The sequence below is a fragment of the Mustela putorius genome, unplaced genomic scaffold (assembly GCF_011764305.1).
Source record: "Mustela putorius furo isolate JIRA1106 unplaced genomic scaffold, ASM1176430v1.1 tig00000738_pilon_pilon_pilon, whole genome shotgun sequence".
NCBI lineage: Eukaryota > Metazoa > Chordata > Mammalia > Carnivora > Mustelidae > Mustela > Mustela putorius.
In genome coordinates, this window is record NW_025421463.1 from 7,402,995 (window position 1) to 7,463,942 (window position 60,948).

Below are 60,948 nucleotides of genomic sequence, written 5' to 3' on the forward strand. Positions count from 1 at the left end.
TTTCGCTCACCTTCCCCCTCTCCCGACATGGGCTCTCCTCCTCGGAGGACTCTTCCTTCCTTCCTTCATTTGTTCCCTCAGGCGTGAACTTGATCATTTTATTCCACAAACGTTTTGGGGAGTGCCTGTGGCGTGACGGCTTCCCCGCAAACAGAGGAGCAGGGATGGACCCCGCCCTTGCTTGCGTGGCAAAGATGGGGAGAGGAGGGGCCGGGTTTACAGTACACTTTGGAGGCAGTCAGAGGAGTCCTGGGTGGATCAGGTTTGTGGGGAGCTGGGAGGCCATCAAGAAGGCATCAGTAGTGGCCACACACCCTCGCTTCCCTGCAGAAACTTGGGAACACACAGCTACTCCCCCGCCACCGGGACCCTCGGACACCCAGATTTTAGACTCAAAGAACAGTAAGTATAAAGGCTCAGAATGGGACGACCAGCCTCAAACACCCCAAGCATCCTGTGGCTACAGCATGGCTCCCTCAGCAGGAACACCTGGGTGGATCGTGGCGTTGCTCCTTCCCCTCTGGGCCGTCTTGGTCAAACTGCTCAGCCTCTCTGGGCCTCATCAGTGAAATGGGCGTTAAGAGCAGTAAGTACCTCGTACGACTGTTGTCGTCATTTGCTGAGACTTTAATTCATGGGAAACACTTGGCATCGAGCCTGAAAGAAATAGTAAACGCCCCCATTTCGAGCTGTTATTCTGATTCTAGGTAACATGCGGCCAGGTTGCAGAAGACTCCAGATGCTAGAGTAAGGAGGTGGTGCTTTACCCCATGGAGTCAGAGCCGGGAAGTGTTTGAGCAGAGAACGAATGGGAGGAAACCAGCCCATCAGGGCCTCTCCAGTCCCCGGTCCCTGCAGTATCCCGAGCCTTGGAGCTGGTAGCAGGAGAGCAGTGGTGAGTCTGGCTACCTCCAGCCTCCCAGGGGCCACCAGCTGCCCCAGTTCCGGACCCAGGCAGTAGAAATGCATGTACCCCCACCTCCCAGCATCCCTCGGGGCAGAGCCAGATAGATGGTTTAATAACGCAGGCCGCCTGGCTGACCTTGTGGCTGCTGAGCTGGCGGAGACTCACGCCACCTCCGTGCTGTGGCTGCAGGGCCCTGGCCCGAGGTCCCAGCAGAGTCCCTGGAAAGCCGAACTCTGAGGCCCTATATAAGGTGCATAGACACAGATGACAGGCACCTTAGCAGCTTGGGGCTCAGCAGACTCTGGCTAGTGGGCAGCAAAAAGTCAGCTAGAGGCACAGTGCCTGGGCCCCGCTTAGCCCCTTCTGGATCTTCCTGGGGGGTATCTCAGAAGGGTCTCCTGGCTCCAAATGCTGCGGGGAGGTGGTCTGTCCCACGCATGCAGGCCCTACCTGAGTCGGAGCAGACGAACCCTTGTGCCACTGGGGCAGCTCATGGAGGCTCTCCCTTCTAGGGCACTCCCGTCTGTGTCTGGTGAAGGCCTGGGCACCCAGGGCACAGACCAGGTCAGACCTGGCCAGATCTGGGAGCTGTTCACCTTCTCGGGGAGTCACCAAGTATATCAGTGGGGGTGGGGTGGGGCTCTCAATCCTTTCCTGTTGCAGCGTATGCTCCACGCCTGCTTTGCTGAGACTGGTGGTGGTGGTGGGGCACAGGCTGGCCAAACTCGCCACCCAGGAATCTCATCTCCAAGCCTGACAAGCGGGGTGCCCTCAGCACCCTTAATGAGCTGCCCTGGGGGCCCTCCTATAACTGGATCTGTGGGTCAAAATGTATCCCCATGGACACTCAGAATATCCCCCAAGAGTGTAGCCCTGGGCTCTGGCCCTCATAGGCACCCTCTTCTGAGGGCCTCATACACAGCCAGCCTCTAGTCTAGCCTCATCAGGAATTTTATGTGCATTCTTCCTGCCCCGTTAGCCTTGAGCTGCCCTTAATTCATGGCTTTGAGGACTAGAGACTCTCAGAATCATAAAATCCTATGGAATTAGGTTCTCCAGCTCTGGTAGCTGTACTCCTAATTCTGTTTTCGCCTCTGGCAGTCTGGAGGCAGAACGCAGAACTTTCTCAATTTCTCCCAATATCATTGATGGATCTTAAGCCCATGGGCTCCCGAGATGGCTCCCGATGCTACCTTCCTCCTAGAATTCACAGCCTGTGTTGTTCTCTCCCACAGCGAACGGGCAGACCAGTGTAACCAGTAGGAAATTGACAACATTGAGAATGTGTAACTTTGGAGCAGGTCATAGAAGACATTGAGGCTTCCCCTTTGCTCTCGCTCTGGGAGGAAGCAGCTGCCATGACAGAAGTCCTGCTGAGAGGTCCACGGGACACAGACGGAGGCCTCCCTCCCACGACCCTCACCAACCCACCAGCCGCATTCATGAACCTCTGTTAGGAGATCTCCTCCAGCCCCAGCCCAACCTTCAGATGAGAGTGGCCCCAGCAGCAATTTTGGGAGGTTATGCAAGCAAGAATCACCCACTCCCAAATTCCTGACCACAGCAACAGTGCAATAACTATTTTGTTGTTGTTGTTGTTGTCTTTTTGTTTTTTGGGTTTTTTTGCTGATACAAGCCACCAAGCTTTGAGGCAATGTGTTACATGGCCATAGATGACTAATATGATAAGCACATAGACCTTTCTGGGTTTTTTGGTCAGCCAAGAGTGTCACACCTTTAATAATGCTAAAAGGAAACAACCAATGACCTAGACGTTGATAACCATCAAAAAATCTCTTTCACAGCTAAATACAAGGAATTCAGATAAACAAGGGTAGGGAGCTGGAGAATAACAAACGCTCACGAAAGTGAATTGATGCAAAATATCCATGAGCAAAATAATTCTAGGTGAAAACATGAGGAAAAAGAATTAATGCAATATGAGAAATATATAGGTAATTGTAAGTACTGATCATATGAAGAGCCTGTAGACAGAGCAGGGCAGGGAAGGTGTTTGGCAAGGCAGAAGTGGGGAGGGGGGTTCTGTTGCAAGCTCCACAGCAAAAGGACTTAAATCCCTTTTGGAAATGTGTGTGTTCTCCAAAATCCATTCAGGACAAGGCCTCCTCTGGGGGTTTTCCTGAGTCCTTCCTCTCCTGACCAGTCATCTCTTCTCTCCCCTCCCCGCCGCCCACTTTCCCTCAACCCAGCTCCTTTTTTCTCTTTTCTTTTTTTTTTCCTTTCTTTCTTTTTTTAAAGATTTTGTTTATTTATTTTTTTTGAAAGAGAAAGAGAGACAGTGAGAGAGGGAACACAAGCAGGGGGAGTGAGAGAGAGAGAGAGAAGCAGTCCGATGCGGGACTCGATCCTAGAGCCCTGGGATCATGACCTGAGCGGAAGGCGGATGCTTACTGACTGAGCCACCAGGTGCCCCACGTCCTCTCATCCTTACTAGGCCTGGGAATTTGCTCTCTGCCTTCAACCTTGCCCTACTCTGACCTGTGACAGTGCCTAGCAAAAGAAAACCCTCCCACGTAAAGGAACCCCCCTACTTCTGGAGAAGCTCAGTCCCTGCTTCCGTGTTCCACTGGGATGGTTCCATGGTGGGCGAGGTGCAGAGATTTTAGGAAGCGGAGCTGCAGGTTTCTCTTCTGGATCCTGCGTCTCATCGCTGGGTCTTGTCTCCAGTGACTGTAGCCTTCATTCCCGCATCAGAGGCACGACAGAAAATCTGCTTCGTCGTTTGGATCTGAAACAGGAATGGGACCCCTCTGCTACATGTGTGTTTCGCTAAAAGCATCGCTTAACCTAATTTTCTTAATCAACTCAAGATGCCATGTGGGCCAAGTGAAAAACAATTCTTCTGAGCACAAAGGGTGTATCTTGCTGTTCCCCTTGGACAGTGTGGGCAGGTTTTAGCATTCCTGTGCTCCTCTGGCTCTTACCACTTGCTCGGCTCTCTGGGCTCCACAGAAAGGAAGAGTTTCTGGACAAACTGTCCTTGTGGTGATGTGGCCAGGGCCTTGGGCTCATTTGGATGTGAGCCACATCTGGTCAACTGAGGGAAAAGGGGTCCTTGTTGGTGGGCTGTTAGAGGTGAGCTCCTGGGCACTGCTAGGAGATTTCAGAACAGTTGGGGTCTGGGATCCAGGACAGGGGTCCGGGCAGCTGGAAATTCCTGCCCGTCTTCTGGCACTAAGGCTTCTGAGATGGTTTTGCTTTGCTGGTTTTTCCTGTCCATGTGTCACTCCACCGATGGCTTAACTAGCCCAGCAGGGGCAGGGAGAGGCACCGGGATTCACAATCCACGAAGAGGGCACATGGCGGTGGGGAGACAGGCCAACGTGGTGTTGGTGGGAAGGGAAATAGATTCTGGATGCCCTCTAATGTCCACTGTGGTGGCTTGTTAATGCAAATAATGTATGAAATAATGTATGAAAAGTGTTCTGCACGGTGCTTGGTCCCTAATGAGCCACCATACACGGTAGCTACAATGATGGAGGTGATGGGTGAGGAGTAAGTTGGGGAAGGACACACGTGAGGAAGAAAATAGGAAAATTTGATGCATGCTGTCATTCAGACCTACATAGAGTGTTCCAGGAACTGGTGGAGGAGAAGTAACTTGGCCAACTCAGCTTAGGGGTAGTCAGGGGAGGCTTCCCAGAGGAGGTGGCTTTTGAACAGTACCTGATGAAAGACTGGAAGTAGACAGGTGGGGAGGGAATATGAGAGGAGGAAAGGCATCCAGGCTGAAGGAATAGCAGCCTCAAAAACACAGATGGTGCAAAGATTATGGGGTGAGAGTTTCATGGCATGTTCTGGAAAGGGCAGGGACTGGTGTTGCTGGGCCCCAGAGCATGTGTGGGGTGATATGAGAGGATCCTGGAGGGGTAAGTAAAGGCCCAACTGCAAAGAGTCTTCTTTGGGCAAGTTAAGTTAAGGCAAGTTAAGGAGTTGGGATTTGATTCCCTAGCACAAAGGGCATACCATTCGTCCTTCTGTCTGCACCCAAGGCAGACATCACCAGTCGATCATGATGCTTCCTGCAGAGGGAGCACCAAGGCGGCTGCTGCCAATCATCTGGCATCATCAGGAGAAATGAAACCTGTGGCATCCCTGCCTGGGGGCTACTGGAGGGTGGGGAGGAAGGTGGTTGCAGGTGTCCAGGTGAATGATGGCAAGGCCTGACCGAGGACAGTGGCTACAGGGATGGACATATGGCTGCCCACATTTGTCTCAACCTTACCCATCCACCTAGAGAGAGTCTAGGCAGTGTCTTTATCATCCCTGCTCTCTAGCCTGGCCAGAGGGCTGGGGGAGCTTCGTGTGTGCGTGTGCATGTTAGCTCCCTATGGGCTCTATTTTAGTGAGGAAGTTGCTGTCTTTCTGTACCTGCACTATCCAGTATGGAAGCCACTAGCCGTAAACAGCTATTTAAATCTAAATTAATAAAACAAAGATTATAAACTCAGTTCTTCGGCCACACTAGCCCCAAGTTCAAGCACTCCACAGCCACACGCGGTTAGTGACATTGGACAGTGCAGGTAGAACATTCCCCCCATCACATTTCTTTCTTAAAAAAAAAATCTTTAAACAATTTTTTTTTTTAAAGGGCACCTGGGTGACTCAGTAGACTCTTAATTTCGCTCAGGTCATGATCTCAGGGTCATGTGATCAAGCCCTTAGCAGGGGCAGGTGCCACGCTCAGCGGGGAGTTCCTATGTCCCTCTCTCTTTGCTCCTTCCCCGCTTGTGCCTGCTCTCTCTCTCTCAAACAAATAATCTTAAAAAAAAAAATTCTACCATCACAGAAAACTCTATTGGATGGCACTTGTCTAGAGAAAGCACAGTCCGGTGTCCAGATAGTGTGGTCCACCATGACCATCGGTTAGCCCAGGCCAACTGGATCTTCTATGTAGTGGCAGTGACTAAGTTAAGAGTTTGAAAGTCTTTCCAGGCTATGTGTCGTAAGGTCAGTCTCCAGGGAGACTCTTAGAACATTTTAGAGCTCAAAAGCACCCTAAAGCTAAACCAGCGAGACCTGGAGGTCCCAAGGAGGTAAGGGAGTGCTCACGTAGTGAGCCCAGCATTGTGCTGGGACAGGGCTGCTTTTGTTACTCTATTACACCAAAGAGGCTCAGAGAAGGGTGTGACCTGCCCCTTTTCGGATGGCTGGGAAAGTCACCCAGGCTGAACCAAAAGAGGCTGTTTGGCCGCCCGATGCCTGGTATTCCTTGAGATCATGGCTCAGTTTCTTGAGTCGGATTTGGCGGGCCTCACCAGTGCCCACCTCTGAAGAGGGTCTGCCCATCAGAGCCATGGTCACGGGGGTAAACGAGTGGTGGCAGGGAGTTCTCTGCAGTTGCGCGCTCCAACCGCCAGGGGGCGCAGGGGCCGCTGTGTCTTCTGCTGAGGTGGGCGGGGCGGTGGGGGAAGGTTCTTCTCGCAAGGACTTTGGCCTGGGACCCTGCTTCTGGTCCCTCTTGGGGCGGGGTGGGGGGTGGGGGGGTGCATACAACGCGTTGCGGACAGCCCTTGACCTCTTGGAGCAGAGACAGCACAATCACTTTAGGATCTGCAGGGAGGGGCCTTGAAAGGTGGGTAGGAGTGTACCCAGCAGCCTGCGGTGCGGTTGTGGAGGGCAGAGCTGGAACCCTGTTATCTGTCTCCTGCTTGGGGAGATAAAGGTGGCTGCGTCCCAGTTCTTCTGCCCCCTCCCAGTCCCATCCCGGACCTGCTTTCCTGTTCTCCGTTGACAGGAGGGACGAATTTCCGACCAGACGTCTTTGCTCCTCCAGTGAAGCCTAGCTCCGTGGAGTTCCCTGCACACACACACCAGGCTGTCTCACGCCTCTGTGCCTTTGCACAGGCTGTTCCCACAGCCCGATACATTCCTCTCCACCTTCTTCAGCTGATCAACTCCTACTTCTCCGTGGAGATTCAGCTCGGGCAGTGGCTCCTTCCGGGGAGTTGCTGCCATCCCTGGCCTGGAGGGGATGTTCCCGCGGCCGGAGGTAACGTTCTGCTGTGGACCACCCGAGGACAGGCACTGGCGCATGCGGCCCCGTAAAAAGTGTTGGAGACGCAGAGGACCGCTCCAGGCAGGGCTTCAGTGTGTGGGTTAGCGGATGCCCAGGGCCGAGAGAAGGCGCTCATTTCCTCGTGGATGCGGGACACAAGCTGAGTGTTCCCGCCAGGTGCTTGTGTGCCCAGGTGCAGGGGTACGGGCCCGGATGCTAGAGCTTTCTTTCTGCATCTCCTTCCTCCTCCCCAGCTTCTACCCTCTTGCGGGGGGGGGGGGTGGTGGGGCAGGTGTGTGGGCCTTAGCCAGGGAGGGGCTAGGGCCTAAGAAGTACGTCTGGGGGTCGGGGGTGGGGGAAGGGTAATGAGCCGCTGCCAAGGGCCCCCGCACAAGCATAGATCTGGAGTTTAACACTGTCTCTGCGGTCAAGCTCGCTTTGTGACCTTGCGCGAGTCGCTCTTCTCCCCCGAGCCTCAGTTGGCTCCCCGATAAAATGGGAACGCAGCAGCCGCACTTCTCGGCTTGCCCGCGGTGGAGCGCCGGCCGCCGGCGGCGGGACGGAGGTGAGGAGGGGTCCACCCGCGGAGGGGGAGTCGGGGGCCGCGGGCGTCCCCCGGCGTGCGCTGGGGGGCGCTGCGCACCTCGGGCGGCCCGCCCCACGGCAAGTTTGCCTCCAGCTGTTGAATGCGCTCGGCGTTGGCGGGACCCGGAGCCCGCAGGGGTGAGCCGGGATGGGGGCCGGGGCGAGGCCGGGGGCCGGGAGTCGGGGGCTCCGCGGTCCGCGCGGCCGCCGCCGCCTCCCCGGGTGCTGCAGCTGCGACGTTGGAGCCGGGCGCGGCCCCCGCCCCGCGGCCGTGTGTCTGTGCGTGCGCGTGTGTCCGTGGAAGGATCCAGCCGGGAGAGGGGGCGGGCGGGGTCTCGCTGCGGAGAGGCCTGCGGAGGGAGCCGGGCGCCGGGGCGGGCCGGGGCGGACGGACAGACGGCCGGCCGCGGGCCCTGACGCACGCTGCGCCCCGGCCCCCTCCCGGGCGGCGGGCCCCGCCGAAGCAGAGGCGCGGCGACGGGGAGGCGGGGGTGGCGGTGTCTGCGCGCACACGCTCGCTCGCAGACACACACACACACGCACACACACGCACACGCGGGCCACGCCACAGACACACGACACGCACCAAGCCCCGGCCGGGCGCCGCGCACACTCGCACCCGCGCTCACACTCAGACTCGCGCGCAGGCCCCGCAGCCGCCGCCGCCGCCGCCGCCGGAAGCGGCGCTCGGCCCGGATCCCGGCTGGGCTGGAGGTAAGTGAATCCCTCCGGATCCGAGCGCCGGCTGGCCGGCGAGGCGGTGGGAGTGAGGGCTGGAACCAGAGGGCACCCCTCCTCCACCAGTGGGGGTGGGGCTTGTTGTGGGGGGGTGCACAGCTGAGGATGGGGGGTAGGATGAGACCGGGAAAGCCACCCCCAGGGGCTCCGGGGTCTGGGGAATCACCGTGAGACCCCCCCCCCCCGGGGGACCCCCCTGTGTGGGAGTGCGGGTGGTGGTGGGCGGAGGCGGGGTGGGAGGACGCGGAGGACGGTCGGTGAGGTGAGCATTTTTTGGGGGGTGGTGCAGAGGCTCTATGGTGGACGGCTGTACCAGTCAGTGCCACGCCGCACCTCTCTGCCCCCATCCTTGCGAATCGGGGACCCTGGCCCCCTGTTTCACGGAGTGCTGCCGGGGTCGACCAATTCATCTTCGTAGCTGGTAAGGGGCGTTTGGTTGGTGCTGCTCCAGGGGGAGGGAGGCAGGGTGGGGCTTTACCCCCTTTACCCGCAGGAGGGCGATGGATTTGGTAAGAGGACCAGACGCGGGGAGTGGGGTCCCCTAAGTGGGTGGGGGCCCTGGCAAAGGCTTTGCTCCCTTCTCCGTGGTGCTGGTGTGGGGCAAGCAGGGAGGCAGCCCCGGGAAGCAGCAGGAATCGGCACAGACTGCAGCTCTGGCAGGGAGGGCCACAGGCTGCGTGTGTGTGTGTGTGTGTGTGTGGACTCCAGTGACTGGCAGAAGATGGGGGCGGGGGAGGGTGGGCGTGTTGGCTGGTGGGGCAGCGTGTGCACGTGGGGAGGGATGTGTGTGCCCTGTGTGTGTGCACACAGAGCTCTGTGCAGGGGTGGACCCTGTTCTCTCTGTACACACACACACACACACACACACACACAGAGTCTGTGGTCCAGCAGGGTTTTCTTGGACTGTTTGGAGGGGACGGAGCTGGTATGCGTGTACGTGTGTGCACTCGGGGAGTGTGTGTCCAGGACAGAAGCAGCCACAGTGTGTCAGGCATGCCCAAGGAGAGCCAGGAAGGGGATGGTGGCGCTGGCCCTCGACTGAGCTCAGGAGGAACGTGGGACTTGAGGGTACTTTCTATCGCTTTGTGCTCCGTGCTGTGCCCCTTCCTCTGAACCCTTCCTAGCCCAGTGGCCACCTCTGGAGGACACTGCCTCCGTCCCCTTGCCCCCCGCCCGCCCTTGCCGAGACACAGGTGTTGGACTGGAGTACGTGTGTGTGTGTGTCCTGGCTGCGGCTGTTGCTGCTGTCAGCAGCCCAGGCTGTTGGAGGAGGAGAGAAGCTGGGGGGCTGGGGGAGGAGGAGGGGGTGCTGGCAACACCTGGAGGAATGTGGTAGAAGCTGCCAGCCCTGGGCTGCCTGATTTAGTCATTGAGGGACATTTTCATACACAGAGCCGCATCATGGGGGTGGGGCGGGGGGGATTTTTGCCCGCGCACACATATGTCCAGGGCTCGCACACCTCTACCCCTGGCCTGCCAGGCACCTGTGGGACGTAGCGGGTCTCAGCCATCAGCAGGGCCCGTGGGCCTGCACACACGCATAAACGTGTGTCCTATGAGGAATGCACACACACAGGCTATGTCTGTGAACGCCTGTCCAGAGTGAGTGGTGACTCTCAGACTGTGTACGTGGGTGGTGACCTCTGGGCCATCTGCATCTGGGCAACAAGAAAGAGGAGTAATTGAAAGGGGGGGTGTCTTGGGGAGAAGCGTGCGTAATGCCAGCATGGGCCTGTGGGTGTGACGTCAGTGAGAACCTCTGGGTGTGACATCAGCGGCAGGCTGCCAGTGACGTCACTGGGATAGCAGTGTGAGGGGTCACCCCCAGCAGCCAGAGTGTGTGATGTCAACAGGGAGGGCGTGTGGCCGCATGTGCCTCCGTCCCCCGTGTTGTGAGCTGTGGGAGGGGGAGGAGGACGGGGTCCCTGAGGGAGAGGGTCCCTCTCCAGACGCCCCAGGTGGGTGTGGGGCCCCTTACCTGAAGGCTTGTTCTCTGCCCCCCACCTTTCAGTGGGGCGCCTCTTCCCTTCCTCCGGCAGTCCCTGTTCTCCACCAGCCCAAGCCAGGTCGCGGAGATCCGTGTTCATGTGAGCAAGGACGGTGTGCAAATTCATGTGACAACAAGGACGGTGTGCAAATTCACGTGACAACACGGCCGAGGGGAAGGGCCTGCTGCTTTTAGTCCCGTGTGGCTACTCTGTGCTTTGTGATTTAGGCCTTCCTGTCACCTCTCTGGGCCTCGGCGTCTCATCTGTAATCTGGGGCAGGGGTGGTTGGAAAGGTGAGGGGTGTCACAGGGAACGGTGGGCCTCTGGGGTGCCGGGTGCCTGGCCTGTGGTGGGGGCTCGGCCCATCACGTCCCCTGGCTTCCTGTCCCCCAGCTTGGAGTCTAACTTTGTAAAGAACTTCTTTCTCCCCACTTGGATCCTCAGAGCCGTCCTGTGGGGCTGGCTGGCTTCTGTCATGCGGTCATTTGACAGATGAGCAAACTGAGGTCTGAAGGGTGAGGCGAGTTGTCCGTTGATTGAGTCCTTAGAATTTGCACCCCCCCCATCTGCCTTCCCCAAATCAGTGGGTAGGGGGACACTCACTGGATTGGCGGCTTCCTTCCCACAGGGCACTGTCTTTGTTTTTATGGACAGGGAGCTCTGTGCATTGGGGATGGGGAGTGCCCAAGACCAAGGTGTAGCTGGCCACCATAGAGGCTGCCTCTACCCCCCCAGCCCCCTCTTGCTTGTCTTTCTACCCCACAAGCTTCTTCCAGTGACATCTCTGCTGAGCGGCTGTGTGTGACACAGGGGTCAGCGACGCTGTCCTCTGTCTGCGAGGCGGCAGCTGTAGTCTTGCAGGCTGGGGGAGTGAGTGTGAAAGTGTGGGATCCATGCCCACGGGCTGGGAGGTACCCATCGTAGTCACCCTCCCCATTCCTGCTACAGTGCCCTCCCCACCCCCTGGGCCTAGGCCCATCCCCCCACAGTCTGCAGTGGTGCCCCAGGCCGTGTGGAACAGAAAGCCAGGAAACAGGATTGCCTGGAAGCCCGAGCCTCCTTAACCAGTAGTCTAGAAGGTTAACTCAATCCTCTGCCTCTCACTGCCCTGTCTGATCCCCTATTGAATTAACCTTCAATGAGTTTCGGGGGCAGAGTCACTGCCATTATTATGGGCTGGCGCGGGGAGGATGGTGGGGGGTGCTGGGAGTTGGAATAATAGAGCCCATTCCCCTCTGGTGAGCAGACAGCCCCCTGGAAGGCCCCGGAGAGGCCCTGAGGGCTAGGGAGCCACTTGGCAGGCCTCAGCTGCTGGGTGCGCTGGCAGCAATCATTACAGAGATAATAATAATAATAATATGAGCTAATATTCATTGAGCCCAAGAGCCAGGCCCAGGGTGAAGCTCTTTGTAAGTGTTTAATCCCCACCAAACCTTCTGCAACTCAGCCATTCCCATTCCTCATCTCCTGTACAAGACACAGAGAGGTTACAGATCGGCTCAGGGCCACACAGCAGCAGAATGAGGACCAGAAGTCCCACATCTCTGCCAGGGGACCTTTCCATCTTGGGGTGTCCCAGGGCGAGGGGCCTCTCCAAGCCTTGCCTTGCTCATCTGTCAGCAGGAGAAGCAGTGGGTGTGGCAGTGGCCACAGGAACAGAGGGGCAGGAAGGCTCTAGGGTCTCAGGCCTCTTCCACATTCCTTCTGTGCTCCCCCCACTCCTGGGCAACCTGTGACATCCCCGAAGCCAGCAGCACGCTCTCTTGTTGTCCCCCAGCACCGAGCACCAGCGGGTCTTTTGGGGGCTCCCCTGAGTGATGGAGAGGGTGCTGCTCCCAGATCAGTATCTTCTCCAGGCTCCGAGGCTATCACAGCCCAGTGACAGTCCCCTTGGGCCACTCTACCATCCTCTCCCCCTGATTTCTCAGTCAGCGAAAGAGTAGGGGCCCAGGGTCCAAATTCTGTCTCTTTTTAACGGTGTGTGTCTTGGGTGAGTAAGTTCCCTTCCAGGAGGCCCTGCTTCCTCAGTATAAAGTGGGGATAACGATGCTGGGTTCCTAACTTTTCCAGTGCGGTTACGTAAGAGAATGTCAAGTGCGGAGCATTGTGTCTGGCACATAGTAGGTGTCAATTAGATGAGTTCCCTCCCCCTTCCCATCTGTCTCCCTTATTCATTCCTGGTTCTCTGGAGTGGGTCCTGGGCTGTGTGCGTGTGTATGTGTGTATCCCTCCCTCTTCTTTCAGCTTCTCCGTTCACCCCCTGAAACACGTAGAAACTGTGTCGGGAGCCAGGCTGGGGGACCCCACGGAAGTGTGAGAAGGGTCTGGGAGCTGCCTGTCCCCCCAGCTAGAATGTGCAGAGGGCCTGGGAGGGGGCTGGGCATGTCTGCTGTGCACCTGTGCATGTATGTGAGTAAGTGTATGTGTGGGACTCTGTGCATGCCGGTACATGCTGGGGCGGGGGGGGGGGTGCAGCGGGGAGCAGTTCCAAAAGGCTGCCCAACCAGCCCGCTCCGGACCCAGCCCCAAGACTCACACCTGCCTCAGTTTCCCTTCTTGGCCTGGCTGGGTCCCCCTCTCTCTGAAATTCTCCTGGGATGGTGGAGAGACACAGGCGGCGGGGTTGGCCGGCCACCTCCTTTGCTTTCCGTGCTTCTCGCTATGGGGCTGTGTGGGGAGGTTCACGGTTCTGGTTGTTTAGCTGTTCCCTCTGTGTCTCTTCTGCTAGTATGTCAGCTCCACACAGGCGCAGACTAGTAGGCCCTCAAAAATGACTTGGGCAAGTTCCTCTTATCTCTGTGCTATTTTGAGGATGGACTGATGCATTTTGCATTCAGTACACACGCGCGCGTGCATGCATGCACAAGCGTATCTCACCCAGGGATAACTGTGGGGCCCCGGGGCTCAGGCAGGAACGCATGGAGAGGAGTCACGTGGAACATCTGGAAGAGAGATGAGACACGTGGAGCATCTGCCAAGTGCCCAGCGTGGGGCCTACGCACAGTAGGGCTGGAGGGACAGGGGGTGGTTCTTGGTTGTCTGTGACCTGACCCCGAGGGAGCCAGCCTTGGAGGCTGCAAGGGCAGGTGCCGAGGCAGCCTGGAGAGCTGAGTGTGGGAGAGGCTGGGTGGGCCGCTTCTATTTGTCTGCTCGCCCCTGGTAGGGTCCCGGACACTGCACACCTGCTGGGTGCCAGGCACGGGGCTCCACACTGGCTATTTATTATCTTGTTTAATTTTGGCCTGAGGACGGTGAAGGAGGGCCAGCCAGCTCTGGGTGGGGGCAGGCCAAGTGGAGAGACCATTAGGAGCCAAGGTCTGGAGGTCGGAAAGCCTGGAGTGGATTTTGGGAAGATGAGTCTGGAATGCGATTAGGGGCTCCATTACACAGGACGGTCAACTTTGGGCTAAGGAAGGGAACGTTAGGGGCACCTGGGTGGCTCAGCGGGTTAAACCTTTGCCTTCGGCTGAGGTCATGATCTCAGGGTCCTGGGATGGAGCCCCACATGCAGCCCCACATCAAGCTCTCTCCTCGGCAGGGAGCCTGCTTCCCTCTTTTTCTTGGCCTGCCTCTCTGCCTGCTTGTGACCTCTCTCTCTGTCAAATAAATAAATAAAATCTTTAAAAAAAGAAAAGAAAGGGAACGTTATCCTTTTTGTCAGGGAGCACCACTGTCTCTGGGTGCTGTTAAAAATGCAGATTCTCAGGCCTCGTCAGCTGAGACTTTGATTCAGGAGGGTCGATGTGCAGCCCGGGAACCTGCATTTTAATGCATTTCCAGAATATGAATTCACCCATGTTTGCTGGTTGGAGGGCAGCTGAGGGGGCTGCGTCTTCTGGATCTTTCCACACAGGTGGGGAGGCACCAAAGGCATCTGCATTTTGCAGAGGAGCCTGGGGTCAGTTCTGTGTGGCCCTGGTCTGTGGGAAGACCAGGCCGGTACTAATCATCTCCATGTTCACCAGCTGCTGTTCTGAGCTTGCCCAATGGCCCTCAGCAAATCCTCAGAACGACCCTCTGCATCGTTCCTGTTGCACAGACGAGGAAGCGAAGGCAGAGTCAGCGGTTCAAGGCCGCACAGCCGGTAAAGGCATGAAATGCGGGGCAGGTGAGGTGAGACCAGCGAGGGCCTGCCCAGCGTTTTGGAGAGAGACCATGCCCTCCCTCTCCCTTCCTCTGGTGCCGGGGTGCTGGTGGAGTTGAGCCTGGAGTTATGCCTGTGAGCAGAGGCTGTAGGCCGCCAGGTGGTGGAGGTGGGAACAGAAAAGCCAGAGGAGGATGGAGAGCCCGGAAGGCCTCCCGGAGGCGGCAACGCAGAGTTGCACAGTCGCGAAGCTGTGGCCCGAGGCCGGTCATCCGGTGGGCGCTCTGGCCCACGCAGGTGGCGATGGGCCGGGCGGTGAGCGGGTGTCCATCCCCGGTGCGCACAAGGGGCAGGCCCCCAGGGTGCACCCGCGCAGCTCTTAGCGCACCGCTCCCCGCCCCTCCCCCGGCTCCGCCCAGCAGGGCACGGGCACGTGCACGGCGGCAGGGTGGGCGGGGGCGCGCACAGGGAGCCCCCTCCCGGGGTTGCCCGCACCCCCTCCACCCCCGCCCTCACCGTGGCCCGCAGCCGGGGTTCTGCCTTACTTCCCTTTGCTTAGAATTTCCAGCCGCATCCCTCGCAGCTCGCAGCCAATTTCACGGCCTCTGGGCTCTGCACGGTGCGCTGGATCGTAAACCCGCGGGCGCTGGGCAGGGGGCTGGCGGCAGGCCCAGGCGCGTGCCCGGGGCAGGGGGCGGAGGGGCAACCCGATCAAGGGCCTGTGACTTGTTGGCTATGTGTTGTTGGGTATGTGTGTTAGGTGGGTGTGGACAGGATGGGGTTGGGGGGGCACCGCCGAGAACTGCCCTGGGAGTGCGGTGCAGTGGGTGTGCAGGTGTGGCCCTGCGTGTGCTGGTGGGGAGGGAGGTGGGGTGTCAGGGAGCGGTCCCCAGTACGCTGGTGTGCCGGGGGTCCGTGTGCGTTGGCCTGTGAGGCCGTGTATGGGCCCCCCGTGCCTGTGGGCATGTCTGTCTGGGTGTGTATGGTGGAGCACGAGTCCCTGCCGTGGGTGGTCCACTGGGAATGGGCGCCAGTGCGTTTCCAGGGGTGTGTTGAGGGCTATCTGTGCCCTGGCCCCAAGCATGGTGGCACTTGTGTGAGTCCACGTGTTCAGGTGGGCGCTGCTATATCAGGGTTCTGTGGGCAGCTGTGGATGGTGCATCTGGGTCTCTGTGCACATGTCCAATTGAGGGGATGTGGGATTCTGGTGTTAGTTGCTCTTCAGTGTCCTGTGGGTGCTGGCGTGTGTGTGTGTGTGTGTCAGGGTGTCTGCTGGCCACAGTGCTCCGGGTTAAGCGTGGAGGAGGTATCCCTGGGGGACCTGGGCCTGGGAGCCCTTTACAGGAGCCAGCTGGTGCGTCCTTGTGCTCTGCCTTTGAGCCGGGCAGCGCAGGGCGCGCGTGCGCACTTGTGTTCCAGGGCCGCCAGCTGCCCGCGCTGGGAGGGTCTATGTATGTTTATGAATGGCGGTGTTGAGGGGGCCAAGGTGTGAGCCCCCTGCCTGTGAGGGCAGGCTGGGAGGACCATCTGGGCTGGTGGGGGGTGCGGGCCAGGCAGGGAGAGGGGCCTCTGAGGGCAGAGAGGCAGTGTGTGCGCGTGTACGTGTGCGCACAGTTGGGAGAAGGTTGGGTGGAGGCACATCTGTCCGGAATAGTGTGTGTCTCTGCCAGGGGAGGTCAGGCAGGTGCATTACTCTTAGGGTGTATGAGTGCATATGACCGGATGGTGCCCAGCAGGGTGTAGGCTGTAGGCACACTGGGAGAATGGGTGTGTGCGAGTCATCAAAGAGATGGCACGGGCTGGAGGGTTGCTTGTTCCCTGCAGCGGAGGGCCTGGGGCCCAGTGGTAGAAGGAGTAGGTCCGGTTGGGGTAGGGGTGACTGATAGGAGGGTGGTGTGGTTGCCCATGTGCGGAGGGAGGGGCTGTGTGTGGGACGACAGGGAGTGGCAGTGGGAGGGTGTGGGGACCGTCCCCACCCGGGTATGCTGTGTGTGTCCAGGACTGAGTGGGGTGTCTGGCTGGGACGTGGGAAGAGCCTCAGACTCAGGAGCATGAGCGAGACTGGGGTGGGGTCGGAGGAATGGGGTCCCTTCCGCTCCCCGAAACTACCCATTTGTTGCTTGCCCCTGCTCCGGGAACCATGGAGGGAGTGAAAGATGTCCTGTGGCCCCTTCTCTCCTCTTACTCTTGAACCTGATGGGGCGTATAGGAGGGGGACCCGGCCTTCCCCATCTCCCAGCCCCCATGTCCCCATCTCTCAGCCTCCATCGCATTACCTCCCGGCCTCCCTCTCCGAGCCTCCGTCTCCCCCGCCTCCATCTCCCCGGTCTCCCCGCCTCCATGTCCCCACCTCCCTGCCTCCATGTCTCCCGTCTCCCTCCATCCCGGCCTCCATCTCCCTGCATCCCTCCGCTCTCTCGGCCTCCTCCCTCTCTCTCACACTGATATTCATTTGTGGTATATTTGGTTGCCATGGGAAACCTAAGAAAGAAGTGAGTGTACCCTTCAAGACTTCAGCATTCTCCCTCCCTCCCCCCCTCCTGCTGCCCCCCTCCCCCTCCTTCTCTCCTCCTCTCCTCTCCCTCCTCCCCTTTCTCCCCCTCGCTTCCTCCTCGCAGAAGGAGAGGACCTGGGTGAGAAGCTGCCGCCGCCTGAGCTGGACCAGGACCCGGGACCCCATTGCTCCTGCCGCCGCCGCCGGGCGCCGCCGCTGCGGGGGCCTCCCTGAGACCGGGCCCGGGATAGAGCCTCGTGGGCCGGAGGGTCCCCTTAGCCCGCAGACATCGGTAAGGACAGGGTCCTTCTGACTGTGTGCGAGCGTGTGGCTGCGTGTGAGCCTGGCTCACATGACCTGGCCTTGTGAACTGTGGTGTAGCCAGGCCTGTCGCCTGTTGGTCTCTTCCTGTCTTGCCCGGCAATACCACCCCCGCCCCCCGCACCCCTGCTATGGGCGCCCCCACCTGCTTCTCCAAGCTTCCCTTCCTCCCGGGCTGCCTGCAGAGTGGCAGGCCTTTCTGGGGGCCGGGACAGGCTCCCTGTGGTGGGAGGGAGGAAGTCGCACTCCTGCCCCTCGGCCTGGCCTCTTGTACCTCAGTGGGTGGGCCGGGGCATCGGAGGGGGCTGCTGGGGTGGGGACCGGGGTTTCCGGGGTCTCCTTTCCTCCCTCAGGAGGGGAGGGAGTCTCTCCATTGTCGGGAGGGGCAGACTGAGGGGCTGGGAGCTGAGACGCGGGGCAGGATAGATGGGGCCTGACTGGTGTCAGGGATTTCATCGGGGAGAGCAGTCAGACAGCTGGAGGCCGCCGGCAGACCGGAGCTGTTGGTCTCGGCTGGGGCTGGTGGCTGCCCCAAGAGGAGAGGCTGTCGCTGTCACCACGGCAGTGTTGGTGGTGGCCACGTGGAGGGAGCTGTGGTCCGGGCGGGTGCTGAGTGACGGTGGTTGCCTTGGCGAGGGAGCCGCCTCTGTGGCATTGTGGTCTCCATGGAGAGAGGGGGAGACGGAGGGAGGAGGCTGGCTGTCTGGGCACGGTGTTGCTGGTTGCTAAGGAGAGGGAGATGCTGTCTCTAGGACGAGGTGGTCCCCACGTGGAGGAGCCGTGGCTGCGGAGAGGTTGAGGGCCCTGAGGAAGGGCCGGTGCTGGAGGCTCTGGGGGGGCCCTGCAGGGGGCGGGAGTGAGTGGGGCGGTGGGGGCTCCATGGGGGGGGGTTGGCGGTGTTACAGGGAGGGGCTGCAGCCCTGGGCTTGGTGCTGCTGGGCTCCTGGGCTGACACAGAGTTCTCTGGGGGGGAGGGAGGTCCAGTGGGTGGGTATGAGCGGCGCCCTTCACTGCCAGGTTCATCCTGTTCACTCCCACGTCTGTGGCCAGGTGCCCCCACCTCTGCCTTCTGGAGCCTTCCTCCTCCTCCTCAGGGCCTCTGAGCATACAAGTCCCCCCTCCTGATGCATGTTCTCTCCTTGTCCCCAAGTGACTTGGTCCCATACCTCACGTTTGCTGTGCTCCAGGATACCTGGAATTGGTACTTGCCTTTGAGGCATCAGAGAGGGGAGGTCACTTGCCCCAGGTTGCACAGCAGGTACACACCGAGGCTGGGATTTGACCCCTGGGTACCTGTCTCCCCAAACACTCAACTCACTGGTCCTGACCCCTCCCCTGGGAGCCTGTCCCTCTGTGACCACCCCACTGAGAGTTGTCTCTCTCTTCCCTCAGTCCCCAGGTCCTTTTCCGAAGCAAACATTTCACTTCAATAGTTACAGGAGGCAGCAGCTTGGGACAGCAGAGTCCTGGGTTTGAATCCTGACTCCGGCACTGACAGCTGTACGGTCCGGGGCCTCAGTTTCCCAATCTGTAAAATGGAGACGACGCACATGCTTCTTGGGCGTGTCGTCCCTGGGGATAATGTATGTCACGCCCCGGGTGTGGTTCCTGGTGCGTAGCAGAGCCCCCGTTAGGTGTCAACCCTACCACCATCAACATAATTCCTTCCACAAATGATTGAAAAATGATTTTCTGACATGCCCAGGGAGGACAACAGTGGTGACGTGTCACCGGAGGTCAGCCTCTCTGTGTCCTTGCCTGTGACCCTGGAGCCCTGGAGGCAATGCCTTGGCCGCAGGAAGCGGGGCTGGAAAGGAGAAGGGCCTCCAGGAGCCACACAGCACCTTGGTCGCTGAGCGGGGCTGGAACCTGGTGTGGCTGGCTTGGCATTCCGTGCTCCCTGCCCGTCTAATCCAGGGGCCCGGGTGCCTGCTGTCCTCACACAGGCCTTGGCCCTCCAGCTGCCGCCTAAGCCCCCCACCTCCTGGCTTCCCTCAGGGCCCCCAAAGTGTCCTGAACCTACCCAGCTAACCTCACCTGGGGCACGGCGTATCAGGCGAGTGGCGGGGGGGTGTCCCGGGAGCAAGTCCTCCCTGCTCCTAGGGGCCACGGATGGAGAAGGAGGTCCAGAGAGTGACATCTGAGGGATTTGGGAGATGAGCGGCATGGCAACTCCGAGTGACACAGACCTGAGTTCAGAGCCTCTCTCTGCCGCTTTTTAGGTGGGTGGCCCTGGGCATGTTTCTTACCTTTTTGGGAACCTCAGCTTTTTCCTTTGTGCAATGGGTGTGATAGGGCTCAGCTTTATTTGACCCGCGTGCGGCAAGGGGGTGACAGTAAAGCCCAGCGTCTGCCGCCTAGCAGGGGCTCCCTGCTCTTTCGAGACCTTCGGCGCCTTTCCAGTGACCTGCGGGAAGTCGGGGGAGAGGTGTCCTGTGTGGCCCCAGGTGGAAGAAGGGGAACCAACCAGGGCATAGACCTCCGTTCCTTCCAAGAGACTTTCTGGCGGTCAGTGCTGTCTTGGGATCGCCTGGAGGAGAGGCAGTGAGCGCCCCGTGACCCGTGAGGCCACATAAGGCCAGCAGGACCTAGGGTTGGGGATGACAAGACCTCGGATCCCATTGTCATGTTGCCATTTACGGGCTGTGGGGTCTTGGGAGTCTCAGCTTCCCCACCTGCAAAATGGGAGGAATGAGAATGAATCCAGGTGTGTGAAAGAGACGGGGTTCCCTCGAAGCTGCTGGGCACCCTGTTTTCCAGAGGAAGAAAGCAAGGGGCAAGGAACTCATGGAGCTTACGGGGCGGCTTTTTCTGGAGCTTCTGCTGTGTGCTGGGCGCCCTCCCTCCTCCAGACTCCATGGGGCACTGAAGTCCTCGGCCTTTGTACTTGCTGGTCCTTCTGCAGGAGTTGCTGGCCCTCACTGGGCTCCCACCTGCTCCCTGAGCTTGTCCCGTGCTGCCCCCCGGCCCCCCGTCCCTGTTCCATGTCGCCTCCCCAGGGAGCTCCGTCCTAAGTGCTCTGTTTGTGGCCCCGGGCTTCTTCTCTCTCTTGGTAGCCCCTAACACAACCAATTGCTCTTTTTGTTTTTTGGTTTTTTGCTTTTTTTATTATCCACCCTTTCGCCAGCACAGTGTCCGCTCTTGAGGGCCGGATCGTTCTCGGTCTGGTTCCTCCCTCTATCCCAAGCACCTTGAATGGGGTCTGGCACATAGTAGGTGTTCAGTCAACACATGATGACAGCGTGGATGGGTAGCCCTGCCGGGGGCCCTGGGCTGCCAGTCTTGTCATTCGCATCTTAGCCACAAGGCCCTTGAGCCTGGGGAGGCCAGGCCAACTGGCCCCAGAGACACAGCGGGGAGTTGGTGGCCGAGTTGGCCTCGGAACCCCAATTGCGCGCTGACTCTGGGTCAGGTGCTTTTTCTGCTCCACTACATCGCCTTGCTGGGGGCCTGGCCTATCAAACTGGAGAGTTCGGACTCCACTCTGACCACAGAGGCAACACCGCAGAAAGGCTCCAAAGCGGGGACAGCTCCTGCCTGCCATAAGGAAGAGGTTTTGGTAGCAGCCTGAGTCATCAGTTCAGCCGCTGTGTGCCCTTAGACAAATTACTTACCCACTCTGTGTCTCAGTTTACTTGTTTGTAAAATGGAAATGATATCTTATCTAGATGGGCTTCTGGGAGGCGGTGGACTTGGAGCTTTGGATTTGCAAGCTTGACTCCAAGGCCCTCTCCCCAGGGAAGACCAGCAGCCTCTCCTGAATTACCCCAGTCCTGGGAGGCTCCATCGCTCCTTCCTGAGGGAACTGAGCTTCTGACTTCTGAATAGGGAGGTTTATACTGCTTGGAAAAGGCCATTTTCTGCCCTGCCAGCCTGGGCTCTCACCCTGCCTGTCTTCCCCCCACCTCAAAGAGAAAAATAGAAGAAAGAAGGAAACTGGTTTTCTTGGGGCTCTTAGTTCGTGCTGGGGACATTGCTGTCTGTGTCCGCATTCATAGTCCCAGCAGCACAGGCAGAGTAGGTCTAGTTAGGCCCATTTTACAGATGACCTGCCTCAGGTTTGGAGAAGTTCTCCATGGGGCACAGAGCAGGAATTTGGACCTGGGCCCAGAGGCTCCTGCCTGCCCTGTTGGGAGGGAAGGCACCTTGGAGGCGTCTGGGGCTGGTCCACTCTGAGGTGACCCAGGGAGTGAGCTGTTGATCCCAGCCCCACCAGACCTGATTTCGGAGGCTGGACCTCAAGAGAGACTGTGGCATGGACAGCCTGCTCCCCCATGCCCCCCACCCCTTGCCTGGGCCGCCCCCCCGGCCCCCTGCTGGCAGCGACATTAGCCCAGGGAATAGATCTAGCCTTGTGTGCAATCCCAGTGGTTCACTCAAGACCCCATTTGTTTGGGGAGGAGAAAGGGGGGTCTGTGGTGCCCAACAGAGGTGGGATTCATGGACAGGGCCCGGGGGAGGGGAGTAGGCTGCCTGGTACGAGCCAGGCCTGGAGGACTGCCAGGAGGGAGAGGGATAGGAGGAGGGGTCCTGCTTGTACCATTGGGGCAGAGTGTTATATTCTGGGTGGAGGGCTGTGTGCGTGGGGGTGCAGGAGGGGGGCAGGGGGAGTCTCACCCCCATTACTTCCTAGTTTGAAGGAAGGGGAGCGTGGTGGCCCTGGCCTCAGGAAGTCCCTGGTCTTCCAGTGGGGGATTGGGAGTGGGGGAAGACTGGGCCATCAGGATCCTTGTCTGGGGAGTCATAGCCCTGACTTCAGGGAGTCCCCCGTCTCCCAGGAGCCCTAGTCTGAGGGCAGAGGCTCAATCTGCTTCCTTAGTGTAGAAGGAAAGCACAATTCCTTTGAGTGGGGGCTCCCCGAGTTCCGGGAAGACTTCCTGGAAGAGGCAGTGCCTAAGGATTGGGAAGGGGTTAGATTTAGGGCAGGGGCTCCAGGCAGGCAGGTTCTGTGGTTGGAAGCAAGACACAGTGGGTTCCATCCCGATCCTGAGTGGTCCTGTGCACCTGAGTCTCTCTGTTTACTCATCTGTGAAATGGGGACATTGCCTGCAGACAGCGCTGGGTTCCTGCAGGGGCTGGAATTACACAGGGTTGCGTGAGGACTGTTTACACAGAGCAGGCCATAGGACTGCTGGGGACTGCATGGTTGGTGAGGCCTGAGGCATTCTAGAAGTTGCTAAAAATCCATTACCCCCGCCCCGCCCCTTTGCCTCTGCACTGGGTCACAGCTCAGCCAACCTAGCTTCAAGGTTTACAAACACAGGAGGGAGGGAGACTCTGTGCTGAGCTGTGACAGGGAGCCAAGGGCCATAGCTCTCCTTCCTGCCTCTGACTTGCTGTGTGACTCTGGCTCATCTGACACTGTCTCTGGGCCTCAGGCCGAGACCCAGCTCCTCTTCCCGAGGATATCATCTGAGGTTTATGGGGAGACACAGACCTTCCCCTCTCTGCTCAGAGCTCAGGGAGCTGGCTGAGGATCCCGAGCATGCTGGGAAGAGACGGGCCATAGAAGGCTCGGCAGAGGAGGGCAGGTACCCCATATGATGGTGGCTTGGGAGCCCTTGAGCTGAGCAGGGACTGGAGGAAGGAGGCCCTTCTTGCCTCTGTCTGACATCCTGGAGGGTTGGCTTGGGGTAGGTGAGTCAGAGCAGGAAAGTCCTGGGTCTGTGAGATGGGGTGACACACTGCTCAAGCCTGTGGGCCCAGGCCTGGGTTCCATTCCCTGTTCTACCCTAACAAGTTGCCAGGCCTCTGCAAAGTGGGAATTAAAATAGTACCCGCCTCCGAGGACTGATACTCTAGAGTGCTTGGGGCCGGCTCCTGGCATACAGTGTGTGCTCGGTACATGCTCGCTCTGTCTGTTGTCGGGGTTCCCGGTGGCAGGCGCAGGGGAGCAGGGCTTCAGTGGCCCTCCCAGCCGCCCCCTCTCAGGCTGTTGGGGCTGGGCTGTGGTGCATGGTGTCCCGAGGCCTGGGATGCCAGTTTAGGAAATGCGGGGGTGTCCGCCTGGCCCCTCCTACTCTCCCCAGTACCTGCCGGACAAGATGTGGACAGTTGCTGCTGGGTTTTGGAGTAGGCGGCCTGCGCTCCCTGCCAGCTCCTTCTTCGTCCTCTTGCTGGCTGCGTGGTTCTGGGCAGGCCATCTCCGAACCTCAGTTTCCCCATCTACAGAATGGGATCAAGGTTCTTCATGAGGATTAAGTGGGACAAAGCAGGCCGGCAGCATCATCTGCTCCCCTACAGGCACGCGTGATGCGTGGTCACTGCCCTGCTCCTCCCCTCTCTGATCCTGCTGGCCCTGGTGGCTGCAGCGGGGGAGGGGCTTCCTGGCTTGGCTAAGACGGCAGCTGACCCGGACTCTCTGTTCTGGATTTTGGATTCAGGGGGAGCTCCAGGGAGGAGGAACAGGGCTGTCCCTAGAGACCCCCCCCCCCAGGCCTGTGGCGGGGTTGGGGGGCAGCCTGCAGACCGTGAGGGGCCTGAGGAGAGGTGGGAGCCGGGCCTCGGCGGGGGACTGGGACCCTGGAGTGCTGGAGGGTCAGAGCGCACAGGGTCTCCATCCCCTGCCCTGTCCTCCTGGGCATCCTGACACCCAGAGAGGCACTGGCCCAGGGTCACTGGGCGGTGAGTGGCCGGGCTGAGGGTGGAACCCAGGAAGACTCAGAACAGTCCCCTCCTGGGGCCCCTGGGCCGCTTCGGATCGGATCGCATCCCCCCTGGGCCCGAGCGGAGCTTTCTTGGCTCTGCTGCTTGTCTCTTACTCCATCTGTGTCTCCCCGTCTTCTCTAGGTCTTTTGTCTCTCCACTCTGCCCATCTCTGTGGCAGCTGTGGTGTCCCTTCCTCGGGCCATGCGAGGAAGATGGCTGGCTGGCTGCTTGGATGTGCGCACATGCACACGGGGTGATTCTTGTGTGTTCGTTGGGTGTTGTAATGTGTATGTGTAAAGGGGAACATGTGAGTGTAGATGCCTGCTTCCTAACTAAGGAATGGACGCGTGCTCTCTGAGCGACGAGCTGGGGCCTGGTGGGGTCCTTCCCTGTGATTCCAGGCCCCCTGCAAACACATGTGTGCCATCTGTCCTTACCTCCTTGGGATTCGCCTCGCAGCCTCTCCCCCTTCCCGCGCCCCCGACTCCACACTCTGCACCTCTGCTCTCGGGGACCCAGAGGGGGTCTGTCTGGCTCTGCCTTGGCCGAGGTCCCCCTTACACGGCCATTTCCCTGTTGGGGGGCTGGGTTGGTTGCACAATTTCCACTTTCACCAACACGGCATGATTTCAGATTCTCACACCCTTGACCTGGGTGGGCGCTCGGTGATGTGGGTGGGCTCGTGGGTGGGGATCAGCTTCTGAGGGTGCCTGTGGACATCTGGGTCCACTCTTGGCTGAGGGCTTCAGAGAGGACTCCTGTTCTGGGTGTGATTCCTGCTGGTGGGGCTCTGTGGGACCTTGGCTGTCCCTGGGGCAGAATGCTAGGGATTGGGGATGCTGTGGCAGCTGCTGGAAGGCCGTAGTACCCCTTGCCATCCCCTGACTGCTGTGGCCCAGGACCCCCGGCCTCCGGCCCTTGGCACCGAGGGAAGCTGCTTTGGCACCTGGCTGCCCGGGGCCCCTGGGTGGCCCTGGCTTTCTGGAGCTGGGAGTCAGGCAGAGAAGTTGGCACAGGGGCTGGTTCCCAGCCTGTGTTCTGACCTCTGTCTCCATACAGCCTCTGCCTACCTCCTGGGGCCCGAGCCAGGGTCAGTCCTGGGACGTCTTCATTCTCTTAGCAGAGCTGGAGCTACCTTGGTGCTATAGGGAGTGAGTATTGGACCGGGGAGTCCTAGACCTACGGTTTGAATCTCAGCTGTACCCCTTGCCCTCTGGGCGACCCAATTCTCTGGCTGTCCTTAGAGCTCAAGGGACTCATTTATTCTTTTGATTTAACAAGGCCCAAAGAATGCTTCCCACAAGCCAGGCACTGTTCAAAGAGCTTTACAGAAATTCAGTCCTCACAACAATCCAACAAAATGTCATGATCCCCATTTTACAGATGGAGAAACTGAGGGGGCAGAGAGGTTCAGGATCCTGCCTGTGGTCCCAGAGTGAGTCAGTGGTGAGACTGGGATTTTGAACCTGGGCTATCTGACTCCCAGGGCCTCTGCCCCCAAGCACCTTGCTGTGGGAGCCCTTGAGGGTCTGCAGGGAGCAATGCTCCTTCAGGGTCTGGGCCAGCCTAGAGCCCTGGTCTGAGCCTTGAGGGAGGTCCAGGAAGGTGGTCCTGGACCACGGTAGGTATGGCAGCTTGGGATCCCGTGGGACTCGAGTGTCCAGCTCGTCACTCACCGAGCAAGTCACTTGACCTGGCTGAGCCTCAGTTCCCCCCTTGGTGAAACAGGGTCATGGTACTTACCTGGCAGGGCTGTGGTGGGAATTCCGTGTGGTGAGGCCTAGGGGACCCCAGCTATGTGGCAGGGACTCAGGACGTGGTGGCCAGCTATGAGGGCTCCGTGACAAGGGGAGAGGGAGGCGGTTTCAGGGGTGGCCTGTGCCAGCAGAGTTGAGCGTGCAGACTTAGGAGCCTTGACTGGGAGCCTCCAGGGGGGCACACAGACAGCCTCATCACTGGGCACATCTCTCCCTCTGGTGTGTCTGTCGTGCTTCTGGACCCAGCGCTGGGACAGTCAGCTGTGTGTGCATGTATGTTGGGGCATACCGCCACCCCTGGTGTCCCCCACATACACGCAGCCATGATGGGGAGACCTAGAATCCTTGCTTTGGGGGGGCTGGGATACAGCCTCTGCTCCCTCATTGTTGCAGATGGGGAAACTGAGGCCCAGGCAGGGGAAGGGGTTTGCTCCGGGGCCCGCAGGGAGTTCCAGTTATCTGAAGTTTCATTGCTGGGCAGGACCTTGTCTAAGAAATATAGGGAGAGACCCTGCTTTTGGTAGCCCGTCCTGGTTGCCCTGGCCTGTCTCCATGGGGTCAGTGCCTTGCTGTGTTGGCTTCTGTCCATCCCACGCTGTGTTGATTGGAACATGGGACACTGGACAGTGGAAAGCAGGGGAGCAGAAACCTTGCCCAGCCAGGAGCCTGGCGTGCATACAGTAGGCGCTCAGTACACATTGGTTGATCAAGGGAACCTAGCAATGAGCCCTTCCTGCTCTCCCACCATAAAGGCTGAATTTCAGAGGGGCGGGGACTTATCCAGAGGAGAGCGGGGGAGTAGAGCCCAGACGTCCTGGCTTCCGATCCCAAACCTTCTTGCTCTCTGCACTCATGGATGCGTGTAGCACGTGCACACACACACGTACAAGTGGACATGCACACACCTGCGCACATAGACACATGCTCAGTGCGCTTGCTCTATGCCTCGGTCCAAAAGCTTCACTCTGATCATTACTCAATTTTCTAGCTTAAAAGTATCCATCTGTCCATCTCTCTGCCAAGGCCGTGGGCTGGACACCTAATGGGACGCCTGTTCTGGGGCTTCCGCCGTCTGTGGCTGCCCCCAGGATGGGGCAGGAATCCCGCAAGGGGGTTCTGGGAGGGTTGGACCTGCCCAAGGGACACTGCCCCAGGCATGTCCCCTGCTGTGTCCCCTCCTTTTGGCCACACACCAAGTGGCACACTGAAATCCCTGCCCGAGCATCCTGATTCCCCCCCTCTGCCATTTCTGGGCTGTCTCCGGCTTGGGGGGAAAGGGGGTGTCATTCCTGGGGACCAGCCTCCCCTGCCTCCCCGAGGAAGCCTGCCCTAATGCCCGGGAGGATGGTAATTAGCATGAGGCAGGCTGATTAGCTCAGAAATTAAGTCTTTGTTTCCCTCACTCCCCAGTTTCCCTAATTGAGCAGATGCGGAGTGGGGGGAAGGGAGGGGCTGTGGGCTTGTCACGGGGCTGGGTGGGTGCCCATGTGGCTGGGTGCTCAATTGTGGAGGTGGTGGGGGTGATGGGTGGGGGTGGACAGGGGCCCGGTTGGGGTCCTGCGGTGGGGCTGGTGGAGGAATGCTGGGGTGGGATTTGCACCTGGTGTGGACCCCCAGGTTGCAGCCCTCTGGGGATATGCTTGCTTGGCTGGGGGCAGGGCATCACTCCCAGGACCCCACTGGAGTGCTTGTGGGCCATCATTCTTTCCTTCAAGTCTTACCATCCGATCAGTAATCATAATCGTTGTCCTTTGTCGAGCGCCTGCTGTATGCATTCCCTGGGCTGAACACCTTTTGTGTATCTCCTTGTTGAGTCCTCCTCACTCAGTTGTGCAAGGATAGGACCCTGTATTTTTTAGGTCAGGAACTTAAGGCTCAGAGAGGTGAGGTGACTTGTCCAAGGTCACACAGCTCGGAGCAGCTAGGGCAGGGTTCCGACCCAGGCAATCTCACGTGGCCTTGTCCCGGGCATTTGGGCTAGGGAGGGAGGAGCCTGTGATCAGAAGGTGGCCAGTCTGGGTCCTGGATGCCAGGGTAAGTGAGGCCTTTGCCGTTCTCATTTGTTATACTGGGATCACTACGTTCGCTGTTTTGGGTTATTGAGAGGAACGTTAGCAAAGACTGTAATGAGGATCTAGTTAGTGCTTCCTGTGTGCCAGGCAGGTGACACGTACTCATGTGTTTTCATCTTTCACGCTCACAACAATCCTACGCACCACGGGCAGATACCCACCCGTTTTACATTCGCAGAAGCTGATGTTGAAGTGGAGGGGAGGGGCACTCCTGGTCCCATAGTTAGTAAGCAGGGACCCGGGGTTCGGCCCCGGACCATTCTCCTTGATCACTACCCTAGGTCTGTGACACCTGTGGCGGGGCCTGGCTGTTGGTAGGTGCTCAAAATGGTTAGTATCCTGTCCCCCTCTCAGAAGGAGCAGGTTCCTTGAGGTCCCACACCACTGGGGGATGCAGGGGAAAGCCCTCCTCATAGCAACCTGTGGGATAGGCATTGCTTTTATGTCCATTTTAGGGATGGGGAAGTTGAGGCTTGCCCAGGATCTCACAGCTGGTGAGGTATAGGGGCCCAGATTAGAACCCCGGAGTTCTGGCTCCAAGTGCTGCCATGTGGGAGACAGGCCTGTCGCTGGGGAGTGAGGTTCCCGTCCTGATCTTCATTCTCTGCTCTTGGGGGTGGCGCTGTATGTCTCTGGCTCCTCCCAGCAGCTGTGTACGGGGTGAGGGGTGGGGTGCCCAGGTCTCCAGCCTCCACAGTGCCCTGCCTCTGGAGGGCATCCCTAAAACTCAGCTCGTTCCATCCCGGACTGCTCTAATCCAGCGTCCTGACTCCGTGGCTCCTTCTCTGAGGCTCTCTGTTCTGGGGTGGGCACTGCCGTCTTTCAGCTGCCCACCTGGACCCTGGGGGTCATTCCTGAACACCACACTCAGCCTCTTGTCCTCATCCTGAAGGTGACTGGTGTGTCGCTGAGACCTGCTCTCAGGTCCTCTGGTCACCCTTCCACCCTCATGGCAGCTCCGCAAAGGCTGCTGTCTCTGCTCCTGTCCCTCCAGTTCCTTCTGCGCTCTTCCCTTGGCAGGACTCCCTAGCGTTTCCCTGGCTCCCCACTCTCCTTGAGCCAAGATCCAGAAACCTTATCCTGGCTTCTGAGACCTGCAGGGGCTTGGCCGGCCTTAGCGCTCCTGCCTGGAGGGACCCTCTCCTCTCACAGGCCATGAGCCAGTCCTCCTGGCCTCATTCCAGTTCCTCAGACTCACCCTCTGGGTCCTGATAGGTGTTTCCATCACCAGGATCTCCCTCCACAAACCCTTCCCCGACCCCGGGATAACGAGGTCTGCAGGTGCGCTGGGGCTGTCCCTTTGATTCTAAGAGCCTTTTGAGGGGAGTGGTATTGCCCATTTTGCAGATGGAGAAGCTGAGGCTCAGGAAGCTGGAGTCGGATCCCAAGGCTCCTCACTATGGAGCCCGTGTTCTCGGTGTGTGCATGTGTGTGTGCGCCCTGGTGTTCGCACACCGCCGGCGCTGCCGTCTGTTGTCTGTGCCAGGCGGTGTTTGGGCTGGGATGAGCCACCCCCCCTTGGGAGAAGGAGGTCTGGGATGGTCTCTGGGGACCAAGTCTGCCTCTTCCTTTGCGGGGTGGGGATACTAGTGTGCGCATGGGGCCGGGGCATCAGGCTCTCTCCAGCCCCCCACCGCAGCCTCCCAGCCCCTCCCATTAATCACCCCTTCGCTTCAAAACAAACACCCGCGAGCCCAAACCGCCCATCCAGCCAAGGCACAGATGGAGTGCCGATCGGAATTAATTAGTCAGGTTGCCAAGGCAACCAGACCCAGGATCCAGCCTTACCTCCTGGGGTGGGGGGGCAGCCCACCCACCTGTCAGGCCCCGCCCCCACCTTTCATGGCCCTGCCCCTCTCCCCCTTCCGCAGCTGGGGGTACCCTGGGGACTCTTCTGAAAATCAGGAGGTGGTAGGTGGGAGGGACTGTCCAAGAGCTGGGTTCCAGTTTGCAGTAGGTCACGCTTGGCTTGGTGGGAGCTTGGGCAGGACCTGCAAAGCTGGGAGCCATGCGTGGTTCTGTAGGAACAGACGACGGCCGGACCTGACTGGGGAGGTGCTTTGAGGGGCCATCTGAGACTGGTGCGAGAGGAAGAATGACCGAGTGACTGTGGCCTGGACTTGAGATCCCTCTGACGTATGCCACCGAGGGAGCTGTTAGGAGCAGCCAACCTCTGTCGTCCACGGTAGTGACGGGGCGGCCTCTCAGGACTCTGTCCTCCTCCATCCCCACCGTGTTCCTCTTATCCTCTGCCTCACCTGTGCACCCATAACCAGGTTTGGGTTCTCCATCCTTGCTCCTTGGTCTGCCCATGAGTCCACCGGCTCTTTCTTCCCAAGTTGCCTTGGGCAAATGACTTAGCTTCTCTGTGCTTCTGCTTCCGTGTCTGAAAAAACAGGCAGGAACAGCACCCAGCTAGCTCTCAGCATGGTGTCTGGTCTCTGGTAACTACTAGATTGTTCCTTGTACCACTGCTGGATGCAGGGGTGCCCAGGGAGAGGGGCTCTGGGGAAGACAGAGGGCACAGAAGCCCCACCGCCCTTTGGGGAAGTTGAGGCACACGCAGGAATGACCATGCTGACCGGTGAGGAGGACCCTCCCCACCGACTTCCCTCCCAGAATGGCTCACTGTGTGGGAGTCAGCCATATTGCAGATGGGGAAGTCGAGGCCTGGAGAGGGCACTTGGGGCAGCGGGCTGGCGTCTCTGGCGTAAGTCTGGGCCCCTGTTCTCTGGATCTTCCCGGCTGGTGCTGGCTGGAGGGTCGCACAAGACAGGTCTTGCAAGGCCGGTTTCCCTTTGTAGAACCATAGGGAATCCATCCTTGCTCCTGCTTGGGCCTCAGTTTCCACTTCTGTGAGATGGGGGCTCACGGGGGTGTAGCTGGTGGTAATTCTGGCTGAAGCAGGTTGGGGCTGTGGCTTTTTATTCTTTGAGACATCGGAAGAGGGGCTGGTGTGGATGGACGGGCTGCAATTTCTGGCCGAGGTCTTTCCTGGAGGTGCCCTCAAGGGAGAGGGTATGGAGGGGCCCTGAGGGGCATGGGCCAGCTCTAGCCCCATCCCCCTCCCTTGGAGCCTCTGATGCTGGGCTCTGTAGGGGCAGGACCTGCAAAGCTGGGAGCCATGCCTGGTTCCGTAGGAATGCACAACGGCTGGAACTGACTGGGGAGGGGCCTCGAGGGGCCATCTGAGACTGATGTGAGAGGAAGAATGACCGAATGACCACAGTCATTCTTGGCTCATCGGGGTGCCGCCCTGGCTTGGCACACCCATTGCCAGGTTGGGGTGAGGCTCAGGGCAGGCCCTTCCTCCTACTTTGCCGCCCACCTGGTCTCTAACACACTGAGCTCACTGAGGCCAAGCCTGTCTCTCCTGCCCCCAGGCTGATAGGCCATTTCCTCCTCTGTGTGACAGGGAGGAGTCTCTCGAGCTGGCACAGTGGGACTGGGACACGTGTCTGACCCCATAGCCTCTCCCCCAGGGACTGTGGGCCCGTCGTTGGCTCTCTGTGAGCCTGTTTCCCCATCTGTCCTCTGGCCTAACGATGTGTTCAGTGAACTCACCTGTTGGAAAAGATTCGGAGGGGCTTCAACCAGGGGTGGCAAACTCAGGGGCCTATGGGGATCAGATCACTTAAAGGTTCGAATCCGGTCCGAGTGAGGCAATAGGGCATGGCGGGGCCTGTGGTCAACATGGGCGCTCGGGCTCTGCTACTGCAGCAAGCTCGGGTTTTTCTCACCGGTGATCCGGCCAACAAAACTGATCTGTGGGCGGTGTTTGGAGCTGCCAGCTTGCCCCAGAAGGCACACTCGACAAATGGATTAACTGGGGGGTATTTAGCTCTCCTTTACATAATAACAAGGGCTAACATTTATTGAGGGCTTGTTCGGTGCCAGGAGCGAACTAAGCACTTTACTGGGATTATCTTGTTTGATCCTCACACCGGCCCGAGGCAGGCAGGGTGTAGCTGTGATTCCAGCGGATTCCGTGGATGAGGCAGTGGTATCAGAGAGGTTCAGCCAGTACCCCAGGTCACACAGCTGTGGGGGCTGGAGCAGGGTCGCCCCGGGGCCTTCAGATTCCTCTGTGGAGGTGTCTCCTTCTAGCCCAGAGGGTGGAGGGGAGGAAGGGCAGACCCACTTGGGGGTGGGAACTCCCAGACCTGCAGCTTTTGCTTCCCTTACAAGAGGAGGCTGGGGGAGAGGGGAGAGACAAAATTAAGCAGCCGAAGGGTGTTGTGGCGCTGAGAAGGAATAACTTATTTTTTATGAGCTTGTTCGCATTTGTGAAGTTAAGTAAGCAGAAATTTATGCCCTTCGTTGGCATGCATTAAAGGGGAGGGCCGCCTGGGCCGCGTGTAGTTACCAGGAAACCTCATGCTTCCCAGCAGCTGCGCCCCTCCCCGGCACGAGGCGGTGCCCATGTCTGGAAGGTTTGTTTGGGCTGTGTGCGGGGATTTCTTCGGATCCAGCTGTGGCCATCTGCTGACGGCCCACTGTGTGCTTGTCCTGGCCTGCGGCCGCTGGGACTGGCCTTGCTGTGTCTGAGAACGGCTCACCCGGCTGCTGGCAGTGCAGCTTGGCCCTTAGGTCAGAGGCTGAATGTTCTAGACCCTGTTCCCCGCCTCCATGGTGGGGGCCTCAGAAGGCCCAGAGACCACCCGTTTTGCTGCCCAAGAGCTCTGAGGCCTGAGGCATGTTGCTTGAGCTCCCCCAGCCTCGATGTCCTCATCTGTAAAATGGGGATGGTGGCAACACACACCTCCTGGGATTGTGTCCTGCTTGTGACACAGCTCATCTGAGATGACATCGGCTTGTGGGGTGGCATGGCCTATTTGCTCGTTGACCTGGCTCCTTGGGGGCCCTTTGTTTCTAATGGCCCTGAGAGCTAGATGGTCCTTCCTGCAGGAGGCCTGACTGGACACCCCTACCTGGCCTTGGTAGTCTCAGGCTCTCCCATGTCCCCCCTGCAATTACTGGTCTCCTGTAATTACTACTCCTTTCCAGCTGTGAGCTTCCTCAGGGCAGCATAGCGTCTGTTCTGATCCCTCTGGATGCCTCGTGCCCGCCCCAGGGCACGAGAGATGGCATTCAATGAACAAGAAGGAAATCTAGCATCTCGGCCTTGGTTTTCATGCGTTTGGAATTAGAAGTCCCTTCCAGGTGTGTCGTGATTTATGTGTGTGTGTGTTTCTTTTAGATTTATTTATTTATTTGAGAGGCAAGGGGAAAGGCAGAGCGGGAGAGAGAATCTCCAGCCGCCTTCCTGCTGAGTGCGGAGCCTGATTTGGGGTTCGATCTCATGACCCTGAGATTACGACCCGAGTCCAAGTCCAGAGTCGGACACTCAAGTGACTGAGCCACCAGGGCACTCCGATGTATGGTTTTAAAGGCACTTTTGGGCTAATGCCCTTATTTGATCTCTACTTTTTGGTCCCCTTGTGAAGAAGACAGGATGAGTTACAGGTGGAGTGGGTGGAAGGGGGGGGGGATTTCAATCCAGCGCCCATTCATTTGTTCGTTCATGGGAACTTCTGAACTCCTGCTCTGGGCCAGTTAGTAGGGGTCTTGGCGGGGGAATCCGATGGGATTCTGCCCTCCAGGGACTTAGAGGCTGCCCTCGATAGGCAGGTACAACGGGGCTAGGAGGAAGCTGGGGAGGCTGTGGGGGGTCACTGCATCTCTGTAGGCCCGAGTCTGTCATCTTGTCTAATGGGTGACAGCTCAGAGGCTTACAGCCTCTTCTGGTTCTGGTGGGCTGAGCTTCTCGGGTAGGGGGTTGTTGCCAGACACTTGCTAGGAAGCCTTAAGACCTCAGGACTACCCATCTTCCAGCCCTATTAATGCAGCCCTGGTCTATCCAGGAGGCTGAGGGGCCCTGAAGACACAGTGGCTGTCCCTGCTGTTGTCCCTGGGCCTGTGGCCATGAAGGTGGTTGTCTACACGCTGTGGGAGTCTGTCTCTGGTTAGAATTTGCAGTCAGCCCGGAGCTAGGGACAGGGGTGTGGGGAAGGAGAGCTAAGGGGCCTGAGGACTGGTGGGATGGGGGGGTCATCTTCTCTGAATGGAGTTGTTCCACTTGGGGGGCTTCCTGGAGGGACGTCGAGGTTGCAGAATAGGGGGAGATCAGCACCTTGGGGGACCAGGTGGGCCCTGGGGAGTGAGTAGAAAGGCGAGGAACGAAGTTGGGAAGGCTGTGTGTTTTATTCTGGCCTGTTGGGAGCCCGCAGCCAGGTGAGGTGGGTGTCCGGGAGGAAGGTGCCGCCCCCTGCGGTAGCTCAGGTGTGCAGCTGGAGCCTGGCGCAGGTGTGGAGAGAGGGCAGATTCGCACGGGTCCTTGTTGGCTCATGAACTTGTCCCCTCTGCCTCCGGGAGCTCCGGGAAGGTACAAGAGGGAAGTGCATTAATTCGGCAGATAGTTCTCAAGCATCTAGTATGAACCAAGCATTGTGCAAGGCACTGAGGGTCTGGGGGTCAACGAGAATGGTTCCTGCCATCAGGGACCGTACAGCCAAGGGGAAAGGCCGACTAGGGTGAGTGATGCCCCAGCAGACTGGAGGACTTCCTGTAGGAGGTGGCTCTGAATTCTGCACAAAAAGTAGGATTCATGAGGTGGGGGCAGAGCAGAAGGGGTTGTGGGAATTTCAAGGGGAAAGGCCAAGAGGTGTGAAAAGACTCCTTGAGTTCAGAGGAGGGGGAGAAGCTCATGTGCTTGGGTCTGGGGTTTGGGAAGGAGGATTTGGGAGACTGGGGAGGAGGCAAGGCTTGGGAGTTTCTTTCGGGCCAGGAGAAGGAGTCTGGGTAGTGAGTCCTGCACTGGGGAGCATGCTGCGCACCTGGAAATCGGGTGTGGATGATGTGTCCCAGGATGGAACACAGAGTGGGAAAAGCTGAGGCGCTGGGGAGGGGACTTCTGGGCAGTGCCACTCTGGGGTCGGGTGAGAGGCTGGTAGTGGGATCAAGGCTGCAGGAAGGTTCAAGAGAGGAGCCAGGGAGGCCCAGTGTACGTGTGGGCACCTGTGTGTGTGGTTTGTTGCCATGCTGCCGGGAGTGGTTTGTTCTGATGGGCGTCCGGGTTACAGGGTGGTGTGGGAGGGCAGATTTGCGGAGACACGGCCAAGACAGATCACGAGAGGTCTTGAATGCCGCAGTCAGGACCAGGGAGGCGATCAGAGGCTTCTGAGCAGGGCAGTGACCCACAAGCCTGCTGTGCCTCCGGAAGTTTCCTTGGGCAGCTGGGCAGAGGGTGGGCGGAGGCAGGGTAGTCTGGGTGGGCCGTTAGGAGACTGCGCCTGCCTGGGGGACTTTCACGAGCCAGAGACAAAGGCGAGGAGGGAGGGCGGTCGAGAGCCCTGGGCAGGCTCAGTGGAAGGGGAGGCTGTAGAGGTCGAGAGAGTTCTGCTCTGTGGAGGGGAAGAAGACGCAGCAGGTGGCTGCACGGAGGAGGCGGGAGAAGGGGCCCATGGATTCGGGGAGCCTTTGAAGGATGAAAGGGAAGGTCTGAGCCAGGAAGGAATTAACATCATTAGCGAACACCCACCCCTAGCGACGCTTTCTGTCCCCAGCACTGTGCGCCTGGCTCCTCGCTTCCAGCTGCTTGGCTTTGGGCGGCGTCTTTGGACCCAGCACCTCCGTTTTGTTGTCTGCAAAATGGGGAGACTGTCCGAACCCACCTCTAATGGAGTCTTTGTGAGGATTGGGTGAGCGAATCTGCCGGGCTTCCGGGACGCTCCATGGTGAACTAGTTCGTTGGCCGTGGTCATGACAATGTGATTGAACGCCACACGCCTGCAGGGCAGCCTTGAAATACAGGGACAGGTGAGGAATGGGCTCCGAGGAGGGTTCAGTCTGCCCTAGGCCATGCAGCTGGGAGGGGTACAGAGCAAGGGACCCCCAGACTTGGCATGTACCATCCTCCATGACTGCGGCCTCCAAAGATGCCCAGCCCAGCGGGCTCCGTGAACATTCTCTCTGCTCCTTCCATGTTGAAAGCTCTTGGGTCCAGCACGAGGGCACGGGGGGCAGGAGTCAGCCTCTGGCTGGTCCCACCAGGTGGGAGAATTCAGGTCAGCTGCTCTTCTTTCTCAGAGCCTTAGCTTTCTCATCTGTTAATGGGGGCCCCATGGGCCCTGTAAGCTCTGTTCTGTCAGGCCCTGGTAGGGCTCCTTTCCCAGCTTCTCTGTACCTGCTTGACCACGTTGCCTTGAGTGGGCAGAGACCAGGGTGGACATGGGAGCTGCAGGTCATAACAACAGTGGTAAGGGGCTGGGAGGCTATCTTGTCAGCAGTAGTAAAAATGAGCATGCCTCAGCAAGTGGGGAGGTGGGGGGTGGGGACAGAGACCAACTGGGAGTGATGCACCTCTTGGGGGTGCTCTGGGGGTCTTTTGCTTTTTTTGCTTCTTTTGCTTTTTCAGTCCCACACCCCAGGCACCTCTTCTGCATCAGTCCGCCTGCTGGCAGTGAGGACACAGAGGGGACATGGTGCTGTCTTGGCCCTCTGAAAGGGAGATGGTGGCCGTTTAGGGGGACGCTACTTGGTGCTGGTAGAACACAGGGTTGCTGTGGAATGGTGAAGCCAGACCTAGGGTTCAGGGCAGACTTCCTGGAGGAGGCGATGCCCGAGCTAGAGACGGTTGGGGTTCACAGTGTGGGGGCGAGTGCAGGGAGAAGGGGGTGCCAGTGCCAGTGTGGGGTGGGGTGGGCGGAGGATGTGAGGGGGGCTGAGTCTGGAGCAGGAGGTGGGGAACGTACAGCACCTCTTACAGAAGCATCTCACATCAGCAAAGAGCTTGGACTTTAGCCCGGGCCTTCAGGGAGCCCCAGAAAGACTGTGAGCAGGAGAGGCAGCCTCAGCATTGCTCTCTGGAAGACTCTTTCGGGCTGCTCTACGGAGGGGCTGGAGAAGGCCACGTGGGCAGCTGGACAGTCCTGGTGAGGTGGGGAGCAAAGGACAAATGTGGGACATTTTGGGGACAGAAGTGGCAGATCATCTACCAGGGCGGTGGGGAGAGGCAGTTGAGGATAGTGCCAGGGTCTGTGTCCGGAGCAAGCTGGTGGGTGGTGGTGACCTTGACCAGGAAGAGACGTGTGGGCAGGCGTGGGCTTGTTCCAGAAGCTGACCTGGTCTGGCAGGTCTGGGGCATCTGAAGGCACGGGTAAGAGAGAGCAGCTGTGGTTAGATCGGGGACACAGCCTGGAGGAGCAGTCGTGTTTTGGTGGGTGGGACAGGAGGGGACCCCCCCAGAAGGAGAGGCCTCAGTCTCCTTCTGTGTTGTATGCCTGGGGCCTGGACGGGCTAAGGGAGCTTCCAGCTCTGACTGTCTATGAAGTCCCCCAGAGGGTCAAAAAGTGGAAGGAGTGAGTTTCACTGGGGGAGGCGGGTGGTCCCCACGCACAGTGGCTTTGGTCCTGGACCCAAGTGTGTTCACGGAGTTCACTGGGAGTGTGGAGAGAAGACATCCAGAAGGCTGGGGCTGTTACCTCCCTCTACAGCTCCAATCTGTAACAACTGAGGTTTTTGTTTTTGTTTTTGTTTTTTTAATATGAGAAATTAGAGGCTGGTTATTTATTTTACAGAATAATTGGGAGGAGGGTTTCCTTAGAAGCAGTAATCTCCTGTGTGTATGTGTGTGTGTGTGTGTGTATGTGTGTTGGGTTTCCGTTTGCCTGAGTCTCCACTGGTGCATGAGTTTCTCGCTCATCTTTCTTTCTCCATCATAATGTGGCCGGAATCCCGGGCCAGGTAAACAGTAGGCTCTCAGTAGATGTGGACCGTCTCGCTGGCAGAGTGCAGCGCCCTGCAGGGATCCCCAGCCTCCATGGGTGGCCCTCCCAGTTAATAAGCAGCCTCGGCATCTGGGGAGCAGCCAACTGTCTCCTTGGCCTCTCTTCGGGCCGCCTGTTGGCTCTGCGGTCTGCTCCAGGACGACAGGCAGGGCCTTGCACCCTGCTTGTCCCCGGACCCTGAGTGAACTCCCTACCATGTCACACCCCGGGTCTCCTACCCCTGCAGAAGGGAGACCAGTTTGCTGACCCAGCGCCTGGGGAGCTCTAGGCCCACAGGCGCGTGGATAATGTCCTTCTGCTCTGTGCATCTTGTCCACCCCCTTCTAGGTGAAGAAATCGGGGCCCGACAGGGAGGGTCTGGCTCAAGGCCTTGCCACCAGGGAGCCGGGCTGGAGCTGGGATGCCTCCCACCCTGAGCGCCTCTGGCCGAGGAGGGCCTGGGAGGATTTGAGCCAAGCTGGAGGGGCAGAAGGACTCTATGGCCACGGCTTGGTCTCAGACTCTTCTCCTTCCTTGCTCTGTGCCCTTGGGCAAGCGGCATCACTGCTTTGGGCCTCAGTTTTCTCATCTCTCAAATGGGTATAGTTAACAGGGCCTGTCCCACCGGGCTGGGGAGAGGGTTGACAGTTCATTTGTGTAAAAGGCCTATGGGGGTCTGGCATGTGGTGAGGGCCACTTATCAGCAGTGACCTTGGGGGCCACTTTGTCTTTCTGAGCCTCAGTTTCCTCATTTGAGGAAGGGGTCTGAGGTGCTTTATCCTCTCATCCTGGGAGGTGGGGAGCTGTGTGTGCACACAGACCGAGAGCGGTGAGGTCTCCTCTGTGGTCTACCAGGCTCCCTGTTGGCCCTGACCACAGCCCTGTAGGTTTGCTGTCTTGACTTGACCGAGGTGTTTGTTCAGGCCCCAGGATCACTGTGCTGACCCGCGTGGGGCTGGAGCCCCAGTGGCGAGCACACTGTGTTTGCCGGTGGCCCCAGTGGTGCTGGGGGTGCGGGGGGGGGTGGAGAGGGGACGGACACCTGCCACAGACAAGAATGGAGAGAGAGTCACTGTGGGAGAGGGGAGAGCCGCCTTGGAGGAAAGCTTGGAGGGAGGGTCTGCCGTGGGCAGTTCAGCCCACAGCTGCTTTGACCTTCAGGAGGATTTATGGCTTCAGTCTGGGAACCATGGAAGCTTCTGGAAGTGTTTTAAGAGAGGGTCTCTCTACGGGTCCATGATAGATGGCATTTCGAGAGGCTCTCTGGCAGCTGAGCAGAGGGGTGGGGAGGAGCTTGGGGCACGCTTGAAACCCTGGGAGGTGGTTGTGGTCTGAGTAAGAGCCATCAGTGGCTCGGATGTACAGATGTGCGGCCTGGACCGATGTCGGGATGGATTGGAGGTGAAGGATGGACAAGGCAGAGGGCAGAGTCAAGTGTGATTCAGATGATGGGGCTGAGCCCAGAGAAGTTTGGTAATGGGCCCACCGTCACACAGCTGGCGGGTCAGGGAGCGAAGCCTCGGGCCCCAGGGTGTGTAGGAAGCAGCCCTGCAAGGAGGCGCCCGTGGCAGGGAGGTGGAAGGCAGTACGGAGCCAGCGGTGACATACTCGCTGCTTCATCCCCGGGTCTGCCCAGCGCCAGGTGTGATGGAGATAGATCAGGGCACCTGCCGGGGAATGGGGGCTTTGGTCCATGTTGCCCACCGCTCCAAGGGGCAGGGGTCGGCGGGCAGAGGAACCAGGCAGGGGAGAGCCGAGCCGGCGCGAGTGGTGGCCAAGCATCACACCTTCAGGGGGCAGGTACAATGGTGAGGAGTCCAGGACTCCCAAGTGAGAAAGACCCAGGTTTGCAGCCGGCGCCAGCATTTCCCAGAGAGCTGGCCGTGGCCCCACTGGCCTCAGTGTTCCCATCTGTAAAGTGGAAATTGTTCGAAAATGGCTGGGATGATGCAGGACTTAGCACAAGACCTGGGACACGGCCTCTCTGATCTGGGACAGGTCGTGGCCTGCCCAGCCAGCTCAGTGCGGGGGCAGACCTTACCCTTGAGGGGCAGGAGGGGAGGCCACTGGTGGGGGAGGACCAGGAAAACTGTCATGGGGACAGGCTCCTGTTTCGTGGAGACTAGAGTTCTGTGAATCGTGGGAGCCAGAGAGAGGCACAGAAGTGCAGGCAAGCGGCAGAAGAGTCTGCAGAAGGATGGGATGGGGCCAACTTCGATGAGCCCTAGCAGTGCTTAGAGACTGTCCTTTGCGTGGTTTTACCAGGTAACCATGCAGATAGCCCAGAGAGGGTGAGGGCCAGGTTCAAGGTCACTCAGCAGCTGGCGCTGGGAGCAAACCTGCTGGCTCGGGGCCTGGGCCCCGCCCCCCTCTGAAGGAGGGATGTGATCATTTGTCTGGGGAGTTTAATAATGAATGAAGTCGAAGTGTCTTTAATGCAGGCAGCAGGCCCGAAGTAATAAGGGGCCCTGTATTAATTCGGAAGTTAATGAATATGCAGGTGTGTCTGAATGATTAATAGGGCTCCCAGGGCTTTGGAGAGGGGTGTGTGAGCTGATGGGGATATGAATATTGCATACATCTGGCAAGTCGGATAAACTGGGGAGCAGGTGGGCATTCATGCTCCAGGGAGGGTTCGAGCGGCCACCAGGGCTGAATTTACAGACGCTCCGGGGCAGATGTCCCGTGTCATGGCTAAGTGCACTCCTGTTTGACTGTGTGATCTTGGGCAAGTCACTTCACCTCTCTGAGAATCAGTTTCCTGCAGGAGGGGCATAAAGAGAGTACCCGGTCCCTGGGCCCTGAGCATAGGGATGGGTACTGTGCAAACCAGCTGACACAAACTCTCGTAGCCTTTTAGAAAGGAGGGCAGAGTTGGCTGAGAAAGGCCAAGGAGAGAATAACAGAGACAGTTCATTCCCTTGATGATGGACAGCACTGTACAGTTGGTAAGGGGGTGGGGAGCGTCTTTCCTCGGTCTACCCCGTGGCTCCACGCAGCAGTGGCGTGGGGCAGAGGAGATGGGTCTTGGGGAAGCTGAGGTTCAGGGATTGGCTGGTCCCTGCTCAGCTCAGCAGCCGGCCGGCACAGAGTCGGGCCTGGGCCCAGGTCTGCAGCCTTTGACCATGAATCTCGGAGGAGGCAGAGGTGGAGGGTCCCACACCACCTCTTGGAGCCATAGTGTCTCTGCCTGGCTTGTAAGGGTCTGTCTGCCTCTTGGGGCTGTTTCGACGTGTTGATGAGAAAATGGGACACTAATCCCTCGCCTGGATATCAGGCCTCTGGGGGGTCCTGGGCTCTGCAAATGACGTCTCTTATTGTTTGTAACAGCTGTCCTGGGAGTCGGCCTGCAGCGGCCCTGTCTCGTGGGTGCTGGGGGGCTCTGGGTGCTGGGCTACTTTGTAGCCTTGGGTCCTTGGACACATCGCTGAGCCTCTGTCTGCCTCCGTCTCCTCATCCTTCTAGGGAGGCATAACAGCATGGCTCTTGTGTGTCAAGTGTGCGGGCCTGGCGCACAGTTGTGCTGGGCACAGTGAGCTCCCTTCCCCGCCTTTCTACCTGCCCTGGGCCACATCACAGCCCTGCGCGTGGGTACCCTTTCTGCGCCCCCATGGCCCCTTAGTCATCCTGTGAGCCTGTGAACATTGATGGAGCGCCTCCTCGGTGCCCTGCTGGACCCGGGGTTTGCAGGGTGAGTGAGACCGCCCTCCCCGTCTCTGTCCTTGACAAGGTCATGGTCCAGGCAGAAGGCAGGTGTAAAACCGGTGTCCCGTGATGCCGGCTGGGACGGGGCATGGGAACCAGAGGATGGTCCCTGTGCAGGCCTGGGCAGGGGCAGGGGCAGGGGCAGGGGCAGGGGCAGGGGCAGGGGCGGCGTGCTCATTTATCTTGCGGGCTTCCACGCTAGGCCTCCCACCCGAGGCTCTGTCCTGGCTGTGGGTCCTTGGCTCCCAGCGGGAGGTACTCTCAAGATGGCTGCAGGAGGGATCGAGGGAAGGACTGAACGGGTGGCTACTGTCTGGGCCCCTGCCTCGGGCCCCTGGGCTCTAGGCCAGGTGTCCCAGGTGCATCCAGGGGGCGGCTGTCTCGTGGCCTCCTCTTTTCCTTCCCACATCTCCGCTCTGGGCCCGGAAAGGCGCCCCCACCCCCTGCCCTGCCTCGCTGGCCTGGCTGGGCCACAGAACTGTGGCCTGTTGGGTTAAAGAACCCGAGCTGTCCTGGTCAGAGTGTAGCCTATGGAGACTGAGGTCCCAGGGTGGGGGGAGGGCTGTGGGGCAAGGCTGGGGTTAGAGCCCCTACTGGGCTGGTCCCGGTGCAGTCCTCTGCCGTGCTTGGCCTGGCTGGGTATTTATAGTCTCTCCCGATCTATATTAACACCAGGGCCTTGTGCAAAAGAGGCCTTTGCAGCCTTTGCATCTGAGGATGGCTTTGAACCCCCTGGGGGCTGTGGAATCAGAGCTCGCCCCTATGGGAAGGGGAGAACTTGGCTTCTCATCTTGCCCTTCGCGGCTCTGGGGCTCACGCTGGGTCTTTTGCCTGGAGAATCTTTGCCGGTCTGGGCCTGGGCTCGGGCCCCCTATTGGTGGGTTCAAGGTCTTTGGGGCTGGTTCTACCCCACTGCCCTCCAGCTCTGCAGAGAGCCTGTGTTCACAACATGGGCCCCAGGGCGTGGGCCGCGTGGCCTCGGACAAGCCGCCCTTGTCTGAGCCTCAGTCTCTCCATCTGTAGAACTGGGTAGAAGTCTCATCCAGCTTCATGTGTCAGGCACAGAGCGCTGGACGCTTGTGAGCTGGGAGTCAGTGTTTACACTCCTCCCGTCTCTTTTGGTTCTTGTCCCAGACGGTCCTCAGAGCCTATGGGGGACTGGAGTGTCCTCTCCGTTGGACAGCTGAGGCCACTGAGGCCCCGGGGTGCCCTGACTTGGCCAGGGCCATGCTGCCTGTTGGGGCACAACTTGGACTTACTTTCTCATCCCCCGCTCTGCTTCTCAGGGCCCCTGGGGTCCTCGGGGGGCAGGCCGGACTCCTCGCCCCCACCAGCTTGGTTCCCACCCCTGTTGCCACAGGGACAGCTCCACTAACTCTATGCTTTTCTTACAGAGCAGAGACGACTGGCCGCCCTGAGCGCAATTCAATTCAACAGACATTTACTGAGTGCCTACTATGCGCCAGGCCTTAGGCTAGGCACTGGGGTTGGGGAGCAGAAAGGAAGATGGGGTCCCGTCCTCAGGTAGCTCCGGGCTGGGGGCGGTGGGGCTTGGAGAAGACTGGTAAGGGCTGAACGGCTCGGCACCAGGAGAGAAGCTGCATGCAGGGCTGGAAGCAGCAGAGATGCCTGGGTTCAACTGTATCCCTGGAGAGCTGCTGTCCCTCGTCCGTGCCTCAGTTTACCCATCTGTACAACAGGAGGGAGGTGAGGTGGGGTGAGACGATCTCTAGGATCCTTCCCGGATTCCATGGGGATGGAATCAAGGGATGGGGGCAGAGCGGGGAGATGACTGTTCTCCCCGCACAGAGGAAATCTGAAGGCTTCTTGGAGTAAGAGGCATGAGGTCTGGGCTACAGGGGGTGGAAAAGGGCGGGAATGGCATCCCAGGCTCAGGAACAGCTGCCCAGGTTATGAAGGGACGTCATGGGGTATGAGCTGGCTGGGGGAGGGGCCCAAGGGCGACATGCTGGGGTGTGAGCTCTATTCTGTGGGCTGTTGAGGGTAGAGAGTCAGGAATGAATGGTCCTGCTCTGTCTTGCCCCCTCTCCTCTCCTTTCCCCCGGGGTTACACTGCACGATCACATTTCCATTGCACCTTGTGGCCATGGCAGTGTCCGCCCCGTGCTGGGCACTTTGCACGGTTAGTCCCCTTTGCAGCCTTGTAACGTGGGCGTTAATGGGCCCAGTTCACAGATGAGGACGTGGAGGCCAAGAGGGAAGCTCTCGCTCAGGGTCACGATCTGCTGCCCAGACTCTCTGTGCTTCTCTCACTGGCTCTCCCTGAGGAATGTCTCTGTCCTGTGTCATGTCTCCCATCCTAGGAACCCCACCCCTACCCAACCCCAAGCTCTGAGGAGTGCCTCCCACGGGCAACGCAGTCGGGTTTGAGGTGAGGGTGGGAAGACCCCCAGATGTTATTAGCCGGATGGACTTTCTCCAAGACCGGAGTTTCTGCCCCCTCGGTCACCCCCTGAGATGGGGTGAGGCAGGGGGGCTCCTTCCCACTTTACAGATGAGCAGGCTGAGGCCCTGGGAGTCATGGGGCTAGCTGACAGTCAAACTCAAGGAAGTGACGGCCTGAGGGAGCCCCATCTCTTATTGTCCAGAGGGAGGTTCCGTTTCCCAGAGATCTGTGCAGAGGGTGACCCCTGCAGCCCTCTCTAGGAAATGGAAAAGGCTGGCGTTGGAGTCCAGACCTGGTTCAAATCCTGGTTTTTGTCTCGCACAAATGGTGTGATCTTGAGCAAGTTGTTAATTACTCTGAGCCTCGGTGTTCTTATCTATCAAGGGAGAGGGCAGGCCTCCTTCATTCAGTCGTTACTAAATATTTATTACCTCCTGGGGGCTTGGTGCTGGGCCTTCCTGGGGAATCAGGCCCTCCCTCAAAGAACTCAGCCCAGGGGTAAAAAGAGCAGTTCCGAGTCTGGTGGTGATGGGAGAAAACCCTACGGGCTGCGGGAACCCACAGGAGGGACCCTAACCAGGCTGGTTTACTTGGCTGAGAAAGCAGGAGGGCAGGAGAGGAGAGAGCAGGCACCCGCTCCGCAGGACCCCAGGAGCTGGCGTTCCAGGTCTGCTGTTAGAATCTTACCAGATCAGTAGACCTTGGAGGACGGAAGTGCTACCCTCAGATTTAGCCTTTAAGGAGGCTCGTCCTCTGCTGGGTGATGGCTGAATGATGGGGCCATTAGATTGGAGACAGACCAGTGAGGATGCTGATTGAGAAATTCATTTTGGGCAAGGAAGGAGGCTGAGGCAGCCAGGGCAGAGCAGTGGGAGGGCGTACACAGCAGCTTTCCAGGTGTTGAGGGGCTGGGCAGCTGCGGGCTTCTGGCTGGCTCGGGGCAGAAGCAGGAGTGGGCAGTGGGCGGACAGTGGAAGGGGACAGGAGGCAGCTGGGGTAGGGGGGTTTGGGCCTGGTCAGCACCTAAGGGATAACAGAAGCCTCGGGAGGGGCCGAGATGCTGGGTAGGGGGTGGGAGCAGGCTTTGGGAGGTTGTTTGAGGGCCAGGACCTGGACTTCAGGGGAGGCCCCTGTGGAGGGGGAGGGCAGGGGAGGTAGGAGGAGAAGCCAGATGTAGGGACTTTAGGCTGCCCTGCCCCGGAGGGGGAGGGCACAAGTCATAGGTGTCAGGCGTTTTGCCCCGTGCCAGACCCACGGGAGGGGCCCAGAAGGGTCAGTTCCCACAAGTCATTGGCCAGCAAGCAGAACCTAGTCGGTCCCCTCGGTCCCCTCGCCATGCCAGCCCGAGGAGGAAGATATTTGGGAAGAGCATTTGCATGCGTAACAAGGCTAAAGTGAGGGAGAGAGAAAGGGGGAGCAGGAGATGAAAAGAAATTACCATACGCCAGGATCTTGTTATTCAACCCAATTTTCAAAGGACCACAGCTGTCGCACTGAGATAATCCGTTAATTATAACAGCCCTTGTGCTTTGGCAATGGGAGAGAAACCGAGGCTGGGGAGCAGGCAGAAGGCGGGGGTGGGTGCAGGCCTTTGGGGGGCCGGACCTGTGAGAGGGGACAGGGGCAGGTTAAGAGGGGTGTGTTGCCCTTCAGACTGAAAGGAAGACACTGTTGGGGGGCCAGGCCTCCTCCCTTCTTGGCTGCCATCCATAGGGCAGTGGGTGGTGAGGACCTGCTGTGTGCTGGGTACCCCCGCCCCCCGCCTCCCACAAAGCCAGGGTGCCATGACCATACTAGGGGCAGCTGAGTTTATTGAGCACTTACTGTGGGCCAGACTCTGCTCCGTAGCTGTTCACTCACCGCCCTCCGAGGTGGTGCCCTTCTAGTCTCATTGTACAGAAAAGGAGGCTAAGACTCAGGGGGCCACGCTGTGGGGTCGGTGGCAGAGCTAGGATTGGAGCTGGACGTGGCCCGCCCTTCCAGCAGAACGGGAGGGGGCACCGGTATCCCTGGCTTGCCCTTGAGTTTCAGGACGAAGGAACTGTAGCTAGGTATAGGACTCTTGAGGCTCAGCCTTATCATCAGAGGACCGCCCCCCCCCCGAGATGACAGACCCATGCTGTTGGAGGGTGGCTTGGTGGCCACGCGCCCTGGGCCATGGTTTCTACGCAGCCGGCAGTCATGGGGTGCCCCCCCCAACCCTGCCCCGCATTTCCGGGGCTTTTCCAGCATGGACAGAGCTTCCTTGTTCTCCGAGGCCACAGCTGCAGGCCCCTGGGGGCTCCCTCACCCGCTCCAGAGAAGCTACCCCAGGGCCAAGAGAGGGTCCCCTTGCCTCTGCCTGATTCACGGTTGGGCTGGGCTGCATCCTTGGCTGGCTACAGGCCCTGGGTGCTGGTCCTGCAACAGGCAGTGGGAGGGCGGGCAGGTGTCCCAGGTGAGCAGAGTTAGGGGAACTCAAAGTCTGTGGGGAGAGGGGTGGGAGCAAGTGGCCATTCCAGAAACCCCAGGGCCCTTTGCTGCAGGCCCTACTTTTGAGGGGGTGAACTTAAAGCTGTCTGCGGGGTGTGGCTTCTGCAACGGAGGCCTCTGGCCTCCTGGTGTGCACAGCAGGCTTAGCTGGCAGTGTTTTATGGGGTAGGAATTGTGTTTGGAGCGAGTAAACCTCAAACCTCAGCAGGAACCCTGAACCTGCCCCAGGAACCCAGGCAGCATCATTAGAGAGCTGGTTCCCTAGGATGACAAGCAGATCTGGGAGAGTATATGGTTGCTTCCCTAGTTTGGGGTCCCCCTCCCCCCGTGGGCCTGCTTAGAGCTAGTGGGTGTTTGCTGTCCGTCCCAGAGCCACAGAAGAGGGAGGCAGGGACAAAGGTGCTCTTGAGCCCCAGACCAGGAGGCTCGTGGGATCCCCCCACCTCAAGGCTGGGATTCTAACTATTCCCATGCTGAGGTTCCCTCTTTGGCTGGTCTCCCAAGCTCCAGTGCGCCAGGGCCAGAGGGCAGTGCAGCCAGACAGGCAGGGGGGAGGATGGGCATTTGCTCTATCCGTGCAGGGATGCAGATCCTGGGCAGCCAGAACTTCCAGGTTGTTCCATGAGAAACCGGGATTTTTGAAATGAAGTCACGGAAGTTTTCAATATTGGCAACTCAATTAAAAAAAAAAAAAAAGTTTTGAAAGCACTATCCAGATGAAACAGGATCCCACAGCATCTCTTGACCCAGATCCTGGTGCCACGGAGGGTCAAAGCCCCTGTGTAGGAGTCGTGAGACCTCAGTTTCCTCCTCTGTAAAGTGGGAATGATAACTGAGGTTGTGCGGAGGGCAAACGAGCTAACGTGAGAGGTGCTTAGGCCCAGCCCGGGAGGGAGCCAGGACTCTGTGTCCCCCTTGCTAGACTGCCCATCCCTCCCCCGCCAGGCTGCCTCCCAGCGGGCTGCCCCCGGCGCCCCCGGAGCCTCTCTTTCTCCCGGTGGGCTCCTCGTGGGCCACCCCGCCTTGGGACTGCCCTGAGGGTGTTGGAAGGCAGGGACTGGTCACCCCTTGGGGCCCTGGAGGAGAAGCAGGCGGAGGAGGCAGAGCTGGGAGGGCAGGCCTAGCCGGTGCCTGGTACATAGTAGGTGCTCCATAAATGTTTATTGAATGAATGAATGGAGGCCATGCAGGCAGAGGCAGCCGCGCGTGTGCAGGCACTGGTGAAAGAGCGGGTCCAGTGGAGACTGGTGAGTAGTGCCCGGGGTTGCAGCTGAGCGGGGCCTGGGGTTTGCTGGAGCCAAGTTCAAGAGGCCAGCAGGGACCAGGTGGGGGGGGTCAGGGACTAGGTGGGGGGGGGGGGGAGTTCATGGGCCCGGTGGGGGGGCTCAGGGACTAGGTATGGGGAGGTCAGGGGCCAGGTGGGGGGGTCATGGGCCAAGTTGGGAGGCTGGGGTCAGGTGGGGGAGGTGGGGACCAGGTGCAGAGGTCAGCCAGGGAGGCAGGGACCCAGGGAGGGGGTCAGGGGTCAGGTTGGGGGATGGGTCAGGTAGGGGGCAGGGGACAGGTGGGTATGTCAGGGGAGGGCAAGGATCAGCTGGAGGAGGCAGGGGTGAGCTGGGAAAGGCAGTTCTCTGAATAGCCTGGAGGATTCTGGGAAAGCCAGAGGTAACCCCTTGGGTGGGACTAGGAGGCGAACTTTTAACACAGGTCACCCTTGGCTTTGGGCGGGAGGATCCCATGCTCCCCTCCAGGGCCTGGCGGTAGGTGGTCTGGGGTCTGGGCTGCTCGGGGCTGGGCAGTGGCCCGTCTGTGAAGCGCTCTCCACAGAATTGGTGTCAGGCCTCTGTGGTCAGTTTTTCTGGGTAGCTTTTCAAGACCAGAGCCTTTTGGTAAAAAGCCTCCCATCTTCCTGCTTACCTCCTCCCACTGAGGCGTGGACATGACGCACGTGCTAATGATGGGCATGACAGCCCCGGGAGCAGCTGTGTTCATGGGTGACGACTCGGTGGGGAGTTTCCAGAGGGCTTTGGTGAAGGGGGTGGTTTCCCGGTAAACCAGAGAGACACCAGTGCGCAGCTGTTCTCCCCCTGCACAGATGAGGAAACTGAGGCCCAGAGGGACAAGGCGCTGACCAGCCCGTGGTCACACAGTGAGCCAGCCAGCAGTGTGATGTGACAGCCCAGGACACCGCAGATGAGGCCAGGCCCCTTCCCTGACCAAGGCTACCAGGCTTGGAGGCTGGTACTTATGTGTTAAAGCTGTGCAAACCCAATTAAGTAGCACCCCCCTCCTCCCCTGCCCCCCCGTAGCTCTCAGCCCTTGCTGCGGGGTGGTGTGGCGTGGCGTTCTCCTTCAGCTCTTCTAGGTGAGCTGGAAGCTCGGTGAAGCCAAGGCGTGCACGTCTGCTTCGGGGCCGGACCCCCAGCAGGTGTGCGGTGAATTTGCGCCCAGGTGTCAGGAACGTGGGCGAGTGTGCAGCGGGTCCCCGTGTCCCTTGTGACACAGATACAGGTGCAGCCGTGGTCGGCTGGCCCAGCCCCAGAAGGTGCAGAGCCGGGAGCTGGGGCTGAGGTTTCAAGGGGCAGAAGCCAGCTCCCCCGAGATGGGGGACAGCCGCGCGCAGGGCTGAGCCTAACGAGACGTGCTGGAAGGGGGATGGACGGAGCTGGGCACCTCGGGGGGCAGCACAGACTCCTACTGCCCAGAGCTGCCTGAGGACGGTCTGGGCACTGGGGCTCCCCAGTGGAATGTGTGAAGGGGCCCAGGGCTTTGGGTGACATCCAGGACGAGGGGCAGCTGGATCCAAGAGCTGGGGACTTGAAACCCCAGTGGAGGAAGAGGAAGACAGGATGTGAGGCTGTGTAGCCTAGAGAAGTGGATTGTAGGGGTGTGAGATAATGGTGGGGCCTTGAAGCGGGGGATATTGGCCTTGATCTCAGTGGCTCCAGAAAGCACTTGGACCAATGAACAGAGGTGCAAGGAGTCAGAGTTGGCTCTGTAATAGAAGAAGAAATTTGTAACCATCAGATCTGTTCAAGAAGGGTGTAAGTAGCTGCCGGTGGATGCTGAGATCCCTGTCACCGGTGGCATGCAAGCTGGGGAATGTTACCTCTGCAGGAATTTGGGAAAAGTCTGGTAGTTCTAAGAGCTCAGGTGGGCCCAGAATCCCCCACTGTGTGGTCTTGGGCAGATCACTGTCTTTCTCTGAACCCGTTTGGGCATCTATAGATGAGAAGCATAAGGGGGGGCTCATGAGGCTAACAGGAAGGCTCAGTGCATTTCCTGCACCCCATAAGCACCCCATCAGTGGGGCCCCTCCTTCTGATATGTGACATCCTGACTCAGTGGAGTCGGGGACCCCAGGATCTCTGTCTGCCCTCCGTCCCCGCCCCTAACCCTGAGCTCTCATTCCACACACCATGTTCTGAGCACCTGCTGCATGTCTGCCCTTGTGCCAGGCATGGAGGTTAATTATAGTTGTGAACAAAATAAAGCCTGCTTTGATTTCATGATGGGGGGGGTGGGGAGGGCAGCTGATAATAAATAACCAAGTGATGTCTGGCATTGCTGAGTGCTCTGAAGGGAGTCAAGCCAGGTTTGGTGTTAGGGAAGGTGGGCTTGAGGGGAGCAGTTGAGTAGAGACCGGAATAAAGTGGGGGTAGTGGCCTGTGCAGACACTGAGGGAGGAGCATTCTAGGAGTGAGAATAGCATGTGCAAAGGCCCTGAGGTAGAATTGTGCCTGGGGGAGGGGGTTGAGGAACACAACTGGCCTGGAATAAGTACTTCCTAATGATGGAGAGATTGAAGTTTCTTTTGGCTTGTGGACACTTTCCTAATAGGGAAGAAGGTGCATACACAAGGGGTAGGAGAGCCCCTGGGCAGTCCATGCATGTCCAGTCTCTGCCACGAGCCCAGCTCTTTAGAGGAAGCCGGGGAAGGAGAGAGCCTCAGTTTTCTCACCTGTAAAATGAGACCAATAGCCCTAGTCACTCAGGATTGATAGAAGATTCAAGGACTGTGCAATGTCAGCCAAAGGGATAGTTATGACTATCTTATAGGTGAGGAGACTGAAGCCCAGAGAGGTTCATTAATGTGCCGTATGTCACACAGCTCAGCATTCAATCCCAGGACCCTTTGTCTTCAACATCCATACTTCTTACTTTCTGCTGGGGCTCATTGTACCTGAAATCCAAATGGTTTATGGCCAAATGGCCGTTCCTTGGTGGAGGTATAATGATCCCATTTTATAGATGCAACTGAGGCCCAGAGCGGCGTGCCCCGGGGAACCCCAGTGCGGTGGAGGCAGTGACAAGATTCAATGTCCAGCCACCCCAGGGGTGGCAGGCTTTGTCCCAGAGAGCAGAGGGGACCCTGTTGCTGTCTTTCAGTAGACAGAGGTGAGGCGACTGCTTGCCCCATGAGTTCTGGCTGGGTCCCAGGAGCCCTAAGGCCTCCTAATCCTTCATAATGGCATTGACCTGGACAGTGACAATGGCACCTCAGGGGACCTTGGCCAGCCTGGCCCAGGGAAGAATCCAGGCCAGGGCTTTCAGCTGCTGCAAATGAGATTTCCCCGGTCCACCCTCATGTCCCTGCTCCTGGGAGGCGGGAACGTGGACCGCACCCCTCCCCACCCCACCTGTTCCCCAGCTCCCACCAACATCTGCTCCAGCAGTGTCCCCACGGGAGCCTCCTGCCCTGTCCAGTGTATTTGTCTCTGCCACGGCCTGCGATTTTGGGGGAGCCCCGTGAGATAGCAAGGTGGTACTCAGCAGCCCACGCAGGTGGCAGCCCTATGTCTCTCCTTCCCTGCTGATCCTGGCTCCCCCACCTCCCGCCCCTCCCCCCTCTGCCGCAGACCTCAGCCTGCCCGCCCTCGCACTCAGCCCAGGGAGGGGTTGCTCTGGGGAGCTGCCCTGGGTGCCCGACAGACGACAGACGACAGACGGTGCGCTCTGCCTCCCGAGCAATGTCCTGGGTTAAGCTGGCGGGGGAGGGGGGGGTTCCTCTGGGCCAGGAAGCTCCCAGAAGGGATGGGGGTTGGCAGATCGAGGTCTGCCACTGCCTCCCTGGGGCCTGAGCCTGACCTGCCACCAGCAACATGGGACCCTTCCCTGGTCCTGGCGTCCGCTTTCCCCTCTGGGATGGGCTGGGACGGGGTGGAGCAAGGGTTCTTCCAGTTGTGAAGGATTCGGAGTCCATGGAGGCGCCCGGAGCCTTGTGGCACCTGGAGGACAAGGGCATAGAGGCCAGCTGGATAAACCAGTGACTTCTGGGGTCGGTTGCCGAGGCCCAGAGACGGGGCGGGGTGGGGGGTCATGAAATTTGCTGAGAGTCACTCATGTTCTGTGGCTCTGAACGGAGGAGACCCCAGCTGAGCTCTGCCCTTCAGACCTGTCAGGGCTTGCTGCCCCTCCTTCCTCCTCACCATCCAGGGTGTCCCCACAACAGGGGACATCTGTAGCCAGCCAGACTGGGGTCCACCCCAAGCGCCCTCTGCAGTACACTGCACCCTCCAACCTTGCCCCCCAACTTTTCTGTGCTGGCTGGAGAGAGGGGGGCTGCCCCTGCTCGGGCCAGGGGTCTCTTGTTCCTGCCACAACAGTGTGCCCCCTGGGCCAGAGCGGGGGGTGGGGGGGTGGGGGGCAGGCCCAGTGCACGGGTAGGGGAGGGGGAGTTGGGTCAGCTGGGAAGGGGGGAAGCTGGGCCAGGCTCTCCCAGGTTTAACACCCCTGGCACAGGGCAGCAAAGGCCTCTGCTTCCGACAGCTGCTTCCGGCTGCTTGCCCCTCCCTGCGAGCTGGGCACTGGTGGCATTTCTGCCCCGGGTGGGTGGGCAGCAGGCTCCGTGCCCTCCATCATCTCCCTGAGCCTCTCTGCTGATTGGTTCCTGTCTCAGACGCTCGTTCCCCATTCATCTCCATCCCCTGTCTCTCCCCGCTTGGCTGTCTCCGTATTTTGCTTTCCTGTCCTGCCTCCTGCCTGGCCTTCTATTTGCAGCTCCCTCACTCCTTCCTCTCCCTCTGCCATCCCCCACCCCCGCCACCGCCCCAGGGGTGGGGGCAGGGCCCTGCTCCTGCTGCTGGCATGTGTGCTGGGGGATCCCCAGGACCATGAGGACCCCCAGCTCCAGGTGTGAGCCAGCAGCCCTCCCCCATACCTCAAGTAGGTGTGCGGCCGGGCAGGGGGCCAAGTGCTGCTCTCAGCACCTTCTTCTCCTTGCGGTCCCCCTTCCCCGGCTGCGTCAGGCCTCAAGGGGCAGTGGGCAGGCGGCCCAGGGACTGGGACCGAGTGGCTGACGCACACACGGGAAGGGGTGATGGGGAGCCTCCTCCCCTTCGGTCTGAGTCATGGAAGGGGTGGGAGGGTGAGGGGAGCTGGGCCCCGGGCCAGGCCATCCTGGAGACCAAGAGGAGCTGGAGAGAGGGCCATGGGCAGGGTCACCTTGAGTTGCTGAGGTCGGGGCTTTTGTCTACGCTGGACTGTTTGGGGAAGGGAAGCGGTCGGAAAGGACTAGCCGGGCTCGCTAAACCTTTTCCTAGCAACCCCCCACCACCATCAGCCTCTTCACATCCCCTCAGCATGGCCTTGGATTTCCAGAAGCTCCAGCCAGCTCAGCTCTGCCCTGTACCCCCTGGGCCCAGCTGGGGGTGCTGGCTTGAGCAGCTCAGATCTGAAGGGCATGGGGAATGGGGTGGGGGACACTCTGTGTGGCTCAGTTGCACAGGTGCGCACGTACATTAACATGGGGAACTCACACGGTCTGAAACATGTTGACATGCCAGCAGGTATGTGTCTGCGTCCCTGCAGATGCCCCTACGCGCATCTTTCCCCACCGCTCCACACGTAGGTGAGCACTCCCAGTGGCGGGCTGCACGCGCACGGATCCTGGGCTCCCGCTTGGGCATGAGGGTGCACACACGGCTGCCTGCATGTCCGTCTACTTGCATGCGTCTGTTTGCACACCTCTGCGCCAGTGTTGTTGTTGTTTAAAGATTATTTACTTATTTATTTGACAGTGAGAGAGAGATCACAAGTAGGCAGAGAGGCAGGCAGAAGGAGAGGAGGAAGCAGGCTCCCCGCTGAGTAGAGAGCCCGATGTGGGGCTCGATCCCGGGACCCAGAGATCATGACCTGAGCCGAAGGCAGAAGCTTTAACCCACTGAGCCACCCAGGCGCCCCTGCGCCAGCCTTCTGAGCCAGCGCACACCTGCGCACATACCCGCATACAAATGCGTTCCCCGGACGCTCCCAGCAGGGGCCGGAGGTGCAGACAGAGGGTTCCCTGACCTAGTGAGCTTGTCCCCTCAGCCTCTCCCAGTACAAGCTTGTTGCCGGTGGCAGGGGAGGAAACTGAGGCCCCAAGGAGCCATCAGCCACGCCAGATGGGAGTGCTAGCTGCGCAGCCCAGCCAGAGACAGAAATACTCTGTGCCGCCTGGGCAACCGTCCCTGCCCGACCTCCTTGTGCCCTCTCCTCACCCCCGCCGCCCCCAGTCCCCATCCGGCCCCTCAGCCCGAACCAACCTTGCTGGGGACTGGGAGCTGTGAGTTGGCCTCACCTAGAGGTCCGGATAATCACAGCTTCCGTCGCCATGTCTTTAATCTGAGAGGTCATCGAATGTCCCATTCGCGCGCCCCGTTTTCCACAGAAACTGCCTGCCTGGACTTCTTCAGGGACTGTTTCCACCCTTGCTTCCCTTTCCTCTCTTCAGCCCTCTGGGGCTCCGGGCTGTAAATTGGTTTTGCTTTAACAGCAAAGGTTTAATACATTTTTTTTTTTTTTCTTTTCAATGCACTCTCTCTCCTGGAGTTTCCCAGGAGGAGGGGCGTGAGGCAGAGGTGGCTCTTGTGAACGGGGTCTGGCTTTCTTTGTCCAAATGTGGATTTCTCCGGCCTGGTCTCCATAGCCCTGGCCGCTGCCCAGGGCGAGGGGAGGGCGCACGGGGCTCTTCCTGCAAATCGAGGGAGCCTTGCGTGGGAGCTGGGGCCACATCAGCTGAGCGGCCCCTGTCTGGCTTGCTGGGTGATTGGGGCAGGTGTCCCCTGGTCAGGGGCTCAGTGCCCCCCTCCCCGGAAAATGAGGGGCTGCCGGCTGTGGGCCCTGTGCTACCAACGCTGGTTCTCTGCAGCTCAGGCGCGAGCAGCATGGCTCACCGTACTTCTTCCCCATGAGACGGCTGGGCAGAACCTGGTCCCCACTTCAGTGTGGCAGAACGTTCAGAGATGGTTCGATCCCTCTGGCTGATTGGGCTGGATAGAGGAGGCTCCAGGCCTCCTGACTCCTGGTGCCTCGGGATCCTTGATCCTCGCCCAGGCTGTGCTGTGTGACTAGGGGCAAGTCCCTGCCCTTCTCCGGGCCTCTGACTCTCCAGCCGCAGAGGGGATGCGGGGTTTTGGCCACACTGTTCGGGATGCTGCCCGCTTCTCCGTCTGCCTGAGACCTTGTACTACAAGATCGGGGCCCAGTAATGGAAAGCACTTTGGGGAAGTGATATTGGGGGAGGTCTGGCTTCCCAGACTCTTGCCCTTTCTCCCTTGGCTCTGCTGCCACGTGTAGAAGAAGCTGTCTCCGTGCCCTCCCCCTGTGGGAGACCCCCAGCTTGGGGGGGCCACAGCCATGCTGCTCTGCTCCCCCTCCCCCATGGAAGCTGAGACAAGGGGATTATTTTTGGAACAAGAGCGGTTACACAACAAATGAATTATTTATCTTTGGGCATGGAGGGGAGGAGGCATTTTGCTGGGCTTCTTAATTCCTCTCTTGGATTGGAAGGTTCCTGCCTCGCTACGGGGTCATGTGCATACGGGCCCATTTGTCCAGCATAAGGCCGTTCGTGGGCATGCTGCGGTGTTCTGGCTCATGGGAGAGGGCATGTGGGTCTCTGTGCCGGCAGGTGGACGAGTGTGGACACGAGTGCTGGGGAGTGTGTGTGTGTTGTGTCTGTGCGTGTGCACACACGCACCTGACCTGTCACTGTCCAGTCTCCCTTCTCTGCCCACCATCCTCAAATTCTGTCCCCCTGTCCCTACTCCTTGTTTCTTCTGTGTCCTTCCCTCCAGACCTCTTGACCCTTCTTCCTGTCCTGCCACCCCCCACCCTCCCTTCTTTTACGTAACAGAGACCCCTGCTTGCTGCTGGCACCAAGGACCCCCAGTAGGAGGGGGTAGAGAAGGGACAGGGGCCCTTGCTGGAGCTTTAGTGGGGCTGTTCCGAGTTTCCACTGATCTGTCACCCCCTCTCGGTGCTGCCTTTCAGGAGCCAGGTGACAGATGGGTCTCGTCCTTCCTGCCCTGTCTCTCGCGCTCCCTCCTCGGAGCTTCCCTCTCCAGCGGCCCGTGGGAATCGTGGGAATCGTCTGAAGTTCTGAGCCCAGAACCAGAGGAGGAGGAAGAGAAGGAAGAGGAGGAGGAGGTGGAGGAGGGAGAGGAAGTCAAGTCTTGAGAGCCTGTGCACCCTCCCAGAGACAAGCGGTGGGGGTGTGTCCCGCTGTGTGTCCCTGTCCCAGTGGCCTGCACCTGCTGCTAGCAGCCCCCAAGGACTCCCCCACCCCACTCCCCAACACACGGTTGGCACCGGCCGTGTCTGCCTCACCAGGGGCCCCTGTGCCAGGGGTCGCCCCCAAGATGGTGGCGGCCCCAGGGAGGACTGTGCCGCCAGCCCCAGCCTCCCACTGCTAGGTCCTCCCCCGCCCACGCCCCGGCCCCCCTCTCTACGCCCCCCCAGTCCGGCCTTCCCCGGAGGGTGGGGTGGGGGGCTGTGGCCAGCGCCATGCTGCGCCTGGGGCTGTGTGCCGCCATGCTGCTGTGCGTGTGCCGGCCGGGCTTTGTGCGCGCCGACTGCTGGCTCATCGAGGGCGACAAGGGGTACGTGTGGCTGGCCATCTGCAGCCAGAACCAGCCGCCCTACGAGACCATCCCGCAGCACATCAACAGCACCGTGCACGACCTGCGCCTCAATGAGAACAAGCTCAAGGCGGTGCTCTACTCCTCGCTCAACCGCTTCGGGAACCTCACGGACCTCAACCTCACCAAGAACGAGATCTCGTACATCGAGGACGGCGCTTTCCTGGGCCAGTCGAGTCTGCAGGTGCTGCAGCTGGGCTACAACAAGCTCAGCAACCTGACGGAGGGCATGCTGCGCGGCATGGGCCGCCTGCAGTTCCTCTTCGTGCAGCACAACCTCATCGAGGTGGTGACGCCCGCCGCCTTCTCCGAGTGCCCGAGCCTCATCAGCATCGACCTGTCCTCCAACCGCCTCAGCCGCCTGGACGGCGCCACCTTCGCCAGCCTGGCCAGCCTCATGGTGTGCGAGCTGGCCGGCAACCCCTTCAACTGTGAGTGCGACCTCTTCGGCTTCCTGGCCTGGCTGGTGGTCTTCAACAACGTCACCAAGAACTACGACCGCCTGCAGTGTGAGTCCCCGCGCGAGTTCGCCGGCTACCCGCTGCTGGTGCCCCGGCCCTACCACAGCCTCAACGCCATCACCGTGCTCCAGGCCAAGTGCCGGAACGGCTCGCTACCTGCCCGGCCCGCCAGCCACCCCACGCCCTACTCCACCGACGCCCAGAGGGAGCCCGACGAGAACTCGGGCTTCAACCCCGACGAGATCCTCTCGGTGGAGCCCCCGGCCTCGTCCACCACGGACGCGTCGGCGGGGCCCGCCATCAAGCTGCACCACGTGACCTTCACCTCGGCCACCCTGGTGGTCATTATCCCGCACCCCTACAGCAAGATGTACGTCCTGGTCCAGTACAACAACAGCTACTTCTCCGACGTTATGACGCTCAAGAACAAGAAGGAGATTGTCACGCTGGACAAGCTGCGGGCGCACACCGAGTACACGTTTTGTGTGACCTCGCTGCGCAACAGCCGCCGCTTCAACCACACCTGCCTGACCTTCACCACGCGGGACCCCGTCCCGGGCGACCTGGCGCCCAGCACCTCCACCACCACCCACTACATCATGACCATCCTGGGCTGCCTCTTCGGCATGGTCATTGTGCTGGGCGCCGTCTACTACTGCCTGCGCAAGCGGCGGATGCAGGAGGAGAAGCAGAAGTCGGTCAAGGTCAAGAAAACCATCCTGGAGATGCGCTACGGGGCAGACGTGGATGCCGGCTCTGTCGTCCACGCCGCCCAGAAGCTGGGCGAACCCCCTGTGCTGCCTGTGTCCTGCATGTCGTCCATTCCTTCCATGATCGGGGAGAAGCTGCCCACCTCCAAGGCGCTGGAGGCCGGGCTGGACACCCCCAAGGTGGCCACCAAGGGCAACTATATCGAGGTGCGCACGGGTGCGGGCGGGGATGGCCTGGCCCGGCCCGAGGACGACCTCCCGGACCTGGAGAATGGCCAGGGCTCGGCCGCCGAGATCTCCACCATCGCCAAGGAGGTGGACAAGGTCAACCAGATCATTAACAATTGCATCGATGCCCTCAAGCTGGACTCGGCCTCGTTCCTTGGGGGGGGAGGCGGCGGTGGGGACCCCGAGCTGGCCTTCGAGTGCCAGTCCCTCCCCGCAGCCGCCGCCGCTGTGTCCTCGGCCGCCGCCCCCGGGGCGCTGGAGCGGCCCAGCTTCCTCTCGCCCCCCTACAAGGAGAGCTCCCACCACCCGCTGCAGCGCCAGCTGAGCGCGGACGCTGCTGTGGCCCGCAAGACCTGCAGTGTGTCCTCCAGCGGCTCCATCAAGAGCGCCAAGGTCTTCAGCCTGGACGTGCCCGACCACCCGGCTGCCGCGGGGCTGGCCAAGGGCGACTCCAAGTACATCGAGAAGGGCAGCCCCCTCAACAGCCCACTGGACCGGCTCCCGCTGGTGCCCGCGGGCGGCGGCGGGGGTGGTGGGGGTGGTGGGGGCAGTGGCATCCACCACCTGGAGGTGAAGCCCGCCTACCACTGCAGCGAGCACCGGCACAGCTTCCCAGCCCTGTACTACGAGGAGGGCGCCGACAGCCTCAGCCAGCGCGTGTCCTTCCTCAAGCCGCTGACCCGCTCCAAGCGGGACTCCACCTACTCGCAGCTCTCCCCCAGACACTACTACTCAGGGTACTCCTCCAGCCCCGAGTACTCCTCCGAGAGCACGCACAAGATCTGGGAGCGCTTCCGGCCCTACAAGAAGCACCCCCGGGAGGAGGTGTACATGGCTGCCGGCCACGCCCTGCGCAAGAAGGTCCAGTTCGCCAAGGACGAGGACCTGCACGACATCCTCGATTACTGGAAGGGGGTCTCGGCCCAGCAGAAGCTGTGACCCTCTCCTTCCTGGTGAGGCCGGACGGGGGAGGGTTGGGGGGGGCCCCCACGGGGAAGGGCCCGGCAGCCGGGCAGGGGGGAGGGGGTGGCGCTGGGGGCCGGGGCCGAGGAGCGGACGCACACGCACACCCGCACGCACGCACCCATGCACACACCTGACCACCACCTGACTGTGAACAGCCACCACCCGACAACAACGGACAGGAAAACAGAGACACGTTCTCCTTCAAGTTTACACACTGATACCGAAACCAGTCGTCTTTACTGTGCTGCCCAGGGACTCTGCTGGGGTGTGCGGGGCTGGGGAGGGCGGGGCGCAGGCCAGGAAGCCCAAAGGGGGTGTGGGGTCTGGGGCTCTGGGACTAGGGACCGGTGTGGGGCAGAAGAGTCTGGGGCGGAGAGAGGGTCTCCCCCACCCCGACTCTGGGGCTAGGTCACTCGGGGATTGAGCACCAGGCAGACATTGGGCCTTGTTTCCTTTTATGGCGGGGGACTCTGAGGCCCGGAAAAAGAAGGTGACAGCTCCAGGGCCACATGGCAGTTTAGGCAGTTTTGCTGTCCCTCCTACCCTTCATCTGCTCATCACCCCCTTCCAGAGCTGTGGTCTCTTGGGGCTGAGGGACTTGAGAATCAGGCAGGTGCTTTTCCTTTCTAGAAAGCCCCATGGCCACGCCCCCAAGTGTGGAGCTATGGTTCATTACGCTGGGGGTCCTTCGCCACGCCTCACCCCTGCCAGCACCCAAGAGAAACAGGAGGTCTGGCTTGCAAGAAAGGAGCAGAGGCACAGGGCCATTCCACCAGCCCCCTTCAAGTGTCTTCCAAGTAGCCTGGGGGCTGCTTCTGGGGTCTGAGGAGAGAGCAGGTGGGCCCACTCCCACCACCTCTCAGGTGCAGACCCCTTCACTCCAGCCCCTTAGCCTCTCTCGGCCTCAAGGACCCTTCCTTATGCAGAAGGGCAGCAGTGAACTGTGATGCCTGGGACCAGTGGGGAGGCAGGGTATTGGGGGGAGGGTCTTCCTGCCTGTGTCCCCACATCCTGGCCTCCCACCTGCCTGATCCCCTGTTAGGGGATCTTGGGGCAGCATCTCGGCCTGCCCAGGGGAAGGAGGGCTTTCCCAGGCTTACTCACCCGCCACCTCTCGGCTGCCCATCCCTGCCCCGCCCTCTGACTAGAGGGGCTCCCATGTTTCCATGGAAATGGCCGCTCCTCCCCTTGCCGACCCCCACCCAACATCGAACAAAGCACAAACAGTGAGCACCCCCCACCTTGCTGGAGTGGGGGTGGGGGCGGGAGCAGGCAGGTTCGTGGGGCCCCTCCCTCTGCCTGGCCAGCTTCTGTCGCCATGGCAACCCAGGGCCTGGCAGTTGGGACGGTTGGGCTCCTCGGGGTTCTCCGTCAGTGTGGGCGGCAGAGGGTGGTAAGGGAGGGCAGGGCCAGGTGGCTGCAGCCTTTCTCAACAGCCAGGGGCTTTCAGGGTTGAGTCTGGATGGGGGCGGGACGTGGGGCAGATCTGGGGTCCTGAGCACACTGTCAGGGTGCTGAGAAGCCCTTCACCTTTGATAAGGACTTGGGCCAGTGGGGGTGGGGACAACTATGGCCTTGGCCACCTGCCCACCTGCTCCCTGGCTCCCCACCCAACTCCGGATGGGAAGGAGCCCACTCACCTTGCCCCACACCCCTGCTGGAGACCCCCCAGCCTCTGGCCTATCACCTCATTGGGTTTCCTGAGATCTGGGGAGCGTGGCTATGGGGTGAGGGTGGGCATTGGGGTGAGACTAAGACCTTTACTGTGTGTGGGGGTTGCTGACCAGGAAAGCTAGTGCCATCTCCTGGGTTGGGGTCGGGGGGTCTAGTGACCTTCCTGCCAGGGGTAGGTAGAGTCTGGGGCAGGACTGTTGCGGGGGGCTGCTAGGCTCACAGGAGCGCCTCTCTTACACCCACTTGGGGGACAGACCAAGCCCAGGGCTCACTTTGGGGGTGACATTTGCAAAGAAAAGACTGTTCTGGGGAGTAGAGAGGAGGGAGCCAGCGTGGACGTGCAGAGCAGACCTCCCTCAACCCCCGAAACCTGCGCCTCCAAGCCTGCCTCACACCAGATTGGCAAAACCGAGAATGGCAAGCGGGCAAAGCCAGTGGCGTGAGAAAGCAGACTCCTGTTATATTTGCATGACGATTTTACTGTATTTTTCGGAGCAAACATCTGTCGTCTATGTGCCAGTTTGTCTAGACTCCCCGCCCCCCCCGCCCCCCTCCACCGCCCCCTCTTACCCACGTTCCCTTTGTCGTGATCTGACAAGCAGCTCTTGAAACCTGGGGAGGGTCCAGCTCTGCAGAAGACCCAAAACAGGTGCCACTGAAACGCAGCCCCTGCCCCGCCCCCGTGTCCTGTCTCTCTGAACTTGGGCCCACAAGTGCCGCCTTGCCCCTTGGGGCCGCCGGTTTCCTACCTTTGCCCTTTCCCCTCCTCCCTGCCAGCGAAGGGGGCGTGCCGGGACCTCTGTCCCACCTGCTGTCATTTTTCCGATGAAGACGTTGGGGGCCCCCCGAAGAGGGAAGGGCTGGGTGACTTGACTACCAGGCTGGAGTGTAGGACACGGTCACCTAGCTAAATCCAGGGGGCTAAGAGCTCAGGGCTTCATGGGGAGGCGGGGTCCCTGAGGGAAGAACCCACGGAAGGAGCCAGGGCCGGGTTGGCCTGGTCTCACCGGAGGTGGCACTTCCCACAGAGTGAGGGTTCCTGA

General features: G+C 59.7%; 1 protein-coding gene across 4 annotated transcripts; it reads left to right on the forward strand.

The window, feature by feature from the left end:
* The first annotated feature begins 7,879 nt into the window (after positions 1-7,879).
* ELFN2 (extracellular leucine rich repeat and fibronectin type III domain containing 2) lies at positions 7,880-60,459 on the forward strand. Of its 4 annotated transcripts, none has more exons than XM_004743174.2 (4): positions 7,880-8,225; positions 16,940-17,107; positions 42,480-47,211; positions 55,220-60,459. In XM_004743174.2, exon 4 carries the CDS (start codon positions 55,733-55,735, stop codon positions 58,202-58,204), a length of 2,472 nt encoding a protein of 823 aa, XP_004743231.1. In that variant the 5' UTR covers positions 7,880-8,225; positions 16,940-17,107; positions 42,480-47,211; positions 55,220-55,732; the 3' UTR covers positions 58,205-60,459. The 4 variants fall into 4 exon arrangements, with proteins under 4 accessions (XP_004743231.1, XP_012907045.1, XP_004743235.1 ...); XM_045083902.1 differs by lacking the exon at positions 7,880-8,225 and adding an exon at positions 8,265-8,670; XM_013051591.2 differs by lacking the exon at positions 42,480-47,211.
* Positions 60,460-60,948: the final 489 nt, after the last annotated feature.

Coding starts and splice junctions, on each gene's coding strand:
- ELFN2 (XM_004743174.2), top strand. CDS start 55,733: ATGCTGCGCCTGGGGCTGTGTGCCGCCATGCTGCTGTGCGTGTGCCGG.